The sequence below is a fragment of the Protopterus annectens genome, chromosome 11.part0 (genome assembly GCF_019279795.1).
Source record: "Protopterus annectens isolate FY-2018-M chromosome 11.part0, PAN1.0, whole genome shotgun sequence".
Lineage (NCBI taxonomy): Eukaryota > Metazoa > Chordata > Ceratodontiformes > Protopteridae > Protopterus > Protopterus annectens.
The window spans coordinates 427,943,044-428,015,132 of NC_056745.1; positions in this window are offsets into that span (position 1 = coordinate 427,943,044).

The window sequence follows — 72,089 nt, forward strand, 5'->3', positions numbered from 1 at the left end:
CTCTTCTATTATACCTTCACTACCTTCTTCATAGTCAATCCAAATACTTCTATGATCAGAATATCCATTAACACCTTTTCTAACTTTAACTACTATAACTGACTTAGATAACATAAAAATCAATTTCTGTATATAAGATATCTCATTGTATGTCCACCCGTCTACATTCTATAATTGTATACCACCACATTTCATTAGTGCTTTAATCCTCCTAATATCACTTCCTAACATTTTATTACACTTTCTTAACATGCATTTAAACTCTCCATTTGAATTATTTTCATATGCATCAGATATGCTTTTAATAACTCAAAACAACCCATCTTGTTGTTTTACTGATGAATAAGCATATGCCCCATAACTCTCATTACCTCGTCTAATATCTACAACTGTAATACTCCCTGCTTTAACAATACAAAAGACTAATATATTAATCTTCTCACTAAACATAAAAAATAAACCTGAACATTTTCTTTACCAAATTACATGCTACCATTCCTTTCCATAAAATTTCTACCTATATTCTATCAGTTTTGAGAATAAATCTCCTATCTGGTAAACAACCAATCTTGGCCTCACTTATTTTGTGCCATTGTAAAATTGACATCCTCCTGTCTTTATTAACCCAACTATTAACATTCACAAAAGCAAATCTACAATTCTTTTTTTATTTTCTTTTTAATCTTTAGATAATTTCTATTTCTTTCTTAATCTTCCTCTTGCACCTATTGAATTCCTGTTCCTAATTTAATTAACGTTACTTTCTCACTCATCAGACTTATCACTTTCAACACCCACCTCATCATTTTGATTGCCTTCATTCCATTCTTCCTGTTCAATAACAATACTAATTATACATTTTTTTCTTTTTCACCTTCTTTTTCGTTCATTTCTTTTTCTCTCACCCTCTGTCATCAGATGCTAATATTTTATCTTCTTTAACAATTTCTGTATTTTTTTCCTCTTTTTGTTTACAATCAAACCAAAATGCCCTTTATCTTTACATAATTCTGGATTTCTCTTTGCATTTATTAATCATATGACATGTTCCCCACATTGATTACATCTGAGTTTTTTAACAATTACTTATTAAATGATCAATTGTACCACAAAATACACATTTTTGGGTTGGCACCATATATCTAATAGTATCTCTATGGCTGTCAATGTGAAGTACACTAGGTAAATGCTTAACAACATTTTTACATACTTCAACATTACATCCCACTCCCACCCTCTATTCCAAATACCCATTTCATCATTTGCTTTTTACAATACTAGAATACAGAATACCACATTAAAGAAAAATACATGTCAACATCTTTAGACTGTATTTCATCTGTCTGAAATGGCAAATACATGTTTTGAATTGAACTTCTTGTCCTTAAAACACAAAGTAATTCCAGGGATAGCAGTCTTTTTTGCTCATAGAAAAGCAAAAATTTACTCCAGTTCTTCAGACTCAACTGTTAAGTCACAAAAATGTTCTTTTCATAAATCAATCAACAGTCTTATGTCCTTCACTTCAAACCCTAAAGGTAATACAAGAGTGTCTGAAACATAATATCTATCAATAGTCTCTTCCTTCTTTATTCTGATGTGAAACAAAAAGTTAACAGTAACTTTTGTCCCTCTGACTGGTTCTGCAAAAGTTCTCCCAGCTTATGTCTTTCCATAATCGGTTTCAGTCTTTTCCTTTCAGCAACACCCTTATTTTCTAACAAAAAGTACTCTGTCCATCACTTCAGACCAAGACACTTTTGAGTAATTTTCCAGCTCTTCTTTATTCAACAATAAAACAAGTTTGTCATCATCCAATTCACTGGACACCACTTCTGAAACATTGACCTCCTCATATTCATTCATTTTAAAGATAGCTATATGCTGACTATTTGTATATACAATATTAGTCTGTCTACCTACATGTCTGTGATGTAATAGCTAGGCGTTATATGTGTAAATGTCTGCGAAAATAGTCTATATGTTGTCTGCACATTGAGTCTGGAGACACAGAATTCCGTTCAGTTTTTTCACTTGTGTGATTTTTGAATGGCAATAAAGTTTACTTTGACTCTGACTTTTTTTCTTTTTGATTCAGATTTTACCGTCCAGATAACCATTGGAACTGATACCATGATTACCTACATCCTTCATTGCTCTTCCTATTTCTCCAGGATGCTTCCATGCTGGGAAAGGAAACAGGAAGTGCTATTGTAATCACATTACCTCTCTCGAATGTGCAGGAGACGTTTCCCTATGCACTTGTCAAATTTCCTCTAGTATTATAAATACCACCACAGGTCTCTTCTGAAAAGAGGCTAATAATTAAGTGGGACTAATCCTATCAGCAAAGGATAAATAAAATAAATAAATATAATAGTTTCTCTGCCCTGTTTTCATCTTTATCATCTCGCAACACTTCTAGGCATCTATTCCTCTATTTTCTTTGTTTTCTCAGCCTGCATTTAAAATCTTTTGTTATGACAATATCAATATTCCCCCACATTAATTTTATGCCAGACATTTCTCCTCTTTTCTTACTGTTTACTGATGTACATAACATTGTTATTCTACATATATATGTTCAGTCTTAAATCTATCCCTAACACCCTTCCTGCCTTTAATGACTTCATTCAAATTTTATGTCTCTATTGTTTACCAATTTTGCTACCCGACTGCATTCTTTTGAGCCATATATCTATAAAATGTGGTTTCTCCACAATGCCTGAAATTACTCTCTTTTATCTAAATGTATAAATCTTGTATCCATTAAGAATTTTAAACCACCTTCCACCTTTTCTTCCCATTTTAATATAACAGGCCTCCTTATATCAATTTTAAACTAATGACATTTAAAGAAGCATTTATATTTCTTATCTTTTCTTGTTCATAGGTTCATCATAGGTTGGTACTAGGCTATCGGCCCTGGGGCCCATAGAAGCCTAGCCATAACAATTCCCTGGCTATTCCTTCCCACACTATTAGCTTCCCTGGACCCCTGTCTAGCAGGACAACTGACATGATCCCTGGGGTGAATTTCCTTTCTCCCATCCAATCGTCAAGGTTCCTTTTGAAGAGGGCCAAGGAGGCACTCTGCTTGACATGTATGGGCAGTCTATTCTAGAGTCTGGGGAGTCTCTGGGTCAGGAACCTATCCCTCCAACATGTTTTGTTTATTGTGATGACAAGGTTTAGATCCCTGGAGTGTGTACCTCTGAGGGATTGGGATTTCTTTAAGTGTAGCATGTCCAACAGCTCTGGGTTTGACATGGCCTTGTATGTTAAGCAGAGATCGCCTCTTAGTAGACGATATGCATTAGACTATAGCTGGAGTTTTTTAAGGTGGTCAGCATAGGACATCTGCTTTAGGCCTGTGATTCTTTTAGTGAGGTATTTCTGCAGCCTTTCCAGTTGTTGCAGATGTCTTGAGAGGTACATACCAAATGGGCGTTGTATTCTATAATGGGTCTAATGAGGGATGAGTACAGTGGGACAATGACCTCCTTTTTTCTGGATGAAAAGCAGTTAGTGATGAGGTGTGCCACATAGAAGGATTTCCTGACTGTTGTGGTGATGTGATTATTGAAGGTGAGACCACTGTCCACCTGTGTCCCTGAGTCTCTTATCACACTTTCGGTGTTTAGTGTACTTCCACCTATGTGGTAATTCACGGGAACATATTTTTTCCCAAAGGGGATAACTATACATTTCTTGGCATTGAGCTTGAGCCCACGGCTCTGGCACCAAGCATCTATTTCTGTAAGGCCCTTTTGTAGAGTATCCACATCATTTAGGGATTCAATATTGGCTCCCAGTCTGCAGTAATCTGCGAACTTTGTTAGGCAAAGTCCCTTAGTGTTAGCCTGTACTTTAGAAAAGTAGATGCCAAACAAGAGCGGTCCTAGAACTGAACCCTGAGGTACTCCAATTGTCACTTGTCTGGAGCTGGATTTGGAGTCAGCTACTTTTAGTGTGGGTTCTGTCAGTAAGCCACTTGGCAACCCATCGCATGATGTAGGGATTAATTTCCAGCTTAGTAAGTTTATCTATGATTCCAGAGTGGGGGATGGTGTCAAAGGCCTTGGTGAGGTCCAGATAGGCTGTGTGGACTGCCTTACCCTCATCCACAGCTCTGGAGAGTTATTCAAAGAAGCCAATGAGGTTCAGGAGACAAGATCGGCGCTTCATGAACTCAAACTGGGTGGGGTCCAGTGTTTGAAGGTTGCCAATATCTTTGCTTATAAGTTCCATGATAGTATGTTCCATGGCCTTGCAGGTCAGGCTCGTCAGACTGATGGGGCAGTAGTTCCCAGGATCCAAGTTGTATCCCCCCTTGTGGAGTGGGATAACTGTAGCTGTGCTCCACTCAGTGGGCACGAAGCCTGAGGTGAGGGTATGATCAAACATGACACTTAGGTGAGGTGCCAGTTCATTTTGTAGTTCATGTATTATGCAGCCTGGGATGTCATCTGGTCCCATGGATGCTGTATTCTTAGCTTTGGAGAGTGCGTTTTTTACCTGTGTGGCCATTATTACCGGAATTTGGCAATCTTCTGGTATTGAGATGGGCCGTTTAGGGGGTGTCCCTTTTCTTTATAGCAGTCTCTTCCTAGCTTACTTCTTCTGTAATAATTTTCCTAGTTTCTCTTATTTCTAACATTTTAAATCTATTCTCACATATGATACATTTTTGTTGTCGACAATACCACAGTTGCAGCTAAATGTTCACTATTAACATTATATTTCATTTCCTCCCTCTCGTTTCTGCCAGTTTCATGAATAATTAATTACATTATCTATATTTACAATGACACCATCAGAATTCTCTTCAGGCAATATGTTCATACTTCCCTGCGCATTTTTACTTCATTTTATTCTCAGTCAGACTAAAGGTCCTCTTATTTTGTATATTATCATATCATCTACACTTTATTTCACAATTTATTTTGTTATCTCCTTTTCTCTACTGTGAAAAAATATTTGTTTTGGGCACTCAACAACAAGATGGTTGATGTTACCACAAATAATCAAGATTCTGAATAGTTGTAGTACCTTATGGTCCCCTTTTCTCCAGTAATAGTGGCCATATATACTAAATATCAGAGTTTTTTTCTCTTTAATATGAAATATAATTTAGGCCTCTCACCCCTCGACTATATATGTCTGTATCATCGTTATTTTTAACATCATACATTGCACTGTAGTTCTGTTCTAAATGCACTATATTTTATTATACACTGCACTGCACTGATTTTCTCCTTTAAATGCAGTTCATTATTCTGGTTTGCTATGTCGTCCATTCTAAACGACCAAATCGTTCTTCTTTTACATGCAAATTAAAGTCAGTCAATGCAGAATTATTTCATGAAAGGATTATAGCCACTTATATTTTATCATAAATATTAGCAGCCAACCTAAATTTCTCAAAAGTATCATCAGTGAAATATTCTTCATTAATGTGAAATGTAGGGCAAATATTTGGATCCAATATATTAACACTCTAACATGTATTTCTTTCCCCACTACATAGCAACTGTATACCTTTGCTTAACTTTAACTTTAACAATTCCTTGTGACTTTACAATATTAACAGTTCTTACCTTATTTACTCAAAACTCCTCAGTCTGTTTCCCAGTTGCCATACCCGCATAGGCTTCTGCAAGATGTACCCATGAACTGCCACATAGGCGGTAGTCTATTTAACACCGAAAGCTCAGTGATGTCTAAAGGAAGCTTTTTATTAACTTCTTCTCTCCAGGAAACAGAACGTTTATGTGTGAATTACACCTCGTTTAACAAATGAACCAGCGCATCATCTTGCAAACCACCAATTTGTTAAGTAACCATCTGGATTTTAGCATCATTGTCATTATCCAAATTATAGACTTCTGTAACGGCATCAGAATATCCACATTCAGCACTCATCTCTGCACAACACTCCATCTTTGCCATGATTGTGTTGCAACAATATTCTTCCCCTACTCAGAACAGTAATTTTGTTGTGGTCCAGGCCAAATTGACCTTAGTCAGTATGACTATATATTGAGTTGCTCTAGGTGGAGTGGGCACTTTAAATTGGCCCTAGGTGTGAGTGTGCGTGTATGTGCCTTCTGTGGAAGGTTGGGTGCTGGGCTGGCAACTCGACACCGTAAAACTCTACTGCCAATCATGAGTGGACAGGTGATCTGCTGTGGTGACCCCTAACTGGGAAAAGCCGAAAGAAGAAGAAGTATGACTATATATTGAGTCTCCCTTGAAAACAGGGCAAAGGCCTACTGGGAGTAATTCAGTCAACAAACAGAAATGCATAAATAATATAAATAAATAAATAAATACAAATTTCCCGGAAGCAAGAACACTTTTTTGCTACACAGCATTTATGAAAATTAACATGTGACAGGTTCTTAGGTAGGTACTAGGCTATTGGCCCTAGGGCCTATATAAGCCTTGCCAAAAAGGTACTCTGGCTTTCTCCACCCAAGAAAATTATTCTCCTGTGCCCCTGTCGAACATAGCCACAGAAGTGATCCCCGGGGTGAATTTCCTATCGCCCAGCCAATCATCAATATTTTTCTTGAAGAGTGCTAATGAGGAGCTTTGTTTGATATAGATAGGTAGTTTGTTCCAGAGTATGGAAAGTCTCTGGGACAGGACTCTATCCCTCCAGCATGTTCTGTTTATTGTGCTGACAAGGTTTAGGTCTCTAGAGTGTGTAGCTTGGTGGGGATTGGGATTTCTTTAAGTGGAGCATGTCCAACAGCTCTGGGTTTGACATAGCTTTGTATGTTAGGCAGAGATCGCCTCTGAGTAGGCAATGTCCGACGGAGTAAAGCTGGAGGTTTTTGAGACAGTCTGCATAGGGCATGTGTTTGAGGCTGAAAATCCTCTTTGCGAGATATTTCTGTGGCCTTTCTAGTTGTTGTAGATGTCTTGTGAGGCACATACCAAAAGGGGCATTGTACTCTATAATGGGTCTAATGAGTGACGAGTAGAGGGGAACAATGACCTCTTTTTTCCTGGATGAGAAACCTTTTGTGATGAGGTGTGCCATGTAGAAGAATTTCCTGACTAATGTGGTGATGTGATTATCAAAGGAGAAACTACTGTCCACCTGTGTCCCAAGGTCTCTTATCACACTTTTGGTGTTAAATAGACTACCGCCTATGTGGTAGTTCATGGGTACAGAGCTTTTACCAAAAGAGATGGCAATGCACTTTTTTGCATTGAGCTTGAGGCAATGGCTTTTACACCAGACATCTGTCTCAGTGAGGCCCTTTTGTAGGATGTCCACATCGTTAGGAGTTTTGACTATGGCTCCTAGTTTGTGGTCATCTGCGAACTTTGTTAGCCAAAGACCTTCTGTGTTAGCCTTTACTTCTGAGAAATAGATATCAAACAGGAGAGGACCCAGGACTGAACCCTATGGTACTCCACTTGTCACTGGTCTGAAGTCGGATTTGGAGTCTGCTACTTTCACAGTGTGGGTTCTGTCAGTGAGCCAGTTGGCAACCCATCTTGTGACATAGGGATTTATACCTAGTTTACTGAGTTTATCTATAATTCCAGAGTGGGGGATGGTGTAAAAAGCCTTGGCGAGCTCTAGATAGGCTGTGTGAACCACCTTACCCTCATCTATGGCTTTGGTGACAGCTTCAAAGAAGTCTATCAGGTTTAGGAGACATGATCTGCCTTTTACAAACCCGAACTTGGTGGAGTCCAGAGGTTGGAGATTACCAGTGTCATTGTTTATAAGTTCCATGATGATATGTTCCATAGCCTTGCAGACCAGCCTTGTCAGGCTAATAGGGTGGTAGTTCCCGGGGTCCGTGGTGGCTCCCTCTTTGTGGAGTGGGATAACTGTTGCTGTGCCCCATTCAGTGGGCACAAAGCCTGAGTTGAGGCTATGATTGAACATGGCACTTAGGTGGGGTGCCAGTTTGTTCTGTTGTTCATGTAGAATGCAGCATGAGATGTTGTCAGGTCCCATGGATGCTGTGATCTTGGCTTTGGGGAGTGTGGTTTTTACCTGTGCAGCCGTGATTACAGGAACTTTGTATTCTTCCAATATAGAGATGGGCCTTTTAGGGGGTAAGAGGGGGGTAAAGTTAGCACTGAACCTATCTGCCATGATGTTGGCAATATCAGTTGGTTCTGTGTATTTAGTGCCATTGTGCTGTAACTCAGAGCAGATCTGAATGTTGCCATTGAGATTCTTGACATAGCTATAGAATGCTTTTTGGCTGTCTTTAGAATCAGTGGTGATTTTGTTTTCATAACTAGCTTTGGAGGATTTTATGAGGGATCTCAGCTTTTTGATAGGACTCAAAAATATGTGTAGAGTTTCTCCCTTTTGCATTTTAAAATTCTGAGATTTTTTTTTTCCAGAATTTTTTTTATTTTCCAGATATAACAATAATTAGAATTACATTCATCTGTCTAGAAGATATATCATAACATTTTATATACAATATTTACAAATGGCCCAAACAAGAAAAAAAGAGAAAAAAAAAAATAAGAAAATAGATAGGAAAAAACATTCTGAGAATTTTGGTATTTAAAGTCCCAAATACATATAACCAGAGTACTGCTCATGACTTACTCTGTTGTATCCATTGTAGAGCTAGGCTGCAGCTAACAGTTACATACTAAACAAGAAACAACAAATCCACATATATCAATCAGAAAGGCAAGTTATTCTAAGGAATTTATATATGTTTTCACTTCTTGTAGGTATTGGCTCTGGATTGAGTATCTAGAATAATGAAAGATTGTTGCAAATAAAACAAGTGTTTGCTTGTACCATATACTTTATTTCTTTAACTGGTACAAAATGACTTTCCAATATTCACAAGCCGCATCTGCCCACACTGAACAAGTGATATTGCGCCTCTAAGAAAGCAAGCTGTCACTTATGACAAGTGGAATCTGTAAGTGTATATATATACATATATATATATATATATATATATATATATATATATATATATATATATATATATATATATATATATATATATATTACACACACACACACACACACACACACACACACACACGCACACTTTCACTAAAAAAAAAAAAAACAACATGCAGTTTGCATGTAGATTTAGTAGTGTAATGTTGATTGTACAACTAAGCGAACTGTTGTTTAGATCGTGGTACAGTGGGGATAAGGGAATATTTCCTTTCCCCCACAGTAGTGCGATCTCAGAGTGAGAATATTAAAGTAGGGTGGGTGGGGGCACATCCCCCCACATGGGGGGGTGCAGTGGGGCTTGCCCCTCTGCATAAACATGAGTAGTGTTTTATTTGTGTAGTTTTCTTGGGCTTTTTTTTCACGAAAGTGCATTTTCGATAAAATGCAAAATGCATTTTCGCAAAAGTGAGTTCGCTCATGTACTGTTCGACGAAATGTACTTTCGATTTTACAACATAGATCCATATATATATATATATATATATATATATATATATATATATATATATATAAATACAACTTGTATTTTTTTTCTCTATTACAAATAAATCGTGTGTGTGTGTGTGTGTGTGTGTGTGTGTGTGTGTGTGTGTGTGTGTGTGTGTGTGTGTGTATGCAGTAGCATTTTTATCTTCAGTGAATGTGTACCATGTAAGGTATGATTTTTATTATAAATTTTGTTGTTTAAGATGTGTATGCATACTGAACTCACTGCTCTACCCAGTTCTGTCTATTGGCTGCTTAACTCATAGCCAGTATAATATTACTTGGTAGAAAACAATTGTAATATGGCTTGTCAGTGAAGCTAGCATCCACATAATGCCACTAGATGAGGCTGCTTCTGTGATTGAAATTTCATCATGAGCAGTGTTAGAATAGTCCATGTTGTCTGACATTGTTGAACTGCTGTCCCTTTGTATGGTGGTAATGCTAGTGAGTTCTGTGGTAGAGCTAGCTATATTATTAACTAATGCCGCCTTGCTGATGGCTGTAGTGGTTATGATTGAAGTGGAAGATGGTGCTTTTATGTCACTACTGTTAATGCTGGCTGTGGCAATTGTACTAGTGGAACCTAGTACTGTCACAGATCTGGTTGTGTCATTTGCAATCACATTCAAAACTGATGATGTCATAGTGCTGGCTGTGTCAATTGTGGTTCCATTGGCACCTTCTTCCATTATGCTACTATTGCTAATGCCGTTTGTGGTAGCTGCATTAGTGGAAGCCAGAAATGCTATAGTACTTGCCACAATAGTTGAGGTTTCAGTGTAAGCTGGTGCTGTGATATTGCTGGTTGTGACAGTTATGTTTTCAGTTGAAGGTGATGCTTTCATGCTGCTAATACTAATGTTGGATGTGGCAGTTGTACTTGTGAAAAATAGTACTGACATAGTTTTGTTTGTGGCATTTGTAGCTGCATTCAAAGTTGGTGATGTCATAGTAGTGACTGTGTCAGTTGTGGTCCAAGTAGCATCTGGTTCCTTTATGCTACTATTGCTGATGCTGTCCATGGCAGGTGCATTAGTGGACATTAGTATTGCTATAACAATGGAAGCTAGTGCTGTTTTATTGCTGGTTATAGCAGTTGTGGTTTCAGTGGAAAGCGGTACCATAATATTAGTGATTGGTACTACATTTGAGTTGCTTATACTGGTGCTGGGTGTTGTTCTAGTGGCACCAGATACCTCTGGATTGTTGATATTACCTGTGACTTCAGTAGCTTCCAAAGCATATGAGTTGTTAGGAGTGATGCTGATAGTAGCTTCGTTGAACAATGCTTGTATGCTGTTAATTGTGGTGACATCTATGTTTTTATTACTAGCTGGCATCTGCGAGCTATTAGCAGTGCTGCTGCGTATGGCTTCAGTGGTAGCAGGTGGCTGTGTGCTATTAGCGTTGTCCGTTGGAACTACAGGAGCCATGATGGAGCTGATGTTACTCTTGGATGTGGTCATGAAGTCGTGTGCTCCTGGCATTGATACTGTGGTAGCAGTCATAAGCATAGCAGCTGTTGCACTATTACCAGAAGCTACCTCAGGGTAATGCATTAGAATTACTATTCCAGCCACCATGAAACAGATGAAGGTAGGATATGTCATCCTCTCTTTTACAACCTAGAGATATAAAATAATTTGGTTATTTATCTTGGCAAATTTTCCAGCTAGTGCAGGTTTATTTTCAGTGAAAGTCCAAGAAGAAAGGCACCAGAAAAAATAACCTACTACTTGGGCTATGTATGACAGTGACAGATTCTATAAGAATAGTGCTAAATTCAGTGCATATGCTGGTATAATTTTAATGCAGTCACTAAACAGAGACAGTAAAAATAACACTCTGAGAACAAACTTTAATTATATTTGGTAGTAAATATCTACCTATGTATCTCACACACTTTTTTATTTAATAGAATGAGTTTGCCTTACAATAAGTGGTTTTGAGCAAAGTACATAAAGGTAAACAATTATAAATAGTATGAGCTAGAAAAAAATCATAACACTGAAGGAGCCTTGCAATGCAATTTATTAATGTGTTAGTTTGTTAATGTGTAGCAATGATATATGCAGGGATGATGGTACAACTTTATAAATACCTCTTATCTACTCTTAATTCTTCCATACTTTCTTACTAGCTAAATCAATCACATTAAGTATGTTTCTCTTATCAAAATAACCACTACCCCCACCCCCACCTCCACTGACTGTGGAACTTGCCAACTACTACACTAATAAATTATATCCATCCACTTGCTAAAAAAAAAAAAACCACTCACCAAAACCCAAAAAATCCAAAAACTACTATTCACTACTATTAGAAGGACAGCTAGTATCTGAAAAGAACATAACCAAGATGAGGACATCCATCCTAATCCAGGCCCATCCTTAACTCAAAAATCCTACTAGCCCACTCACCTCTCCCACTGACTCAACTCCCCTCTAATATGCCACTTAAACATTAGAAGCCTAACAACACCACTCTCTTTCTGCCTGAGTTTGCTATGAAAAAATAATAACTTAACCGGAATAATAAAAAATATTCTCTCCCTCTTCCTGGACCTATCGAAGCCTTCAATATGGTAAACCTTCAGCACTTCACTTCAATATAAAACCCTGTATCAGCCCTTGACTGCCCTCAAGCTTATCTCAGCTTTAGACAGACTGCAACAAACAGGCAATGGGCAAAGCAAAACCTTACTACTCATAAAATACCATAGGAGTTCCTCTCAGGTTCCCATATAGGACCTCTCCTCTTCAGTCTTCATAAACGACATCCAAACAAGTCATCCCCTGAAGCCACCACCATCATCTGTAAACATTGACAATAAACTCAGATTTGATATATACCACATATAGAAAAAAAAACAACAAACCCTTAATGCCCTATATAAACCAATGCCCACCCAGCCCCGACAGCCAGGGCAGCCTTCCTCCACGTTCACACCTTCTCCTCCTACCTCCTGCCTCTACTCTCCGCTCCTTATCTAATCTGACATGGAATCTGATCGAAATCACAGCCTTCATTTGCCAACACACATAACACACCACTGTACCACTGTACTAACCTGAAAAAGCTTGATGGATGGATAGATACACCTTCTTCACTGGTCCCCCAACCTCCCAGGCCTTCAAAATCCTTAAACAACAAAAAAATACCCTGAGAAAACCTTAATTACTTCTCCAACCACTCTCTAAAGCTGCAGCCTTCCAGACTCCTTGTCCAAACAACACCTAAATCAAATCTCTCAGTGGTGGTGCTATTTGCCAACACCACTGGTAACTGGTAATAAATCTCCCAAATAACATCACGCTTCTCAAGTCAATTCTGTCAAGTCAAAATTCAAATAGTCCCACTTCAAGTCTTCAAGTCACATGCTCTGTATCGCCTCCGTGAATGACTCTGTACCATTAACAAAAAAACATAAACAACTGATAAGTACTTTGTATACTGTGATAAAGAAATATGTATAATATGTATCCTGTGATGTATACTGTCTATATCCTGCCTTGCCTGCCTAATATGCTAATATGTTATTAATGTGTCATTGTCAAATAGTAATGGCAGTCTTGTACTTGTATGTAAATAGCCTATATGTTTTTTGTTAGTTCTTTCAACTCATTTACTGTACCTAATTATCAATTCTGTGTTATCTTTTTTCTTTCGGCTCGGCCTCGAAAAAAAACATGTATCCAGTCGGACCATCCCGGTTAACAAATGTAAAATAAAAATAAATAAAATAAAATAGGAACAATAGAAGAAAGTCTTTTTAGTCACTTCAAGAGAACAGATTACTAGAGTGACAACAAAACAAGATAGATTAAGTTTAAGGGTTACTTATCATCACAGTTCTGTCATTCAAATAGGATTAACATATTTTAATGAAGTCAGGTGTACTGTTTTATGGATTGAACAGAACTAAATTAGACTAAAAGTAAATTAGATAAGTCAAGAGAAGCTGTGCATTTAACTACTGTGCCATAAACACTCATTGTGTATGGAGCTATTGTTTGAATCATGTCACACAGGTACTATTTATTTTGTGTGACATTGATACCTGTGGGTAGATACTTCCAACCTGGGGCAATGCATACTAAGAATAACTTGCCCTTAGAATTACTGGGGTCCTAATGATAGCAGGCCAGGTTGACCAGCGGTATTAGAACTCTTTTACATAAAGAGTGTGATTATGCCTCATACTGAGTACTGAGGTTCAATGTGTGTGTGTTATACTGTTTCTATCAAAAAACTTGAAATAATAAAAAAAAATATTTACAAGGTCATTAATTATGGTAATACATTTGCCATATAAAGAGGGGTAATGGAAAATATACTCACTGTAAGTGGTAGACTGGTTATTGGCGTTAGGAACAGCTATATGTCTATACATAATAGCATTTTTGTTGGAAGTTAACAAATATATAATACTTAAAGCCTTTTTTATCACAGGGTTGCTAGGATCTGGAATTTATTACCTTTGACTGTTATAAAATCAGTCTTGATTCATGATATGCATTATGAGCCTGGTTATTTCTTAAAAAAAAACTCCATGATGGCCTCTCTGAAGGTCAAGATTTTCCTCCCAAATACATTATAACACTGTAATTTTGTTGTACATCAATTTAGAAACTGCGTGGCTATGAACTCAGCAAGCAGTTACCATTTTAATACAAGAATGAATACGGTGAGTGAACACCTATTTATTATCACCCTGAATGCTAACATAATTTATGGTAGAAACAGTTTCTAACTCTCCAGTGTACCGTTTTTGGCCTTGACCTCACATCATATAACTTCCTTTAATAAGTGACCTTGTTACTGAAGCAACTAGTTGGACAAAGATAGACATGAACTCCTGATGGCTTCTGATCACATGATAAGAGTCTGGAACAGTGACATCAGGAAAACACTTGAAGCATATGAGGCATGAGCTTGACAAGGAGTGTGAACACTTTAGCTGGAATTATAAGAATGCATAAACAACGTTCACAAAAAATACTTGTATAGTAAGCATTGTAATATGCTTTCTGGAAAGCATGGTGGGTGGTAAGACAATTCAGAACATCTCATAAACTATTCCATATGATGGCCATGATCCAAACCCATTGTTTCCCCTTTCCAAAATCCTAGGATGCTCAGAAGTGGGCAAATTATTGGCTTGTAGATGATGGAACCTCAATGTTTGTAGAAAGGAAGAAAATTATTGAAGAATATAGTAATACCACTTTGTATAGTGATGCTTTTGGGTTAGAGATCATTAAAGTTATGTTACTGTCCATAGAGGTAATGTACCCTTTTTCCACGGGACAATACACACACACTTTGTCTTGCTTGTGTTTAGTAGTACTGTAGAATGTTTTAACTATAGGCCAAAGCTACTAAAAGTCCTCCGTGGAGGCAATTGGGCTGTGGTAAGATATTTGCTCCACAAAATAAAGCATCATTGTCCACATAAAGCATTTGTATAAATGCTTTAAAATATTTTCACAAGACATAGATGCAAATATTGAAATAGCCCAGTGGATGGAAGAGAGCATTTACAGTACTGAATGCCTTCGGTTAAGGTCTAAAACATTATAGTCATGCAAGCACACTTCTTTAGCTGTTACTGTATCTACTCTGTCAAGGTGGACCATGCAGCACACTCACTGCACACATCTCAGAATCTGCCATGGGAATCTACCAAAAGATGCTCATCAAAGAAGTTTGTAGATGCTTGTTATTTTAGTATTTCTGTAACTTTCTTTTATGCAGGAAAGCAAGCGATAGGATGGCAGTTACTGATCAAATTCAATGATCTATCCCTTTTTGGAAATAGTCTATTTTCTTCCATCCACAAAGTACAGTTCCTGTTTTTGATGCTATGTATTGATGGATTTTGACAGTAGTAATAACAGCATGTCAACACCTAGCATCTGGAAGTTTTGGATGGCACTATTTTGGCTGGGTGCATTCAAGGATTTTATTTGAAAAAAAATACACTTTTTATTTGCTGCCTTTATATACAAGGCACAGAGCAAACTTTCCATTTATATCTAATAGTAGGTGATTTTACCACACAAGCTGAACTGGTCAGGAACTGCATTTTTGAAAAAGATTTTCAACTGGTTCACAAAAATGTATTACTAACTTTGGCGGCGGGGGGGGGGGGGTGGAGATGGGAGATGGGAATGTATGTTCTACATGACTGAAGGAGTTTGTTAATAGTTTTCCAGTATTTCATCACTGTGGTGTGATATTTCTTGAGTACATTCTGGAGGTAAGCACGTGTGGTAACCATGATAGGGGTCTTTGTGCTGCTTCTGAACTTCCAATATTTCTGGAGGGAAATATAAAACCATCAACAAGAAACTACTGTCTTAGCATAAATCATGTCTGACAAAGGACTATTTAATGTCAGAAGTCATCCATGCTTGACTATGTAGCATTTTATTGGAATCAAATGACTAATGATGGAAAGATGAGTGCAGTTACAAATCCTTAATTCCTTATCAATAAATGCCACATGATCAGACACATTTTGGTTTACTATCATCAATAGCTTCACATATTTGTCAAGGTTTAAATGTAATAATTTTATTTCCAAAAATATTTATCTCATTAACTTGTGAAAAAGGTCGTTTGGTTTATTGATGAGGTTTAGGATTACATTTTATAAAAGTGCTCTTTCCTTTTTTTTTTTGACAACTAAGCTCCTCCTGCTCTCTTTCTCATCTTCATTCCCCCACATCTCAGCCACCTAACTTTAACAATCTTGTCTACCTAATAAAGAAATAATGTTCTCTAATCCCTCCACTGTAATTCCAGTGTATTTTGGAATGTAGTTGGCAAGAATCACATTTAATTTACTTTATCTTTCCAACACTGACAGTATTTAAACTTTCAATCAATGATGGCCTTGTATATAGTGGGCCCAGTAAATCCATCTTAGCCATTTTAGGCCCTGTCGTCATTTTGGGAAGGGAAACGTGCAAAGAACAAAGTAATGTTTGTGTATTTGTGACATAAGGTATATTAGGTGACTATAAAATGTCATAAATGCTTCATTAATATTGATATTTTTTCCCCTTTGGGTTTCAAAGATATTTGGCTGAATGTATTTTTTAGGTAGCAATATATTCTTGATTGATTTCAATCAATCTTCAAATCTATCTTCAGAAATAAAAAAAATAACCATTTATCTATTATGACTGCAATATTTGTAAGTATATTATTACAATTTATATTTATAACTATTCAATGTTTTGTTATAATTACTTTTAAATATTTAACATGTATAAAACGTTATTATAAATTCCTTTTTTATATTAATAAATGAATGCAGAAATTTCCAGTCTACCAGCTCAGATGCTTTCTCTTTACTCAGACTGATAACAAGACTATATCCATTAAAGTTAGCTGGAGTCTGAGAGTGAATGAAACTAGAGTTTTTCTCTGTGGTGATACTGGAAAATAATATGTGCCTTGTAACATAGAATTTCTATACCTGTAGTGCTTTTTGTATAACCTGGAAGTAAACAAAATATATAAAGTATTGTGTCAGAAGGCTGATTTCAGCTCAATCTTTTTTCCTCTGTTTAACATTTAACAATGTCAATCTTTATTCCATATCCTGACATTTCTTTGCTTCCTGAAACTGCTTATGTCTGATATTTTGATTAACTTACTCTAAATGTTATAATTTATATACTTAAGGGTTAAAGTTATAGATACTGTATGGTAAAATTGAGTCAGAGTATGACTGCCAGTTATTTCATAACACTTACTGACAAAATAGCAGATAGGCTTACTGATTTAGACTAAGGTCCATGTCAGACTAACCAGCTGACTTAGCCCTACTGGCTGCCATGTTAATTATTTCTAAATTATTTAAATGGCTCAGCAAAATGCTGTCATGTTTCAGAAAATATACAAAGTGGCAACAATAACATTCACAATCACAGTATTCATAATAATAATGTAAACAGTGTTTATTGGATATTTCTACATATAAGCATGTCATGTTTAACTGTCTAATGGTCTAACTGCTTGAAATTGATTACCCACTAATATGCTAATTGATGAACAACCTTTTTCAGTCATATGTTAAGTTCACAAGTACAACAAAATCCCATTTCAGCAAAAGCAGCCTTCTTTGAAACTGTTTAACATTCACCAAAGTTCTGTGATCTCAAAATGTGTTACATTAAGTAAGGGAATGCATTTGCAAAATACCATGCAATGAGTTATGGAGGGTTTATTTACCCCTGCCCCCACAGGACTTGCATTTATATTTGTAGCCCTCTTTTTGAGCAGTTTTGAATAACTGTTTTTTTGATGAGTTATTATTAAACATAGTACCTCATGTTATTTGTGTAGGTCTGTAAAGATTTCTAGGTTTTAAGAGATACATCCTAGTCCACATTTTAGCATATTGCAAGGACAATCATGATCTAGTTTAGCAAGTTAGTCCTGAATTTTAGATTGCTACTAAAACAAGTGGAGATCTGCAGCATTAGGAATGTGAGTAATTTTTCCAGGAACATAAATAGTTTCATAGGTTCATAGGTAATTACTAGGCTTGCTACCCCTTTGTGGACCACTTTAAGCCTAGCCTAGCCAATCTCCATTTTAAAGGTAAGAATTAAACCCTGTAACTTGGGTCTGTCAGGTAAACACCTTAACCATTATAACAGCCATCAAAATTAGTTACAGTATGCATATAGACAACACATTATCTGAGGTAGGTAGTTGGAGATCAAATTCATTGTTATTCAGAGCCATACTTGATTTTCAGGGATGATGTCCCCCCTTTCCAGTCATAAAACATATGCTGACATGTTGTGGTTAACCTGGGCCAGCTGTTTATTGCTGGACTGTGAGAAAAAAAAGCAATAGGGTTTAAGAAATGGTTATCAAGCACACACAAACACACACACACACACACACACACACACACACACACACACACACACACACACACACACACACACACACGCACACACACACACACACACACACACACACACACACACACACATACACACAAATGTACATTTACCCAAACTAAAGAACTGTAACTTGTATTATAGTTCTCTGGTGCTTCTAGTGGAAAAGGGTACTATAATAATCAGGCAGCATAAACTAAGCTAGAGCATAAACACCCTGACATCATGGAAGAGGACATCAGTATTATTATATATATAGCAAAGAAAATAATTAGTTAAAGTTTTAGTGAGAAGTATACTGCTGTGAGTGGAATCTGTGGAGGTGTGTGTGTGTGTGTGTGTGTGTGTGTGTGTGTGTGTGTCTGTGTGTGTGTGTGTGTGTGTGTGTGTGTGTGTGTGTGTGTGTGTGTGTGTGTGTGTGTCTGTATGATGGGGGAGATAAAATTACCATACTGTCACAAGTGATTACAAAGAGTTACTTTTGTACAGAAGTATAAAGTGAATCTTAGAATCTTAAAAGCTCTGTGATCAGAGATAATTATGACTATAATGATAAGCTGATTTTAAGTGGCATGAGTTAGTTTAGAAATGTTCTTTCACCTTGTAAAAGTGCCATCAGGAAGTTTGAAGCTGAATATGTACTAAAATTTGCTTCTGAAGCCAAGAGTAACAATAAACCCATCTTCAACTATATCATGAAATTAAGAACTAAAATGGGGCAATGCTCTGAGCTTAAATGCAGCACTGCTAGTCAGCTAGATTCTAAAGAAATAATTAATATCCCAGCTGACAAAGTCAGTACCAGATTTTACTCCACCTACAATTCTAACAGTTCCACAGATTCCTCAATCCCAGACACCACCTATAATTGCCATGGACTAAGTTTTCTCAGCCTTTTTAAAAGGTAAGAACACCACATTCACGTGATCCAATAACGCTGTATGTTGCCCACCTACTAGTGTCAAATACAGTCTGTTTGAACCTTTATTTAACATCTTTAATCATAGCCTATCTATGGGTTATATTCCCAGCTGGAAAACAAGCCATATAATGCCTTTACATGAGGATAACCCATTCACTACTACCCTCAAAAGCTACATAGCCATCAGCCTCATTTTCTGTATAAGTAAAGCTATAAAACATTAGACGTTGAGAACCTCTCATCCTTGGGCCCACATTAGTTTGACTTTGTCATACAGGTCCTGCTTCCTTAACCTCCTTAACTTCTCTGGGTTATTGAAGTAGTGTAAAAAACATATTGTAGTGGACAGCTAAATGGCTGAATGATAGAAACCATGTTGGTAGAGATGCAGGTGCCTTTAAAAGTAAAAAGGATAGCATTGATATCTCAGAGGGCTCACTGTCGTCTATTCATAAGTTTCTTCTCAATACTTCAAATCAATACCCTTGGCATATTTTTTCAAAGCATGAAGATGGCGGCAGTTTGGGTGATATCATTCCTTCAATTTCATAAGCTCGTATAGTCTGCAGATCATTGCAAGCCTGGCCAGTAACCAGAGCTCAGAATTAAACCATGTACCTTGTATTGGTGAGGTAAAGAACTTAACCATTATACCATTCCACCCCTAGTAGCTCCAGTAAGGGATAGGCTATGCCAAACAATGCCCAATAACAATACAAATAATATAGTATAATTGCATTTGGTAAAGAAAACATTTCTGCATCCTACCACATATATGGCATATCCCATCCAGTGGGATGCTATCTTTAGAGATCTAGGTATCTTAGTTGATAATTCCTTATTCTTTGACCATCCTGTTACCACACCAATTAGGAAACCCATTTATGTGGCTATATCTTACTTCCCGTACACTCATGTCTCATCCAACCTACTGTTGAATGTAATGCCGCTTTGGTATGCACATTTGAAAACATATCACTCAACCTGAGAAACTACAAAGATACTTAACTAAAATGATTACTGAACTCAACACATTATCATGACAGATTAGTAGATTTCACCCTGTACTCCATCTCTTACAGACTCCTTTGTGGTAGCCTGTGTCCAGCCTTTTGTGCCATGGAAGGTCCTGCAGTCATTGTCCTTATTTACCGTTCTAGAACACATTGTTCCACACATACCCACATAAATGATTTGAAACTTCATCAACAAATCAGTGAGACGCTATGATGTGAGACAGTCATATCCCAGTGTATTCTCTGCCTCTATATTAAACTTACACTACATGCCAGAATCATAGTCCAGCTACTTTTAAGGTAGATGATAACTACCAGATGTGTAGCCACAAGCTCACTACAGGTCTATCAGAAGTTGCCATCTTTGAGGAAGGAGGAAAGTTTTGAATATGATGCATTGGCTGGGCTTGCAATGGGATGAGGAATGATTTTTACATAACAACAATGGACCTATAATTGTACAAGTAATTTACATTACATCTACTTAGCGCAGTTGTCCTATTGGTCTGGATTATATGGGTGTCTAGGAAGGTACGTTTACTAGTTGTGCAGGCAATGGTCCATGCAGCAGATCTCGTGTATGTGTGAGGTAAGAAGGAAGATTTGATATTTAGCATCGGTAAGGGTCATACAGGTGGTCTTGTTAGCTAACCAGTTTGATGAAGTGGCAGACTTAATTAATTAGTCTGCACATTCTCTTTGTGTTTTTAAAGAGGCCAAGGGTGATGATGTGGTATTTGAATGATTTTTCTATATCTGAAAAACTTGTAGAATAAGAAAATTTGTGCAACTTCCATAAGTTACAGTTTACTTTATAATAAACCAATGCATTTTTACATATGCGATAGAATACATGGAGTACTGCAAGACTGCTTCACAAATGAAGGTCCAAAATTCATCCACGATTCACAGAAGTCTGAATCATGGCATACGGTGAGCAGCAGGGTGGAATTTAGGGGACTTCAACTACAGATAAAACACACCATAAAATAAATATACATCCTCAATCAATGTCCCAGGGAAACTGATGTTGTGTTTTACAGTACATTGCTGAATGAGAACATCTAAAGAAATATAATGCAAAGTGATTTAAACAAAGCAGTCTGTGCTAGAAGTTGTACTACTGTCAGCAACAATGTGTGACAAGCAATCAGTATTATTTCCCATGCACAAAAGCTGTCAGCAACAATGTGTGACAAACAATCAGTATTATCTCCCAGGCAAAAAGCTGTCAGTAACGTCTGACAAACAATCAGTATTATCTCCCATGCAAAAAGCTGTCAGCAACAATGTATGACAAGCAATCAGTATTACCTCCCATGCAAAAATATGTCAGCAACAATGTGTGACACGCAATCAGTATTATCTCCCATGCAAAAAGATGTCAGCAACAATGTGTGACAAGCAATCAGTATTATCTCCAATGCAAAAAGATATCAGCAACAATGTGTGACAAGCAATCAGTATTATCTCCAATGCAAAAAGATGTCAGCAACAATGTGTGACAAACAACCAGTATTATCTCCCATGCAAAAAGCTGTCAGCAACAATGTCTGACAAGCAATCAGTATTACCTCCCATGCAAAAATATGTCAGCAACAATGTGTGACACGCAATCAGTATTATCTCCCATGCAAAAAAAGTCAGCAACAATGTGTGACAAGCAATCAGTATTATCTCCCATGCAAAAAGATGTCAGCAACAATGTGTGACAAACAACCAGTATTATCTCCCATGCAAAAAGCTGTCAGCAACAATGTCTGACAAACTGTCAGTATTATCTCCCATGAACAAAAGCTGTCAGCAACAATGTGTGATAAACAATCAGTATTATCTTCCATGCACAAAAGCTGTCAGCAACAATGTGTGACAAGTAATCAGTATTATCTCCCATGCAAAACGCTGTCAGCAACAATGTGTGACAAACAGTCAGTATTATCTCCCATGCAAAAAGCTATCAGCAACAATGTGTGACAAGCAATCAGTATTATCTCCCATGCAAAAAGGTGTCATCAACAATGTGTGATAAACAATCAGTATTATCTCCCATGCAAAAAGTTGTCAGCAACAATGTGTAACAAACAATCAATATTATCTCCCATGCAAAAAGCTGTCACTAACAATGTGTGACAATCAGTATTATCACCCATGCAAAAAGCTGTCAGAAACAACGTGTGACAAACAATCAGTATTATCTTCCATGTACAAAAGCTGTCAGCAACAATGTGTGACAAGCAATCAGTATTATCTCTCATGCAAAAAGTTGTCAGCAACAATGTGCAACAAACAATCATTATTATCTCCCATGCAAAAAGTTGTTAGCAGCAATGTCTGACCAACAATCAATATTATCTCCCATGCAAAAAGCTGTCAGCAACAATGTGAGACAAGCAATAAGTATTATCGCCCATGCAAAAAGCTGTCAGCAACATTGTATGACAAACAGTATTATCTCCCATGCAAAAAAGCTGTCAGCAACAATGTGTGACAAACAATCAGTATTTTCTCCCATGCAAAAAGCTGTCAGCAACAATGTCTGGCAAACAGTCAGTATTATCTCCCATGCAAAAAAGCTGTCAGCAACAATGTATGACAAACAATCAGTATTATCTCCCATGCAAAAAGCTGTCAGCAACAATGTGTGACAAACAGTATTATCTCCCATGAAAAAAGCTGTCAGCAACAATGTGTGACAAACAATCAGTATTATCTCCAATGCAAAAAGCTGTCAGCAACAATGTGTGACAAACAATCAGTACTATCTCCCATGCAAAAAGCTATCAGCAACAATGTGTGACAAGCAATCAGTATTATCTCCCATGCAAAAAGCTGTCAGCAACAATGTGTGACAAACAATCAGTATTATCTTCCATGAAAAAGCTGCCAGCAACAATGTGTGACAAACAATCAGTATTATCTCCAATGCAAAAAGCTGTCAGCAACAATGTGTGACAAACAATCAGTACTATCTCCCATGCAAAAAGCTATCAGCAACAATGTGTGACAAACAATCAGTATTATCTCCCATGCAAAAAGCTGTCAGCAACAATGTGTGACAAATAATCAGTATTATCTTCCATGAAAAAGCTGCCAGCAACAATGTGTGACAAACAATCAGTATTATCTCCAATGCAAAAAGCTGTCAGCAACAATGTGTGACAAACAATCAGTACTATCTCCCATGCAAAAAGCTATCAGCAACAATGTGTGACAAGCAATCAGTATTATCTCCCATGCAAAAAGGTGTCATCAACAATGTGTCATAAACAATCAGAATTATCTCCCATGCAAAAAGCTGTCACTAACAATGTCTGACAAACAATCAGTATTATCTCCCATGCACAAAATCTGTCAGCAACAATGTGTGACAAATAATCAGTAGTATCACCCATTCAAAAAGCTGTCAGAAACAACGTGTGACAAACAATCAGTATTATCTTCCATGCACAAAAGCTGTCAGCAACAATGTGTGACAAGCAATCAGTATTATCTCCCATGCAAAAGGCTGTCAGCAACAATGTGCAACAAACAATCATTATTATCTCCCATGCAAAAAGCTGTCAGCAGCAATGTCTGACAAACAATCAATATTATCTCCCATGCAAAAAGCTGTCAGCAACAATGTGTGACAAGCAATAAGTATTATCGCCCATGCAAAAAGCTGTCAGCAACAATGTATGACAAACGGTATTATCTCCCATGCAAAAAAGCTGTCATCAACAATGTGTGACAAATAATCAGTATTTTCTCCAATGCAAAATCTGTCAGCAACAATGTCTGGCAAACAATCAGTATTATCTCCCATGAAAAAAGCTGTCAGCAGCAATGTGTGGCAAACAATCAGTATTGTCTCCCATGCACAAAAGCTGTCAGCAACAATATGTGACAAGCAATCAGTATTATCTCCCATGAAAAAAGCTGTCAGCAGCAATGTGTGACAAACAATCAGTATTGTCTCCCATGCACAAAAGATGTCAGCAACAATGTGTGACGAACAACCAGTATTATCTCCCATGCAAAAAGCTGTCAGCAACAATGTCTGACAAGCAATCAGTATTACCTCCCATGCAAAAATATGTCAGCAACAATGTGTGACATGCAATCAGTATTATCTCCCATGCAAAAAAACGTCAGCAACAATGTGTGACAAGCAATCAGTATTATCTCCCATGCAAAAAGATGTCAGCAACAATGTGTGACAAACAACCAGTATTATCTCCCATGCAAAAAGCTGTCAGCAACAATGTCTGACAAACTGTCAGTATTATCTCCCATGAACAAAAGCTGTCAGCAACAATGTGTGATAAACAATCAGTATTATCTTCCATGCACAAAAGCTGTCAGCAACAATGTGTGACAAGTAATCAGTATTATCTCCCATGCAAAACGCTGTCAGCAACAATGTGTGACAAACAGTCAGTATTATCTCCCATGCAAAAAGCTATCAGCAACAATGTGTGACAAGCAATCAGTATTATCTCCCATGCAAAAAGGTGTCATCAACAATGTGTGATAAACAATCAGTATTATCTCCCATGCAAAAAGTTGTCAGCAACAATGTGTAACAAACAATCAATATTATCTCCCATGCAAAAAGCTGTCACTAACAATGTGTGACAATCAGTATTATCACCCATGCAAAAAGCTGTCAGAAACAACGTGTGACAAACAATCAGTATTATCTTCCATGTACAAAAGCTGTCAGCAACAATGTGTGACAAGCAATCAGTATTATCTCTCATGCAAAAAGTTGTCAGCAACAATGTGCAACAAACAATCATTATTATCTCCCATGCAAAAAGTTGTTAGCAGCAATGTCTGACCAACAATCAATATTATCTCCCATGCAAAAAGCTGTCAGCAACAATGTGAGACAAGCAATAAGTATTATCGCCCATGCAAAAAGCTGTCAGCAACATTGTATGACAAACAGTATTATCTCCCATGCAAAAAAGCTGTCAGCAACAATGTGTGACAAACAATCAGTATTTTCTCCCATGCAAAAAGCTGTCAGCAACAATGTCTGGCAAACAGTCAGTATTATCTCCCATGCAAAAAAGCTGTCAGCAACAATGTATGACAAACAATCAGTATTATCTCCCATGCAAAAAGCTGTCAGCAACAATGTGTGACAAACAGTATTATCTCCCATGAAAAAAGCTGTCAGCAACAATGTGTGACAAACAATCAGTATTATCTCCAATGCAAAAAGCTGTCAGCAACAATGTGTGACAAACAATCAGTACTATCTCCGATGCAAAAAGCTATCAGCAACAATGTGTGACAAGCAATCAGTATTATCTCCCATGCAAAAAGCTGTCAGCAACAATGTGTGACAAACAATCAGTATTATCTTCCATGAAAAAGCTGCCAGCAACAATGTGTGACAAACAATCAGTATTATCCCCAATGCAAAAAGCTGTCAGCAACAATGTGTGACAAACAATCAGTACTATCTCCCATGCAAAAAGCTATCAGAAACAATGTGTGACAAGCAATCAGTATTATCTCCCATGCAAAAAGCTGTCAGCAACAATGTGTGACAAATAATCAGTATTATCTTCCATGAAAAAGCTGCCAGCAACAATGTGTGACAAACAATCAGTATTATCTCCAATGCAAAAAGCTGTCAGCAACAATGTGTGACAAACAATCAGTACTATCTCCCATGCAAAAAGCTATCAGCAACAATGTGTGACAAGCAATCAGTATTATCTCCCATGCAAAAAGGTGTCATCAACAATGTGTCATAAACAATCAGAATTATCTCCCATGCAAAAAGCTGTCACTGACAATGTCTGACAAACAATCAGTATTATCTCCCATGCACAAAAGCTGTCAGCAACAATGTGTGACAAATAATCAGTAGTATCACCCATTCAAAAAGCTGTCAGAAACAACGTGTGACAAACAATCAGTATTATCTTCCATGCACAAAAGCTGTCAGCAACAATGTGTGACAAGCAATCAGTATTATCTCCCATGCAAAAAGCTGTCAGCAACAATGTGCAACAAACAATCATTATTATCTCCCATGCAAAAAGCTGTCAGCAGCAATGTCTGACAAACAATCAATATTATCTCCCATGCAAAAAGCTGTCAGCAACAATGTGTGACAAGCAATAAGTATTATCGCCCATGCAAAAAGCTGTCAGCAACAATGTATGACAAACGGTATTATCTCCCATGCAAAAAAGCTGTCATCAACAATGTGTGACAAATAATCAGTATTTTCTCCAATGCAAAATCTGTCAGCAACAATGTCTGGCAAACAATCAGTATTATCTCCCATGAAAAAAAGCTGTCAGCAGCAATGTGTGACAAACAATCAGTATTGTCTCCCATGCACAAAAGCTGTCAGCAACAATATGTGACAAGCAATCAGTATTATCTCACATGAAAAAAGCTGTCAGCAGCAATGTGTGACAAACAATCAGTATTGTCTCCCATGCACAAAAGTTGTCAGCAACAATATTTGACAAGCAATCAGTATTATCTCCCATGCAAAAAAGCTGTCAGCAACTATGTATGACAAACATATCTCCCATGCAAAAAGCTGTCAGCAACAATGTGTGACAAACAAATCAGTATTATCTCCCATGAAAAAAGCTGCCAGCAGCAATGTGTGACAAACAATCAGTATTGTCTCCCATGCACAAAAGCTGTCAGCAACAATATGTGACAAGCAATCAGTATTATCTCCCATGCAGAAAAGCTGTCAGCAACAATGTGTGACAATCAGTATTATCTCCCAGGCAAAAAGCTGTCAGCAACAATGTGTGACAAACAATCAGTATTATCTCCCATGCAAAAACCTGTCAGCAACAATGTGTGATAAACAATCAGTATTATCTCCCATGCAAAAAGCTGTCAGCAACAATGTCTGATAAACAATCAGTATTATCTTCCATGAAAAAGCTGCCAGCAACAATGTGTGACAAACAATCAGTATTATCTCCCATGCAAAAAGCTGTCAGCAACAATGTGTGACAAACAATCAGTATTATCTCCCATGCAAAAACCTGTCAGCAACAATGTGTGATAAACAATCAGTATTATCTCCCATGCAAAAAGCTGTCAGCAACAATGTGTGACAATCAGTATTATCTCCCATGGAAAAACTGTCAGCAACAATGTCTATCAATATTATCTGCCATGCAAAAATATGTCAACAACAATGTGTGACAAACAACCAGTATTATCTCCCATGCAAAAAGCTGTCAGCAACAATGTGTGACAAACAATCAGTATTATCTCCCATGCACAAAAGCTGTCAGCAACAATGTGTGACAAACAATCAGTATTATCTTCCATGCACAAAAGCTGTCAGCAACAATGTGTGACAAGCAATAAGTATTATCTCCCATGCAAAACGCTGTCAGCAACAATGTGTGACAAACAATCAGTATTATCTCCCATGCAAAAAGCTGTCAGCAACAATGTCTGATAAACAATCAGTATTATCTTCCATGAAAAAGCTGCCAGCAACAATGTGTGACAAACAATCAGTATTATCTCCCTTGCAAAAAGCTGTCAGCAACAATGTGTGACAAACAATCAGCATTATCTCCCATGCAAAAAGCTATCAGCAACAATGTGTGACAAGCAATCAGTATTATCATCCATGCAAAAAGGTGTCATCAACAATGTGTCATAAACAATCAGTATTATCTCCCATGCAAAAAGTTGTCAGCAACAATGTGTAACAAACAATCATTATCTCCCATGCAAAAAGCTGTCACTAACAATGTCTGGCAAACAATCAGTATTATCTCACATGCACAAAAGCCATCAGCAACAATGTGTGACAAACAATCAGTATTATCACCCATGCAAAAAGCTGTCAGCAACAATGTGTGACAAGCAATCAGTATTATCTCCCATGCAAAAAGCTGTCAGCAACAATGTGCAACAAACAATCAGTATTATCTCCCATGCAAAAAGCTGTCAGCAACAATGTGTGATAAGCAATAAGTATTATCGCCCATGCAAAAAGCTGTCAGCAACAATGTATGACAAACAGTATTATCTCCCATGCAAAAAAGCTGTCACCAACAATGTGTGACGAACAATCAGTATTTTCTCTCATGCAAAAAGCTGTCAGCAACAATGTCTGGCAAACAATCAGTATTATCTCCCATGCAAAAAAGCTGTCAGCAACAATATATGACAAACAATCAATATTATCTCCCATGCAAAAAGCTGTCAGCAACAATGTGTGACAAACAATCAGTATTATCTCCCATGAAAAAAGCTGTCAGCAGCAATGTGTGACAAACATTCAGTACTATCTCCCATGCAAAAAGCTGTCAGCAACAATGTGTGACAATCAGTATTATCTCCCATGCAAAAAGCGGTCAGCAACAATGTGTGACAATCTGTATTAACGCCAATCCAAAAAGCTGTCAATAACAATGTCTGACAAACAATCAGTATTATCTCCCATCCAAAAAGCTGTCTGCAACAATGTGTGACAAACAATCAGTATTATCTCCCATCCAAAAAGCTGTCTGCAACAATGTGTGACAAACAATCAGTATTATCTCCCATGCACAAAAGTTGCCAGCAATGGGAATAATGACAGATGAATCCCTTTATCCACATTATGTGCAAATGCATCCTGCATAGCTGTCATGGCCAAAGAGAATGAAATGCCTAAGAATCAGCCCTTTCAATGGCAGTGCAGCAGGGAATACAACTGTGGCATTGTTAATACCCTTGCATGTGTTTTCCTACTATCCTTTGTGTCCTACTTAGTAAGATTACATGTGTTCCCCACCACCCTTTGCACGTTTGGCATACTTGTAACAGAGCTGCTAGGCTGGACGCTGTATTGGTCAGTATGTATAAAGACTGTCCTGTACATGTGTCAACACATGTCAGTGACAATGACTGTGGCAGTGACCAACTACTGTTCACCTTGATTAGCATCCCACATGGTGCAGAAGGTAACTGACTAGGCAACTAATATGAGGTCAGGGAGTTGAAATGAGAACTATCATTTATTTATTTTATTTATTTATTTGACATTTGTTTACCAGGGTGGTCCAACTGGGTCTATAGAACCTGTTTTTAGTGGAGGCCTGGGGAGAAAAGCTCCACATACAGTGAAATACAAACACATTATAGTCCAAAAGCAATACAAGTGACATGAGGAATACTATACGAAAATAACTTGATAGAACGTAAAGTAGGTTACAAAATATACTACACATCTGGACAATTCTGTGGAGTTATATCATTACAGATAATTTTTGTGATATCATGATCTTTTAATATGAGGAGGACTAATGTTATGTTGAAATCAAACACGTGACAGCTGTCAGTGGACACAGACTGCATTTACATCTCCATTTCTTTGGAGACAACTTAATGACCCGTAGTGCCAAGTCGCACTGTGGGTGCATGTTGCAGTGCTGTTCAGAGTGCTCACTACATAATCTTTCTCCATGATAAAAGGGGTTACTACCCTTTTATATGAAGGCTAACAGTAATATAATTCTGTTTTATAAATTGTGCTACTGGCATGAACAAAGAACTGCTTTTAAGGGACACTGCATGACATCTGTCAACATGACGGCCTGCTTTCTTGATTGACATACAGTAAATCCAGTTGTCATTGCTAAATGGCTTTTCTGTGCTGTAGATCAGCATTCAAACTACAATCCTGTGGATCTCGCATCAACCAATGCTTCTGTTCAAACTACAATCCTGTGGATCTCGCATCAACCAATGCTTCTGTTCAAACTACAATCCTGTGGATCTCGCATCAACCAATGCTTCTGTTCAAACTACAATCCTGTGGATCTCATCAACCAATGCTTCTGTTCAAACTACAATCCTGTGGATCTCGCATCAACCAATGCTTCTGTTCAAACTACAATCCTGTGGATCTCGCATCAACCAATGCTTCTGTTCAAACTACAATCCTGTGGATCTCGCATCAACCAATGCTTCTGTTCAAACTACAATCCTGTGGATCTCGCATCAACCAATGCTTCTGTTCAAACTACAGTCCTGTGGATCTTGCATCAACCAATGCTTCTGTTCAAACTACAATCCTGTGGATCTCGCATCAACCAATGCTTCTGTTCAAACTACAGTCCTGTGGATCTATCAACCAATGCTTCTGTTCAAACTACAATCCTGTGGATCTCGCATCAACCAATGCTTCTGTTCAAACTGCAATCCTGTGGATCTCGCATCAACCAATGCTTCTGTTCAAACTACAGTCCTGCGGATCTCGCATCAACCAATGCTTCTGTTCAAACTACAATCCTGTGGATCTCGCATCAACCAATGCTTCTGTTCAAACTACAATCCTGTGGATCTCGCATCAACCAATGCTTCTGTTCAAACTACAATCCTGTGGATCTTGCATCAACCAATGCTTCTATCCCCCATAAAACCTGGCAGACCACTGTGATTTATAACTGAACTAACTGAAGAAGAAGGCACTTTACATACTGTTCTTTGCCTCTTATAATCATGTGATATTGATACTGATGCTATGTATCTGTTGTCTTAATTTGCATTTTATTATGATGTGTTTTCTGCTCTGTTATTTACTGTTTGTCTAGTTCTATACTGTAACACAAATTTTGTTTTGCACATGAAGCTTTTCTCCCCGGGCTTCCACTGAAAAGGGACCTGTGTCCAGTTGGCATTTCCCGGTAAACAAATGTAAATAAATAAATAAACAAGCTAAAAGCTGCCCTTTGTAAATCACAAGTATCTTGTTCTTTGTTGTGTTTTTGTTGGCTAATTGGAGCTCATTTGTCCTCTGGTTATTTTACAGAGGATAAATGGGTAGTATTTTACTGGTTTAAGAAGGGACCACAGTGGTGGTGCTGCGGTAGCGTTGTCGCCTCACAGTAAGACACTGTCTGGTTCGATTTTCAGATAGAGCGTCTTCTGCGTGGAGACATGTGTGAATGGGTGTACCTTTGTTGAAGGTTGTGCGTCAGGGCTGGTAACTCAGCACATAAAAATCAACTACCAATCATTAGCGGACCAGAGTTCTGCTGTGGCGACCCCTAACCAGGAAAAGCCAAAACAACAACAACAACTCTTACTGGTTTAAGAGAGAATTTGGTTAGCGCTCCCTCCAGTGAACCTGTTGAAGACTTCACTCTAATGTCTTCAAGGTCGAATCTGGAAAGATGCTAGAACAAAGTTTCTGATGGAAGTGGGTATGCTGCAGAGTTACAGATGTTATCATAACCAAGATTATTTTACAGGGGAAATGGACGCAATTATAGTCACAGTATGGTTTCCTGAGAAATAATGAGAACAGGAGGTGATACAGTGAATCTGTTTCAGTATTCAGTAGAAAGATCAGAAGACAAACTCTGAAGAGCATGAAATGGAAGGAACAATCTGTAGTTGGAGGCTGAAGCTAGAGAAGAATAAAATATGGTGACCATAATATAGAAGTGTAGAGCATGTGATGACATCATGGTAAGTGAACTGGTATAATTAGGTATTATTATGGTAAACATAATATAGAAGTGTAGAGCATGTGATGACATCATGGTAAGTGAACTGGTATAATTAGGACGTTAAGGTCAGGATGTGGTGTATGTGGTTCATAGGATGCAGCAATTTTTGTAGTGGAAAAGAGAAAAAAGATTTGGTGCAAAAACAATGAACAGTAAGAGGGATTAACAAATTTGAGACAAAGTCAGTCCAATTTTGGATGGTAGAAAATGAGCTCCGGAGGCTGAGACATCTTTAGATGTTCTAATAACTGAGCTACAGGAAGTTACGTCTTGTTTTTTTTTTTTCACTTTTTAGAAGGCCCTCATAATAAAGACATCATGGTTGCTGGTAAGACATATATGAACTTGCACTTTTTGATAAATATTTTGAAGGCATCTTTTGACAAGATATTAGGTCATCCACACTACAAGGTACAAGCACCTAATACAGGTCATCCACACCACAAGGTACTAGTACCTAATACAGGTCATCCACACCACAAGGTACTAGTACCTAATACAGGACATCCACACCACAAGGTACTAGTACCTAATACAGGTCATCCACACCACAAGGTACTAGTACCTAATACAGGCCATCCACACCACAAGGTACTAGTACCTAATACAGGTCATCCACACCACAAGGTACTAGTACCTAATACAGGCCATCCACACCACAAGGTACTAGTACCTAATACAGGTCATCCACACCACAAGGTACTAGTACCTAATACAGGTCATCCACACCACAAGGTACTAGTACCTAATACAGGTCATCCACACCACAAGGTACTAGTACCTAATACAGGTCATCCACACCACAAGGTACTAGTACCTTATACAGGTCATCCACACCACAAGGTACTAGTACCCAATACAGGACATCCACACCACAAGGTACTAGTACCTAATACAGGTCATCCACACCACAAGGTACTAATACCTAATACAGATTATCCACACCACAAGGTACTAATACCTAATACAGGTCATCCACACCACAAGGTACTAGTACCCAATACAGGACATCCACACCACAAGGTACTAATACCTAATACAGGTCATCCACACCACAAGGTACTAATACCTAATACAGGTCATCCACACCACAAGGTACTAGTACCTAATACAGGTCATCCACACCACAAGGTACTAGTACCTAATACAGGTCATCCACACCACAAGGTACTAGTACCTAATACAGGTCATCCACACCACAAGGTACTAGTACCTAATACAGGTCATCCACACCACAAGGTACTAGTACCTAATACAGGTCATCCACACCACAAGGTACTAGTACCCAATACAGGACATCCACACCACAAGGTACTAATACCTAATACAGGTCATCCACACCACAAGGTACTAATACCTAATACAGGTCATCCACACCACAAGGTACTAGTACCTAATACAGGCCATCCACACCACAAGGTACTAGTACCTAATACAGGCCATCCACACCACAAGGTACTAGTACCTAATACAGGTCATCCACACCACAAGGTACTAGTACCTAATACAGGTCATCCACACCACAAGGTACTAGTACCTAATACAGGTCATCCACACCACAAGGTACTAATACCTAATACAGGTCATCCACACCACAAGGTACTAATACCTAATACAGGTCATCCACACCACAAGGTACTAGCACCCAATACAGGACAATATGAAAGACAGACAATCAATATCACTGTTGGAGAAACTGATGAGTGAAGAAAGAAGAAGAGAAGGAAAGAAGGAAGGGTGAATGAGGAGCTGGAGAGAGATTGAGGTGGCACAAAAGGAAGTTGGGAGGAAGTATCAGGGAAGCACTACAGATCACAAAAAGATTAATAAGAATGGAATTACAGATAACAATTATTAAAGCGCAAGAAATTCAACAAAGGTACTGAACTGACTACTGCTGGATTGAATGGGAGGCACAAAGGAAATAGCTAGTAAAGAAACAGAATCAGACAAAGAGAGAGGTACAGAGGATAAGGGGAACAGAGGGAGAATATTTCAAAGAGTATGAACCAAGGAAAGATTCAAGGAATACTGCAGGGAGATATACAAACAAAATGAAGAGACAGAGGTCTCAGAATGCATTCTGGGAAAGAAAGCAGAGGGTTATATTCCCAAGGATTATCAAAGACACAACCTGAATGCAGAGGTGACAAGGGATGAGATAAGGAAAGCCATATACAAGATAAAGGGCAAGAAGGCTGCAGGGCCAGAAGGATTCCACTCAGAGTTCTACAAAATGGGGGGTGGGGGTGTGGAAGGTCCTGGAGGAGGAACAATACAATAGAATCCAGGACTCAGGCAAAATATCTGAAAGTAAGAGGAGGGTCAGGATAACTGTAGTAGCAAAAGGTGGAGAAGAAAGGGAAGACATGGGAAATTATTGGCCTATCAATCTGCATATCAAGATTTTCGTAAAAGTATTGGTTGATGAATTATTGCCAGAGATAACACAAGCAGGGTAAAATGGCTTTCTGAAAGGAAAGAAGGAAGGGAAAAAATACTGGTGGGACCTACTGGAATTCATGTGTGATTGCGCTCATTGACGTGCAGAAAGCCTCCTTTATGGTGGTGTAGAATTCCTGTGGAAGACACTGCAACAAAGCCGGACAGGGGAGAAGATGAAACATTTGATGCAGATAATATACCAAGACCCAAAGATTAGGATACTCATAAATGGAAGATTATCTGAGCAGAGAAGTATACAGGCAGGGACCAGACAGGGATGCCCACTATTCCCACTATCCCCAGGCATTTTCACACCTGTATTTGAGGAGCAAGGAATGGAATCTGGACACAATTTAGCAATGCCGGAAAAAAGGAGAGAATAAAATGCTAGTCTACGTTATACAGAGATGACTGCATGCTAATATCAGAAGATGTGACTACAACAATAAGAACCATAAAAGACACATTTGAGGAAGAGGTGAAACTCAGGTGCAACAAGAAAGATGGTGGCATTAAGACTGCAAAAGGGAAGGAGAAAGGGAAGTACATGTGATAAAAGAAGCAGTTTTCCATGTACCTCTGGGTCTATGTTGGGAAAACCACGAGAGAAACAGTTTGTAAAAACATATAAAGTACGCTTGAAAAATGCAAAGGATACTCTTCAGAGAGGAGGAGAACACATATATTGCCTGGATTAATGCAGTAAAAATGATGATGATACTACCAATAATCCTCCAACTACTATAAAAAATACAAACATACCCCTTTGAGAAGAAAATGCTACAGAAAATGCAAAAAGACACAGAGAACTGGGACAATAAAAGTCAGCAGAAAACAGTTGCTAAGGAAAAAATGATAATGTATGGGATAAGGCAGGTTGAGGGCTCCCACATATCCTAACATATGCACTGACATGTAACACCATTCACTGCACAGAAACAGAAAAGAAGCAGAGTGCATAAGGGAGGGCAAAAGGAGAAAAGATGGCATCCTGGAGGAAATGAAATAAGTTAGGGAGGCAAAGGAACAAACAAATCAATAAAGCATTAAGAGAAAGAAGGGGCAAGGTTGAAGAAGAGAGAGAATGTAAAGGAATAGGTGAAGGAAGGAAGTTGGCAGGATACTGACAGAAAACAATTCAGGAAGGAAGGCACATGCAAAAAGTACATGGAGAGGGAGATCAAATATTAGTACGTGGTACATAACCACCATGAGAGTGGTGAAGGAAGGTATAAAAGAGGGACAATACTCGATGCTGGGAGTGTTAGGAGGAAGAGGCAGGAATGAGACACATGTTCTGGGGCTATGTGGGCAAAAGAAGACTGGAAACAGGCACAGAAGATTTGGGGGGACATATTTCAAAAGGATGCAGAGCATACCTGGGAATTATATATATGGAACATAAAGAAAGAGGACAGCATCTGGAAAGAAAGAGAGGAGCATTATTAGACTGCAGAGTACTGAAGTTAAAACTATAATCACTCAAAACCAGAAAACAAAAATGATATCTGAGAATGAATTACACAAGAAGTTTCTGGGCATGGAGAGAAGATGGTCGAAACTGACTAAAATGAGGAAAGGAGGATAGAGGAGAATGAAAAAAGCAATGGAAATAGGTATTAAAACACTGCAAGTGTGAAAAATCATACAAGAAGGAAAAGACTGCGAACCCAGAGGTAAACAAAGGGGTGGGGGGAGAAACGGAATAGGGTAGGAAATTAAGCAGACAACTACTGATGAGATGCTGTGGATATGTGTAGTTAATAACGTAAAAAAAAATCAGTCAGTGGGTACATATACTATGCTATGCTGTACTATACTATGGCACGCACATGATTAAGAACATAGGCTTTTAAATGCACAGACCTGACTAACATCTGCAGTTACTGCTATGCACAGCATAGACCCTACCATGTGGTACTATAACCATACCTGTACTTATGACCCTGCACCTGCAGCTTGCAGTCTTCCCAAATGCAGACACTGCTGTGTCAGCAAGTGCGATGGGGTCAGTGTTGCACATTCAGCAAGACGGGTGCCTCACCCTCCCTGACAGCCACCACAGTCACTGTAGTTGTAGATGAGGTCCTTTACCAAAAATGACTCCTTCAATAACTCTTTAATGCTCCTGATCTTCAGAGCTTTTACTTATATTTCTTAAAATCATCAGCACATAGTTGTGCAACACAACAAAGCACATTATATTGCACTAACTGCAGGTAGTTTTCAGTTAGTGTTCTCCATACACAGTGGTATTAACCATATAGGCACTATTTAGCATGAGAAATGTGACTCATGACACCTGATTCACAAACCTGCATTCTTGTGCATGGTGCATGGGGCTACAATTTTGCTCCTTGAGTAGACCTATTGGCTGACTATAGCTACTTCTTACACTGTTAAAAGCAGGGCACCTATATAATATGCTAAGGAGTGCAGGATTTTCCTGTTCTTTCTGCACACAGATTTTAAAGAGTACCTGCTGGGCATTATGATGACCCTTTGAAAAATATCAATAGATGGTATGCACTGGCACAGGTGTTTAGTGATGCTGCTGACATCACCCAGTCTACAATATTATGCTGCCATTGTTATGATGACCTGGTGTACTGCCACCCCATCCTGCTCCAACAGTTAGTGGCAGAGAGTCAATCAAATGAAAATCAGTGTGTACAGTAAGCAGTTTTTTTCACTTATATCACTGATTTGCACTATGTATAGTGTGGTACAAGTACGCATAGCAGTATGGGATTTGCTTTGCAGCAGCTGCAGAGTGTTATCTTAACATGGTTGGATGCAACAGAAGGCAAGAACAGCTTTCTAGGCAGGAGGATGTGTATTTGTTATGTGGCAGTCAACTTTATGCCTTCAGTGGTTACTCTTTTTTATACTGTGCAGATGTTTTCTTTATATTTGTGTAGATACCCTGGTTTTCTTCCAGAAACATGTAGGTGATGTGTGTTACTCTGAAAAGATTATATATGCAGGCTTGGTTGTCGATGAAAATGGTCCACAGACCAATTCACTTACAGAGTTGATAAAAGATAAGTAAAATTAGAAAGCAACTTTAAGATACAGAGTACAATAAAATATTTGTTTCCATTTCTTTTATCCTGTCTGTTCCACTCCTATGTTATTCTTTGTTGTTACCATGGCACCATCAGATCCCCTGATATAAAAACAATGTATTAATGCTGAGCTGTTATGATTCATGCAAACATGTTGATCTTCTGTTACATAAGCAGCATCAGGGATATAGTAATACCTTATTAGTTAATTATTAATCAAGCTTGTATTACAAAGTATTATTTTCAAAATGAAACTGTATTGAAATGTACCTATGTCCCAAGCCTCTGTATATGGATACTTACTTCAAAGAGAAATGCTGTCTCATGTAAAGAACAAAATAAAGCTAAGACTGCCAGGAATGCACCCCGGAATGTGGTTTCAATGAATTCAGCTTTGATTCTGTACTATTCTTTACTTGTTTCATGAGCAGTATCTTATATATAACTGAATGTATCACCTAGCCTGAATCCTTTCAACAGTTCCTAAAGTATCAGTAAAGTAATATGAATTTCAGTGTGACAGTTGCAGCATAAATGGGGTTTTGGATCCCTCTAAGAAGCTTAAATAAAAACTTTTATTTCTTCTTGAAAGTTAAAGCCTAAACTTACAAAGAATGGTAAAACAATGTTTCCATCTCTGTAAAAGTTCCATGTCTCTATTCAGATGCACAACAAATATACACAAAGCCATTCTTTTATACAAATACTCACAAAGCTGTTCTTACATACATATTTATGAAATGGGCAAAAACAAATATTACTTGTCATCTGTCAGATTGTTGTAATCAGATCACAGCGACCCTTCATGTCCATCTGTCCCATGCTGTCTTAAAGGCTTCCTTTGTTGTCCACCAAAGATTGTCAGTGTGTTCCATTTGTGCACTACTCTCTCAGTTAAAAAAAATACTTGTTCATGCCATGTTTTAATTGAATCTTCATTAATTGCGTCATGCCTACCGCCCACTCTGTTCTTTCTACCTAATTGCAGTCCCTCCTGACCACCCTATACTTCTTAATTCAGTCCCTTTTCATCAGTCACTAATGTACTTAAATCAACTCACTTCTGTAACTTTTAATTTTCAGGGAGTATAGGCCCAGGGTTTTAAGGCTAGTGTCATGTGCTACCCCTTTGTCCTCCTTAACACCCTTGAGGCTTTCCTTTGGTCCATTTATCTTGGCATGATTTAGTTGTGAGGTTCTCAATCTGGATGCCAGTAAATCCAAAGACTTAAAGAACTTACTGCCTTCTCATGGTTACTTCTCCCACTCATTTCATATAGGCAGGACTTTGGATTAAGCAGGGGGGGGGGGGGTCATCCAGTAAAGACAATTAAAAAGACTGATAGTTGGTCCTCCACTGGATTTCTGACTTGCCTGAGATAATTGCCTATATATTTGTGGAACTAGGTTACTTTAATTGGTTGTTTTAATTTTCAGGTGTCAAATGAGTTTTAATTGTGGGTCAGTCTTTTGTTACACAGCAGCAGCACGTAGGACAGAGTTTGGACTAAATGATGTGAATTTTGGCTTTCATCTTGGCTGTTATGAAATAATATGGAAGATATTCTCAGGAATGTCTTAAGCACTTGTTGCCAACCTTAAAGCAACTTATTTGGCAGGGAGGCCAACCTCACCTCTACACAATTCATCTTGGTGGAGACAACATCAGCAGAGTTCATAAGCAGCTTTTATTATCTAAGGCTATTTAGAGATCTGATCACAGCAGTGTCTTTCAAATACCATGGTCATGTCATCATCCATTGTACAAGTTTGAATTAAAGTGGATAACACCAGCACTATTAGAGTCAGCTCAAATAAGTTTGAATCATCAGATGGCTAGAGTAGTCCTGATTCTGGGATTTTCTATCATTGAGCACTGGAAATTTGCTGACAGAGATCCCCTTGGTATTGTTTAGATGGTGTCCTTCTATCTGACATTGATTTGAACTTAATTAATTTACATTTTATCATTTATTTTTCAAGAATTTTTGCCTTTAGATAGGTTCTGAATTAAAGCTGTTTTATTGTCATAAAAAATAACTTTTGATCATTTAACTTACTTATAAATTGTAACAATTTAGTTATTAAAACAAAGGGAAAGAAAAGATGAATTTTTGGTATCCACCCCATCTACTTGTCATATATTTTGGTTTCACAGCTGTTGTGTTTGTCTATTGGGTGACATACACTGTGTTTAGTGTATGTTTTGGAGATTAGTAGCGTCACTGGTTTTGACTGGTTCACAGGATTCAGCCAGAAAAGGGTAGGTGAGACTTCTCATTTCATAGCCTGGTGGGTGATCACTGTGCAAACCTTTCCCCTTGTCATTCCTCCTTTACATTTCTGAGCTAATCAGTCAGTATTAAGGATAAGGTAAATGAGTGGAATACAACGCTGTTCCTGAGTTCTTGCATATGCTTGGTAAAGGGGGCATTGTGATGATGCCACTTGGCTGGTAAGGTGAAAAGGCTAAGAGGTTTGGGCAGTCAGGCACACTGCCCACTTAGGGGCTGTCTGGCAGTCTAAGAGATAGGTTATCACTGTTTAGAAACATGATTATTTGTTGTTATTTATTTGGTTTCATAAATTTCAAGTCGTATTATCTCATGCAATAAACTGGTCACACTCGATCCAACGAGTCATTGTGTTTTATGCTATGGGAGATGGCTCTGAGTTAATAAGAAGGTGGAAAATAATGATTTGAAAAGAATTAGCTTATTGATGATTTGCTGTATCTGTTCATTTCTGCAGACACAGAAGCATTGAGAATATAACACAGAGGGCTAAGATCACTTGAATACTGTGAGACTCTGTGCAAGTCAATTTATCAAGCCTGTGCTCATGAGAAAGAGCACTTGTGCTAAGTAAATGTATCCTTTTTAATCAATGAATAAATCATGTTGGGCTTAAATGTATGTTCCTGACATTACTGAATATTTAACACTGGATGCCATATGTTTTCTGGGTCTGAGATGAGTTGCTGTAATCAGCCCCACCCAACTTGTGATGAGCACCATCAGCAACAAAATCCTAATAACAGGCTTTGGAACCTTCTTATTTTATGGTCACACAGCGCTTGCCATGTACTGATACTTATTGCACCCCTTCCAGCTCTTCAGGCAACATTATCTGTCCCAATAACATTTCATCCCCATCTGCAGATACTTCATCACATTGGACTAGCTTTAGTATTAAAATGAAAAAAAAAGACACTGTGCTCAAAAAAAAAAAATAAATATATATAATATATATATATATATATATATATATATATATATATATATATATATATATATATATATACATATATATAGATTCACTTTGAATCAATGAATGCTCAGAACATCGACGTTCTGATCATCGAGACCAGAACATCGATGTTCAAAACAACAAAGGTTTAAAGTGGAAGTGCCAGGTAAGTGAAATTGTAGTATTTTGGGTGTGTATGTAGTGCAGCAAGGTGCCCTGCATGTTGTGTGTGCCATCTGAGTGTTGGCATTGGGTACGGGAAATCTCCCATTTAGCACTACCACATATAGCGATAAACGGGAGATTTCACTTACCCCACTGTAGTGCGATCTCGGAGTTGGAATATTAAAGTAGATGGGTGTGGGGGGCATAGTCCCCCACATGGGGTGTGTAGGGGGAAAAGCCCCCTGCATAAAATAGTGTTTGTACATTTTTTTTTTTTTTTTTTTGTGGTTCATTTTGAACCTTTGATGTTCTGAACATCGATGTTCTGGTCTCGATGATCAGAACGTCGATGTTCTGAACATTCGATGATTCAAAGTGAATATATATATATATATATATATATATATATATATATATATATATATATATATATATATATATATATATATATATATATATATATATATATCCATAAAACTCTATAATTTACCTACTTAAATTTTTATATTTTGTTTAATGAATTATTCACTTCAGCACTGCAGCTTTGAACTTTTATGTTCAGCATTTCCACTACTGCAGTAGCCCTTAAGCCACATGACCTGTTTCCAGCCCAGGAAAGAATGACAAGCCAGCTTCAAAAAGCTCTCTCTCCCCAGCTTCTTCACCCTGACTACTGATTGGTTAATTCCATGAAGAGAAACCAGCAGTCAGAGTGAAGCTTTCATCAGTTCTCTCTTGCCATCAGACAAAGAAGCATCTGTCGGACTTCACAGGAATAGCAATAGGCTAAGAGCTTTGTTTCTGGTAATAAGACTCCATTGGGAAACTCCTCCACCCAGAACTTAGTGATTTTCTTTATATAAAAATAGCATTTTATCTGTTTTTGACTACAAGCATTACTTCCCCTTTAAGAAACCTAGTATTTTTCTCATTATTGGAAATTTTCTGTCAGCGCTTGATGTTTTTGGCTTAGAGTGTTTAGTAAGTTATTTGGGGCTAATTTTATGAAAAAAATGTGTGCTGTTTGTATAAACTTTGAAGTTTGTAGAATAGGAAAGTTTACGGATAAACCGGTTGGGAATTGGGTGCCAGTGTAGTAATGCTTATGATGTTCTTCGTATTTCACTGTTGCAGTCATCACACTTGGGTTATCTGCCTGCAGGTAGCCCTCAGTCAGCCTGAATACCAGAGACTTAGTATTTCTGTGTCAGTTGCTGTCACTGTAGGACTGATGTCAGGTCATCAAGGGGTATAAAAACAGGCAGCCGACGCCATTACATCAGACTTTCTTGCAGAGGAGCCTGTAGCAGAAGCAGTTTGCATAAGTGCCGGTCGGTCGCTACCTGAGTTTTTCGTTAAGAACTGAATCATCCTGAAGTCTTCTAAAGCTAAGTACACCGTTGGGGCTCCTTTTTTCTTGTTCTAACCGATGTCAGAAAAAGTTAACAATTGTCTTGTCTGTGGAAAGAAAATACTACACTGAGATTTTCATTCGTACTACATCACCTGTTTAGGCCCAGACCACGACGTACCTCGCTGTCGATTTTGTGCCTTGATCAACACCCAAACCATCCATTGTTGGGCCCTTTTTGTCGCTAAATACTTTTGTTCTCAATCTCCATATTCCGAAATGGCTTTGGTCAGCCATCCAACTAACGATATTCTGAAAAAACGTAAGGATAAAGACAGAGACAAACCGCACAGGTCCAAAGCTGCCGATGACGCTTCTGTTAAGCTAGTCGCCAGTCCGCTGGTACTCAGTAAGGCACTTTCGCAGCCCCTAATGACCACTTTATTGGATTCTACTCTACCTTGGATGGGTCTGGAGCTGCTGAGCAGGCACCAGCTTCTGAGGAAGTTCTTTGCACTACCGATGTCCGACTCAAACCGATGACTTCTGTCTAAAACTACCGAGTTTCTAAGGCTAGGAGTACACGCTACGCCTAGAAAACCAAAGACCAAAGTGCAGCACCTGCTCCCTTGCCACAACACTAAATGCTTAAAATGGCAGAAGACCTTATTAGCTGATTAGGTTTGTCAGCTTTTCCCCACTAAGAGAAAAAGAGACCAGTCCCCAGTAGCATCTACAGACCAATAGTCCAATGACTCTGATGTATCTGACTATGAAGACATGCCCTTATCTGCTTTTGAGGGTTCAGATGCAGAGGAATCCCTCTGCCTCTCCTCCAGAGGAATTTTCTTTAGATGAAACCCTACATACTTTAAGAGAGCATTTCCATTGAGAATGCCAAGACTATCCTCAATCCAAAAAGAGACTCAGAGAATTTCTAGATTTGCCACAACATAGGCCTTTAGCAACACCCCCAGTCCTGGATGTTGTGGATGATGTCTTTATGGAATCCAGTCTCACTCCTGATACTTCACCCCCTGCTCCTAGGAAACAAGACAGGTACTACAGAGTACCTGACTCTCACAAATCCCTTTTTAAAATTCCTACTGCAGACCCAGAGGTCATCTCCCAGGAGTCTAAAGGTATCAAAGCAACTACAGCTATGAATCCCACCCCTTCGGACTGGGATTCCAGAGCTTTGGACAGATGGGGTAAGAAAGTATATACTTCTGCAACTCTCGCCATTAAGGTTTTGAATTGTCAGTTCCACATGCTGAAATACCAGCAATATACTATGGAACATATTAAGCAAAAAATAGCTACCTTTTCAGACTGTGCAGAAAATAAAGAATTGCAAGAGCTTATGCATTCTGCAAGCCAAGTCAGCAGGCATGCATTGCATTGTAGCTTTGATGCCATAGAAGCATCTTGCAGGGCAGCAGTCACTGGTTCTGTACTGAAAAGGTATGCTTGGCTTAAGGAGCAGACCTTGCCAGACCATGTCAAATCAAAGATACTTGATGCTCCTTTGAACAAGGACAATCTGTTTGGCACTAAAGCAGAAGAGGTTCTTAAAAAGATGGAAGAAAAAGCTAAATCCATGCAGACAGTCAAAGAATTCTTGCAAGTACAGCCTCCTAGATTCAGTAGGCATCGCCCCTCGAAACATTGGTGCTTTCCAGCCCCCTCAAGGCCATCTCAACCTAGACCCAGGGGAAACAGACCCCACAGACTACAGTCTCAGGGTATGCAGAGATCTAAGCAATGGAGTGCCTCCACCTCTAAATAAGGGAGTGCTAAGCAACCCCTGCCCAATTGCTTTTGCCCCTTTGATGAAAGTTTGCCCTTCATGCAAAAAGCTGGATTTTATCAGCCAAGACCGATGGGTCTTCAACATTGTATCCCAGGGGTACAAATTTTACTTGCACTCACTGCCAACCCCAAATGGGTTCCAAGACCTCCCTCCAAACCAGTGGGCAGAGGTACAAAACCAAGTTCAATCTCTGCTCTCTGTAAGGGAAATTCAACCGGTTCCTGCGAAACAGATAGGTCAAGGATTCTATTCCAGACTTTTCCTGGTAGCCAGAAAAGAGGGCACTTGGCGCCCAATCCTAGATCTTTCAATTCTCAATACCTTCCTGGTGGTACCAAAATTCAAAATGTTCACCTTGCAGCAGCTTCTACCTATGCTAGCCAAAGATGCCTGGTTAGTCACCCTAGACTGAAAAGAAGCCTACCTGTGCATCTCTATGAGGGAGTCATGCAGGAAAAACCTATGCTTCAGGGCAGGATCTATGCATTATCAGTTCTCTGCACTTCCCTTTGGCTTATCCACTGCTCCTAGAGTATTCACAAAGTGCCTTGTTCCAGCTATTGCTTACTGCAGACAGAGAAATATTCAAATTTACCTGTACCTGGACGACTGCCTGATTCAGGCAGACAGTCAGGAAATGCTGTTGCAGCACCTGACATTTGTAAAAAACATTCTAACCTCCCTGGGGTACACCATCAATGAAAAAAAATCAAAACTAGTCCCCAGTCAAAAGATTGTATTCCTGGAAGCAAGCTTGGACACAGCATCCCAGATGGCATTCCTCACTCCAGAAAAACAAGCCTAACTGACAGACTACTTTACTGAAATGGCTACCAGAACCCAGCTATCTGCAAGGAAAATCTGGCAGACCCTAGGGTTCATGGCCTCATGCATCCTACTAATTCCATATGCCAGACTGCATATGAAGAAACTTCAATGGTACTTAAAAAGTCATTGGTGCCCACATTCTCAGGACCTGGTAACCGTCATTCCTATCATACCCTGTCTAAGGGCAGAGTTTCTTTGGTGGGCAGCAGCATGCAACCGCAACAAGGGACTGCCCTTTACTCAACCTCATGCCACCAAGACCCTAACCACAGATGCATCAGGCTATGCCTGGGGGACACACATGGATGGCAAGTGCATTCAGGGCCACTGGAGCCCAAGTCAAATTCATCTGCACATCAGTCTAAAAGAGGTGCTAGTGGTGCAGCACGCTCTGACAGCTTTCAGATCCCTACTCTCTCCAGGACACCTGCTAATAAAAACAGACAACAACACAGTTATGTGGTACATTAACAAGCAAAAGGGGGAACCCACTCTTACCCAGTCTGCAGGCTAGTCATGGCCCTGCGGAACATGGCCTAGGACATGCAGGTCAATCTGCATGCTCACTTCCTGCCAAGCAAACAAAACTTGCCGGCAGATGACTTAAGCAGAAATCTGCTAGACCCATATGAGTGGCAATTAGACCCCAGCACCTTCAATCTTCGGATTAGGAAATAGGGAACCCCGGAGGTGGATCTCTTTGCCTCCCCATGGAATCACCAGTTCAGCAAATTTTGTACCAAGACATCTCACAGCAGGGCCTGGAAAGTGGATGCCCTATCCTTCCAGTGGGTAAATCTCTCTATCTATGCCTTCCCCCCTCTGCCCCTTCTCCCAAGAGTATTGCTCAAAATAAGACAGGACAGACCAAGGACAGTTCTAAATGTCCCGGACTGGCCACACCAGCACTGGTAATCACTCCTGCGCAGCCTGTCACCAGTGCCACCTTGGCACCTACACCAGAACCCAACCCTGCTCTCTCAGCAGGGGGGAAAAATCTTGCATCTGCAACTACAAACCCTAAATCTTGCAGCCTAGCCTATTCCTTGAAATCTCCCCTAGTAACCAGCCTAAGCAAACAGGCTCTGGATGTCATTCTTGAGGCCAGAAGACCCAGTGCAAGGAAATCCTATGCTGATAAGTGGAAGAGGTACTGGGTCTATATCAGAACATGGAAGTATTAAAACTTCGAATGTTCTGATATCGAACACTATTCAGCGAACACTAAGAATAGCGAAGCTGCAGAACAGAGAATTCTTTCCTCGGGAAAGAATTCGGTTGGCCGTTTCTGTGGCTTCGCTATTCTTAGTGGTGTGGTGGAAAGTTAAAGGGTTGGGTTCAGGTAAGTGTGCGACTGTTTGTACGTTAGGGTTAGGGGTGGGTTAAGTGAGTTAGGGTTAGGGAGCAGGTTAGGCGTGTGTGCGATAGTGACAGACTTTAGGGTTAGGGCCGGTTTAAGTGAGTTAGGGTTAGGGCGTGGGTTAGTTGAGTGTGTGATAGTGACAGATCTTAGGGTTAGGGTTTGGGTTAAGGTAAGTGGGTAGATAGTAGTGTATATTTAGTTTAGTGTAGCGTTAGATGTAGGAATTTAAGTGTATGTGTGTGGTTGCTGTTTGTTTGATGTACTTGTGTTGTGTGTATGTGTTTCAGAGCAGCAAATTCTTTCTATCGGAAAAAATTTGCTGTTCTGAATGTTCAATATTTTCATGTTTAGATGTTTTGGGGCCGATGAAATAGCATTCACTATTTTCATCTTTCAATAACGTGATATAAACACGAGGTACTGCTCCTGGATTCAATCTAAAGGAGAGGACACATCTCTGCCCTCCCTGCCTCTAAACTTGGATTATTTAGCAGAGCTACTCCACAGAGGCCTATCCTTTTCCACCATTAAGATCTATGCCTCTGCCATTTTGGCTCATTACAACACTGTGCCACCTCTCTTCTCTCACCCTCTTATCAAACAGTTCCTGAGAGGGGCAAACAACTTAAGGCCACCAAGGAGAGCACCCACCCCTGCTTGGGACCTTAACTTTGTACTGGAAAAACTCACACTACCCCCCTTTGAGCCTGCAGCATCAGCAGAGTTAAAGTTCCTCCCTTGGAAAACAGCCGTACTTCTGGCTATCACCTCAGCTAGAAGAGTGTATGAGCTACAAGCACTTATGGCTGTAGAACCCTTCATTATTTTCCATGCCATGCTGACAGGGTCTCCCTCAGGACTATCCTTTCCTTTATGCCTAAAGTGGTGTCCAGTGTTGCTCTCAACCAATCTATCCATTTGCCAACCTTTTTCCCTAATCCTCAAAATAAAGGGGAAAGGATCCTGATCTCCCTGGATGTGTACAGACAGCTCAGATTCTACCTGGATAGGACTAAGCCCTTCAGGAAATCAAACCAGTTACTAATCATCTTTGCACCAGGGGCAGAGGGCAAGGCTATTTCCAAGCAAAGAATTTCCAAATGGATAGCACACTGCATCCATTTCTGCTACAAGCACCATGGGAAACCAACCCCTCAGGGGGTCAGAACACATTCCACCAGGGCAACTTCTACCTCTACAGCATTCCTCAGGGGTGTCCCTACCAGGGACATCCTGGAAGCTGCTACATGGAGTTCTGTACACACCTTCACCAAGCATTACCACCTGCCTATCTTTTCCAAATCCTGGGCATGGTTTTGCTAAAGCAGTCCTGCAAGGCATAGTAGCCAGCCCCAACTCTTCTTGACTGCCTCCACCCTTCTTCAGCTTTGAGAATCTACCCATGTGTGATGACTGCAACAGTGAAACACGGATAACATAGCACAGTTTCTGTACACTTACCATAAATGTAGATGTTCAAGTGTATTCACTGTTGCAGTCCTGCCCCCCCCCCAGCCCCCTTGTCTTTCCATCTCTCTCTCTCTCTCTCTCTCCTCTCTAGGTATTGGTATTGGTATTTACTTTTTACTGGTGGTGTTTTTTCACCACCATAACTTAGCTCCCTATTTGGGGGATCCTGACATTTGTGGCAAGAAAAACTGATGTAATGGCGTCAGCTGCCTGTTTTTATTCCCCTGATGACCTGACCAGTGCAGAAATACTAAGTCTCTGGAATTCGGGCTGACTGAGGGCTACCTGCAGGCAGATAACCCAAGTGTGATGACTGCAACAGTGAATATACTCGAACATCTACATTTATGGTAAGTGTACACAACTGTACTTTCACTTTCTGACAACCTACCTGCCATTTTGATTTTGTCAGTGCATTTGCGAGTGTTTGATGAGCACTGACAGGGGAATTCTGTTCTACTTTCACATTTTATACTCTAAGGGACTGGGGAAAGTGTTATTAGTATAAATGTGCTGCTTGTGAACACTCGATAACATCTTACCATCTAACCGACTTGTTCCAGCTATGCTTGCTGCTTTTGGTGCTTCTGTCCTGGTTACAGGATGGATACTTAGTCCAATCCAGCTGACTTTTCTCTTGCAGTAACTAGAAAGAAAAAATCCCTCACCCAGGAGTCCTTGTTGTTGTGGGCTCAGTCTATTCCTCAGCCAATCATGGGTGAACCTGCAGTGGCTATTGGTTGTTCCTCTCTTCTCTGGCTTCCTCTGTTGTAGCCCTTTCATTCAGAGTGAACCAGGGGTCAGCCATGTCCTCTTTGGTTGTTCCACTGCTTGATACAGGCATGTGAGAACTATTTTATCTAGGTCTGGGAGACACTGCGGGAGATTCTTCTTATGGTAACTGAGGCAATAGACCATTGTACTAGGCAGACATTCCTTCTTCAAGTCAGTCATCTTATGCTGAAATTCCTATTAAAAAAAGTTAAACATTGTTCTTCTAATGAAGTTATTACTGTTAAAAAATGAGTTCTTCACCTTGAATAGACAAGCATTACAGGCAGTAAATCCTGCTACACAGAACCTCCTTATAGATGAACATTCCCTGTAAAATTAACAGCATCTGATGATTCTGATTTTGACAGAAATATGGCTTCTTCTCCTTAGATTCCTAAGCCCAGCTCTCTGACTGGGTGGAAAATTTTAATTCCTATCCTCATCTGGAGGAATTTTCTTTTAATCAGATAATTTCCAGGATAACCGAGGTATTTTTATGGGAACAAATAAATGTTCCTTCTGACCTGAGGAGATACAATGATATGTTACAAATGGGTATACCTCATTCGTCTCCCATCCCTGCTAGACTACCAGGCCTGGAAGTTGTGTTGAATGCTGCCTGCATCCTGATTCTCAGGCCTTGGACTCTAAAAAATGCAAATAAGTTATATAAGGTACTGTAGGCACACATGTGGAAATATATGCCCTGTCACGTGGACAGCCTTAGGAAATTGGCTTCCACTCCTCCTACAGAAAGCTCTTTTTTGAACGAAACTGTTTCTACCCTTTCTCAGGTATCTAAACACACTTTGAAGAGGGTGTATGATTGTGTAGATATTGTGTGTAGAGCTACTGCTACTGCTACACTGAGACGATACGCTTCTGTACATAACTGAAAGATTGCTGATGAGGTAAAGTCTGAAATCTTGGATTCAGCTTTAGATGAGGAGATACTGTTTGGCCCTTTTCTGGCAAACAAAATGCAAACAAATGATGGCTGGAGGGTAACCAAAAAAAATATAGGGATTCTATCAGGAAAAAGTGACAGACCAACAGTACAGAATGACTATGCTGGCCTTCCTTACCCTCCTCCCCCCTCACCAATATCTTTATATATCTGTCCCAAAAAACTATCCCTTGACATCCCCTTTGTCATGAGATTGTTTTGGACTCTTGGGTGTTAAAAGTGGAGCCTGAAGTTTCAAAGATGGCACTGGATACAAAAACCGCCTTTCAGTAGAATAGCTCCCCATCCTCCAAACAAATATTTTCAGTGTTTACACACCCAATGAGTCATGGAAACAGTGCCTTTAGGTCAAAGTGGCAAAGGCTTTTGTTAATGAATGTTTTTCGTACCAAAGAAAAAGACTTCTTGGAGACTGAAAATTATACAGTTCAAAATGTTGACCTTACAGAAACTGTTACCGCTCATTCCTCACATTAATTACTTGGTAGTTCTGGACCTAAAAGAAGCCTACTACCATATTCCCATAGCCATAGTGTTCAGGAAACGTCTTAAATTCTCTGTTTCTGGATCACATTATCAATTCTCTGCCTTAACATTCCATTTATCTACAGCTCCAAGGGTATTCACAAAATGTGTAGGCACATTCATAGCTTATTGCAGATTGGATGGCATTCACATCTTTCCTTATTTAGATGACTTGTTTATTTTTGTAGCATCCATGCCCAGATGCCGTGTCATTAATATGGGTTATGCCACTTTTGACTAATCTGGGCTTCCAGGTGATTATTGTAAAGCCCTCCCTAACTCCTTCTCACAGGATTGTGTTTCTGGAATGCCTTTCCAATTCTTCTTTTCAAAAGGCATTTTAAACACAAAATGCAGTCGTTCATTATTTAGAATTTTCCCTGAACTTCTCAATCAGTCCCAGACTTCTGCAAAGGAATTTCTCTGGATCCTAGGGTTCATGGTTTCCATGGAGGTTGGCATAATGGTTAAAGTGCTTACTTTGCAAACACAAGGTGCAAGGTTAGATTCTCACATGGGGTAACTGGCTAGACTTAAAATGGCTCCCAAGGCCAGTTAGCCTCATGCTTATATATATGAATATGTTTAGATCCTAAAACAAGTGTGAAAGAACCAAAGGCAGAGGTAGATCCATCTTCATTAAAGACAAATACATCTCAAGACTAGTAAAATAGTATGGCTCTCTAGAGCCATTCCAAGTCCAACTAACTGTAAGTAAACCCCCCTTCCATATCATTGTTAGCTATAGGTCCCCCACCATGAATCACAAGAACCACTATGCCTACCTGGACGTGATTGAGTCACTCACTATACAGCCAACCACCTTGGTCATGGGTGATTTCAACCTTCCATTAACTGGGAATCATATATGAGCACAAACACGCTTGCCCTAAGGTTCCTGGACTTTGTTATACAAATGTTCTGGAACAGATAGTCTGCACCCCCACAAAAGGGCTTGAATGCCCTAGACTTACTAATCACCAACATAGGAGGTCCTGCACAAGCCTCTGTGTGTTGCCCTCCCTGGTAAGGTCTGATCATAAGTCAGTCTCTTTCAAAATAACGATCATACCTAACCACCCCTCAAGAGCAAAAAGGATGAAAAATTTCTCCAAAGCAAACTATAGTTTCCTAAGCGATGGCATAAATAGTTTCAAAACACTGCTACCACTGTCAAGAATGACTCCTATACAGAGGTGCACAAAAATGCTGTGTATGCACACCTATACAAATGTATAGACCTGACTGTACCTGAACAGATCAAAACAAGATCCTCACAAGAAAATAAACAAGCCATCAAGCATAAATAGGTTGTACAACAAGAGGAAGAAATTAATGTCTAAGTACAAGACAGAACTGACTTAGCAGAAAAAAGACACCGTCCACAGCTTGAAAAAGTAAATTATAAATTTTGTAAAGTCCTCTCAAGCCAATTACAAAGCTAAGCTAGCATCCTTAGCTAAGGATAATCACAAAACATTCTTTAGCTACATCAGAAATCTAAAAGAGAAGCCCCAGTTTTGTGCCGAACTAGTAGTGGAACGTACCACTCATACTGACCCTGAGGACATCCCCAACCTGCTAGCAGACAGGTTTCATGCAAATCCTACCCCCCTTTTACCACCAGACATACCCCAAACCATACCTGTCACCAGTCCTCTACCTAGCATCTCCAAAGTGCAGGTCATAACTGCACTCTCCATGGCCAAAAATACAGCCTCTTTGGGACTGGATAACATCCCAGGCTGTCTACTAAATGGTCTAAAACAGGACCTAGCGGAACCACTTTGCACTCTCTTCATCCACAGTATAAGTACTGGCTTTGTCCCAACAGAGTAGAAAACAGCAACAGTAATTCCCTTGCACAAAAGAGGTCCATTAATTGACCCTGGGAACTATAGACCCATAAGCCTATCCAGCATTATCTGCAAGGCCACGGAGAGAATCATCATGGACCTTATCAACAATGACATAAGTGATCTTCAGACTCTTGACCTGACCTAATGTGGCTTCCATAAGGGTAGATCATGCTTATTTAACCTTGTGGACTTCTTTGAGAATGCCACCAAAGCCCTGGCTGAAGGTAAAACAGTACATTCATCCTATTATTGATTTAGCCAAGTCTTTTGAAACAATCTCACACTGAAGCATCAGTGAGAAACTCACCCAGCTGGGAATTAACCCATATGTCACTAGAGGGTAGCCAACTGGCTCACTGACAGAATGCATACAGTCAAAGTTAGGGATTCCACCTCTACCAGCAGACCAGTTACCAGTGGTGTACCACAAGGATCTGTGCTGGGATCTTTACTGTTTGGAATCTATTTCTCAGAAGTCCAGGTGAAAATAGATGGCCTTTGGCTTACCAAGTTCAACAATGACTGCAAAATGGGTACAGCCATTGAGTCCCCAAGTGATGTTGACATACTACAAAAAGGGCTTACACAGACAAATGATTGGTACCAAAGCCACGGACTTAAACTAAAAACAAAAAATGTGTTATTGTCCCTTTCAGCAAAGGGGAAGTCCCTGAAAATTACAATAGCAACAGTACCCCCCTTAGCTCAACCCCTGTGGTGAGATATTTGGGAACACAGGTTGATAGTAACCTTAACTTCAATCACCATGTGTCCACAGTGGTAAGGAAGGCCTTCAATGTTGCACATCTCATAAGTAAGGGCATCAAATCCAGAGCTAAGGATGTTATAACTAAAGCCTAAACGTCAGTTTCCTGTGCTTTCTCCTATTAACCTGTTGAACTTGGGCATTCTGAGGCAGTGTAGCAACTGCCTCATGTACACAGACAACCCTCTCCTCTTACCTCCCAACACTCAAACTTGTGAGAGATGCATCTATATCTCCAAACTGGAAGCCATGCACTCTCCAGCCAAGACTGGAATAGCTGGTCAAGAGGAGAAGGTCAACACCTGCACCACACTACATGGAATACATAGCCCTCCAAAACACCCAGCATCACAGCCCTCACATAAAAACACAAACCACACACCATCTTCCGGAGGCTCTCAAAAGAAATCTGCCCAAACAACAGAGACCTCCAAGGCAGAAACACACTCGACCACCACAACACAGCACAACCACAAGACACATAGCTCACCTACATAGTGTGCCCCTCAACCTAAGCCCCTAAAGCAAAACAGCTTGCCCAATACAATAATCACAGGTGACTCAATAGTGAGACACACTGATGTCCCACTCACTAGGTTGAATAAGGAGAAGGTAACAGTCAGCTGTCTATCGGGTGACAGAATATGACACATAACACATGCACTCAGGTCACTCCACAACAAGTACAAGTATGACTCTGTCATTTTCCATGTGGGCGTGAATGACCTGAGATGCACCTCCCTGGACTACATGAAAAGAGACATGGTAGAGCTTTTGGAGTATGTGGCCCAGGCAGGTATGACCCTAATCCTGAGCAGCATCCTACCATCAGCCAGAATGATACCACAGTACAAACATAAAATGATTGACTTCAATAATTGGCTATGTTTCTGGTGTCATTCTAAGTGATCCAGTATCTGTCTGCTTGGGATGACATGATAGACAGACCTCGATGCTTTGCCAGAGATGGCCTGCATCTGTCACCCCTGGGTTTCCAGGTACTGGCTAAGGCTCTTGCCACCTCTATAGTGCCTTTTTTAGGTGGTGTTCCAAAGACCAAATTACCACCATAATAGTTATAAATAAATGCAATCCGAGGGTCATGCTTAACCCTAGAAGTCTAAATCACAAGATGCACTCGCTCAAAGCACTCCTCAAAATGGAGAACATTGACATTTGTGCTGTAATGGAGACCTGGTTTAAAGCAGCAGAAAGTACCCCTGCACTACCAGGCTATAACTCATTTCACACCTTTCAGCCCCAGAACATGGACCGAAGCTCCAAAAGCGGTGGTGTCTCCATATTTGTAAAGGATATGCACACCTCCAGACTAGTAGCCCAGCATAATGCATCTGAGATACTCCAGGTGCAACTAACATTGGGTAAGACGGTAATTCAGGCCGTAGCCTTTCTATAGATCCCCAACCATGTCTCAAGACTCTCACTCCACATTCCTAAGCACCCTGGAAACTATTAAGATCCAACCCAACACGCATACTAAGTGACTTCAACTACCCCCCATTAGCTGGGAAAACTACTCATGCACCAATGCACTGGCCCAACACTTCCTGGAATTCATCAATTCTAATGCCCTGGACCAGCTCATTCTTAACCGCACTAGAGGAAGCAACATCTTTGACTTGGTTATTACTAACATGGGCAATCATTGCTCTACACCAATAGTCAATTCCTCCCTGGTTAGATCTGACCACAAACTAATCACCATGGAATTCCACATCTCACCCCCCCCCCCTGCAAAGGTATCCACCATGAAAAACTTCTCCAAAGCTTACTTTGTACTCTTAAAAACAGAGGTGGCTAACTTCATGGTACCCATGCCAATGAAAAATAGATGCATGACTGCTGAATCATACACCAATGCACTGTACGAACATGTAGATAAATGCATGGAACCAGCCATACCCAAAAGAACCAAGATGCTCTCCTCCAAAAAAAGGAAGCCAGTCTGGTAGTCCCTTGCCATTAATAAACTCTACAACAGAAAAAATAAACTGTTGCAGAAAAAGGTGAAGTCCCAAGACTGGAAAAATTCCCTTATTAGCCTCAACAAAAAGTTGAGATCCCTCATCAAAACCTCCAAAGCCAGCTATGAAGGCAGAATTGCGACAGACACTCTATGGATCTTAACCTAGCCTGTGACATTAACAGGATATGCTGAAGAGACACATATGCCTCCCAGAGATTGTCACTCTTCTGGAACAAAGCCCGAATTCACATAAAACAGAGCTTTTCAATTACCCTATTTAAGTGTAACTTATACAATTGAATGCAGAATATAAATTTACTCCTTGGGTGTCATCTTGGATAAGGGCAGTCGATGCTGATCATAGACTTGTGCTGCAAATATAGACCATACAACTTGGTCAATAAGGGAACAAGGGTATAACATGGCTATGCTTACAAAGGCCCTAAGGCCAATAGTCTAGTAACCTCCTATGAACATATGAACCTATAAACTTCTTGACAAATTACATATAAGAAAGACAAAACAAAAAACATGTTCCCAGCACTTGCATTCTCTGGAGTATTAAATTCCAGTTTGGGGCTTCATAAAAAGGTAACTCCACTGGTAGAGACAACATATTCAAATAGGTTTCATCTTCTATCCTCAGATCCCAAACCCATCTGTCATCACAGATGCATAAGATTTTGCTTTTGGAGCAATTTACAAAGAGATAAAGGTGCACGGTTTGTGGAATCCTTCAGACAGACCTGACCACATCAACTGAAAAGAAACATTGGCAGTGATCCACACCTTGAAGTCTCTCCATTACCATTGGTCCCCAGGACTTCTTCATGTGATTACAGACAATAACACAGTCATGTGGTATATTAAAAGTACAGATATACAAGGTTGCACCTCCTTTACAGGCTAGCAGTGGTGGCTAAGGAGAAGGCTCTTCAGGATTTCTTAACCCTCCAAGCATCTTAAATTCATTCAGTGCATAGCATAATGACAGACTGTCTGAGTAAGACCCGGACAAACTCTTATGAATGGAAATTGAATGGAGGGGGGGGGTTCAAGAATTGATCCAATTGTGGGGAACACTTCAAAGAGATTTGTCCAGCTCCTTTCAAAACAGATAACTAAACAGCTTTTGTTCCAGGACTCCTTGCACACAAGACTGGAAGACAGATGATTTTTCATTCCCTTAGAAGGGAATGAATTCTCCTTTATACATTTCCCCCCTTTCCACTGATATCCAGGGTAATACTGAGGTTTCAAAATGATACCCTAATAATTCTGGTCACCCCATTTTTGGCCCAGGCAGCATTGGCTATCCATTCTTATGGAATTAGCCAAGGGCAATTACCACAGGCTTCCTCACAAACTGTGTCTACTCACACAAGACAGGGGGTGTTTGATACAGTCCAGTATCAACAAACTTCAACTGACTGCTTGGATGCTTCATTTCTAATACCTTTTATTCACTTATTTCATGAAGAGGTGCAGCAGATACTAAAAGAATCAATAAAGTCCACTACTAGAAACGCCTATGTTGGTAAGTGGGAACAATTTTCTAATTGGTGCTGAATACAATAACCAGAGGCCCATCAAGCATTTTTTACATCTGGTGCTCAAATACCTGTGTGAGTTAATTGCCTCTGGCCTCACTTAATCCTCTGTAAAGATTCATCTTGTAGCCATTTCCGCATGCCCACCCATGGAGCTCCTCTTTCTTGTCTCTTTCTTGTGAAACAAATTTTCAAAGGAGTTTTACATGTGAAACCTCCTGTTAAACAGGGTATTCCTCTCTAAGATTTTAATTACATGCTGGAGAAATTGACTATGTCACCATCTGAATCTGCCAATCAAGCTGATTTAAAGTTCTTAACTTAGGAAAATTGTATCCATCACTGCTCTGTATTATGCAACTCTGATTCCTGCCCAAAGTGGTTTTAGAGTCTACGTTGAAACTAAAAAAACAGTGAGAACAGATTCTGCAGATTCTGGACATGCATAGACAGCTCAGGTACTATTTTGACAGAAATAAGCCCTTTAGAAAAGCCAGTCAGGTATTATCAAGTTGCAAAACAAGGAGACTTTGGGTCTAAACAGATAATTTTCAGGTGGTTGCCCTCAGGTATTATTTTTTGTTATACCAACCATTGCAAATCCATTCCAGACAGTATCAACACACATTTCCCTAGAACCTTGTCTTTTTGATGGCATACTGGAAAGGGGTGGACTCCAAAACTGTTGTAGAGGTTACTACATGGTCCTCTGTACATACTTTTATAATGCATTACATACTGGATTATTTTTCTATGTCTTGTTCAAACCTTTCTAGGACCACTACCCAGGGACTCCTGGATCCATATCTGGAGGGACACACTTTGCTATTCAACCCATAAAGCCTAATGACTATTGGAGCAGTGGGAATGGTGAACATAGTACAGTCAGGATGTTAAGCTCTTCTCTCAGTGTATGTAGGGTTGCCACTTTTTATTGTGGCTAAAACTGGACCAAGGCACACCCCCTCACTCCCTCATTACACCACCCATCTCATCTCCTGCATACTTTCCACCCATTTTGTCACATCATAGTCATGTCAGGGGGAGGAGGAACATCCTCTTTTCCTGGTTTATGATGCTTTTTTTTCTTGTTTTTCTTTTTTTTTTTTAACAAAAAAACCATAGTAAATATGATGATACTGAGTTTGTAAAGCATTTTCCATACTACCGGACAATTGGTTTCATTTCCGAATAGTCCAAAAAAAAAAATAGGTGGCACCCCTAAATGGGCAAGAAAGTCCTAAAGAAGTTTCAGTCTGATTGCTGATTTTCCTCCATGGACTAGCCAATCAGCAGTCAAAGTGAAGTAGTTGGGTGAGAGCCAGAGCTTTTTGAAGCTTGCCAGTCATTGTTTCCTGGGCAGGAAACAACCACATAGTCTAAAGGCTAGTGCAGTAACCAGGAATTCAAACAACTGCTGTTATAAGGAAGTGACATTTACACAGCTATACTTTTCACGGACAACATAAATGTTATTGTGTTGCTTATAAGTGTTATAGTCGTGTGATGCTCTTTTGTCATTTCACATCTTATATTATATGTAAGTGCTTTCTTGGGATCTGGGCCTGGCCATGAAAAAAGGGTTCTAGGACTAACTCACTTACCTTGTTGACAAAGATCTGAACATAAATAAATAAAAAAAAACAAATGTTGTTTTTGTTTGTCTTTTGGCTTTTCTCAGTTAGGGGTTGCCACAGCAGAACTCCGGTCCACTAATGATTGGCAGTGGATTTTTATGGTTCCGAGTTGCCAGCCCGATGCCCGACCTTCAAAGAAGGCACACCCATTCATGCATGCACCAAAAAAGCAAACAAATAAACAAGCAAAAATAAACAAAAGAAACAAAATTATAATAGGCACCACATCATAGTCGTGACTTTCCTCTACTTCCTGTTACCTGTTTCAGTACTTTTTTGTACAGTTCCATAAACTGTGCTTTAAGTGCATATTATTTGACTATTAACTAAACTGCCATCTGGAAATACTTCATGCATCTACAAATGCATGTTTGCATATAATAGTTTCTTACATTTCGGTTTTCCTGTATGCCCTGGGCTGAGCCTGAAAATGGTCTGGAGGGATAAGTTTCTACTCGAGTTAAGAAACAGAAAATAAATAAATGAAGAAGCCTAATGCACACACACACACACACACACACACACACACACACACACACACACACACACACACACACACACACACACACACACACACACACACATTAAATATCTTCAAACCAATTACGAAGTAACATCTGCTATCAAATACTGCACAAAAGTTACACATAAGCAATTTGCTGAGTTCTTAGTGAAATTCTACCTGCTACACAAAGCTCAACACAGTTTTAGGTATGGGTTTATCCTTAACTAACAGGATGCATAACTATTAAAGTGTGAACTATTTCTAGATATAAACAAAAACCTTTTGATAGTGTAGATCACACTGTACTCTTACAAATGATATCTATATAGAACTATCAACTAGCTGAAAATGACTTGACTATACTGACTATACTACAACAGTACAGACAAGATCCATGTATTTGATTTCTGATTAGAATATTTTTACTAAACGATTCCCACAAAGTTCAGTATTTTTATTCTAAGCTCTCCTCCCTGTCATAATTAATACTTTGCTTAGACCTCTGCATAACTTTCTTATCATGCTTTATTCTCATGACCTACTCCTTCTAAATTTGTTGGACCCCCCCCACCACATTCTAATCTCACTGAATGGGAGAGGTTGTAATGATACTTTAACGTGAAACTACTGAAATGGATAGAACCTCATAGCTCCATTCTCTAGTCTTCAGTTAGTGAAGAAATTTAAAACTATGAGCTGTTAACAAACCACTTCCGCTCATCCTGGATGTGACTTTCTCGGCCTGCACATCCCTACTGCATGACTCTGAGCAAGTCACTTAACTAGACAATGCTGGGTGGGGCAAATAAAATACTGGACTAGGATCCTTAGTAGTCTTCTATGCTGCTGGACAAGTAACTATGAATCTGTTAAAACACAGAACTTGCATTTGGGAGCACCTCAGCATCTTACAAAATGTATTAATTTCCTTATTTCTGAACCCCTTAGTTAAAACCTATCAATTACTGTTGTGTACATCTTCAAGTACTGGTGTGGCAGGCTGGACCTTTCTCTTATTAACATTTGCAGTGAAAAAAGTACAATCTCAACTAAAAGCAATACATAAAATTGCCACATTTACTTTAACACAAAGCATGCTTTTCTAACATTGAAATAGAATAATTCCCTAAATAGAAAGCATTTTTTCTTCTGGAGTTACTTTAGTATCCTCCCCGAACATATCCTACCTTCAAACAATCCTCAGTAGCGTCTGCTGCTTCATTTCACTATCAAATCTAAAACAGGAAACCCTTAGAAATTCTAAATGCATGTCAATCAATGCGAGACCAATCTATCTGCTTGTAGTTGTAATACCTACACTTGTTGTGTTTTTGGCTTTTCCCAGTTAGGGGTCGCCACAGCGGAACTCCAGTCCGCTAATGATTGGCAGTAGATTTTTACATGCTGAGTTGCCGGCCCTGATGCACAACCTTCAACGAAGGTATGCTCATTCACTCATGTCTCCACACAGAAGACACTCTAGCTGAGAATCGAACAGGACAACATCTTACTGTGAGGCGACAACGCTACTGCAGCACCACCACCGCAGATTACACTACTCCACTGTAATTACTGCTCAGTTCTAGGTAGTAAACTAAAATTGGATACAGTCCTCTACCTCCTAAAGTCCCAGAATGCTAGATCATGAACTCTAAAATACTCCCCGCTTACTCTGTATACAATAAATCATGCATTCAAAATAATTGCCTCAGCCATTTATTATTCCGGCCTCACATTAGAAATACCTTCTATCATATTTTATATCATTACTTCCTGAATATTTCTTTCACATTAAAGTACTACTGCTTCAGCTCAGGATAACAATGCTGCCTTTGTTAAGGAATTTTGTAATTCTATACAGAATCTTGCTACAGTGATTCTAGAATTGTGCAATGTAACATAAAATGACTTCACCTCAAATGAAAGCACAGACTGTACTGACCCTAAATTTATAATAGAAGTTTTAGAGTTGCTGTTTATTAGCTGCACAGAGACACACACAGATGTTTCTGTTTGCATATATCTATATATCTCAATATATATCTATATGGATCTAGGACTACTGAATGAAAGTTCAACAGTCCAAATCCACTATCACTGAACACACTTTAGCAAAAGCGCTTTCACTAAAGTGTGTTAAACAAAAAGACAAAAAAAAAAAAAAAAAACATTAAATTAATGTTTTTGCAGGGGTGCAAGCCCCCCTGCACCCCCACCCCTCTACTTTAATATTCTCACTCTGGGATCACACTACAGTGGGGAAAAGGGAATTTTCCTTTATCCTCACCATAGTACAACCTCTGCAACAGGCATACTTATGTGAAAGTGCTTCTTCGGTGAAAAGCACTTTCGTGTAAGTATGCCCGGCTGTTAGTGATTCAGCGATGTTGTCATTTGGGGATCAGTACAGATCCCATCTATATATATATATATATATATATATATATATACACACACACACACACACACACACACACACACACACACACACATATATTGTGTGTGTATTGTATTGTATTATATGTGGTGCTCTGGCTGTATTTGGATTCAGGTCATGGCTGAAAAGGTCTGCTACATAAAGAAGTAAAGAAATAATCAGAACAGAATATTTTTAGTATGTGCCTGACTTGGTGGTGCAAGGTGATGCTCTGACTGTACCCCAGCTGACCTAGGTGCAAGCAGCAGGAGTAGGTGTAGATACAGTTAGGCAAGTTGGAATGGACATGACCTGACCAAGTTTGCCTGCCCATGCCAATAAGAAGGATTAGTGCAATAATACTTGCCTGTTATCACCTCCTGGCTGGATGAGGGGCAGGTAATTCTAAGGAGTGTTTGTTTTCGGGATCTGGTCTACCAAGGAGTGTGTAAATTTAGCTAGATGGTACAGGTGGTTGTGATGGCCATAGGATTCAGCCCTATCACTGCAGCTCATAAAGGAATCTATCAGCAGATGGTGATAGGGGCAGGTCAGAATCAGGGTACAGTAAAGCACTCTCATCTCTCATATTAGCTAGACGAAGTTTGGGTTTTACTCTTAAAGTCTGCCCTCTCAGTGGGTGACTCTAATCTTGGTGTAGTAAGCTGGACTTTCTTTCCAGTTGTCGAATGTACTGTAGTTAATGTTAGATGTTCAGTCTGAAAAAGTGATTTAGTAAATATTTTACCTACAATGCTGAGTTTCCTTTCAAAGCACTGAAACTTGTTTCAGTAGCCTGTTTAAAGTCTGTTGGCATATGGATTTATTCCAGTATTCCCACTGGTGTATTTCCCTGTGCTAGTTGCCATTTGCTTATTCACATGGTTTTGACAGGATTCATGTTACCTGTTGCTATTTAGTTACTTTTTAAATCTTCAAAAATGGTCCGTCCTATTTCATTAGAGTTATTTGATGTTTGCTTTACATTGCATGCCTTTAGTCCTTTTTGGCTTGTGCTTGGATCATTTATATCTGATGCAAACTTTTCTTGGCAGCTGTTCTGAATATTCCTGTTAAATGGCAGAACTGTCTGAAACTGGCCGTTATCATTTCTACTTTTGTTGGCACCTGCTGTTTTTCATTTTGTACCTTCAAAGCTTCCCAAATTGGTCCCAACATTATCTTGTCTTCCTACAGACACATGACCCAATTGTTTGGGACCATTTTAAACCTAGATGGCCTTATTACTTTTCCTGTCATACTGCCGAATCTTTGCTCATTCATTTTGTACTTTGCAGGATCTTATGCATTTTGTATTGGAACACTGCAAATGACCCTTTGGATTTGAGTTCTCATTGATCTAGTAAAGGTTCAAAGATTTAGGATTTCTTACATTTAAACATCAGGGATATTAACTATATTAAGGAAATCAGAGAGAAGTTAATTTTCCAATGAAATAAAGGGCCATATAAATTGTTTTCCTTCTGTCTTCTATTACCAAAAGTTATTGTGGGTCAAGAAACATTCCTATGATCCCTGTGATAACAGCACACTGCCATGTGCAGTAAATAAAATACTAGTAACTTGTTTATTGAGTCATTGTTTGATTTGTTATCTGTTTATTGCTTATATGTCATTTTTTGGGTGTTGGAACCACAGGATGAAATGGGTGTCCACAGTTTACTTTAAATAAGTCAACTTTTGTCATATTTTGCAACTTTTTTTTGTAATAAGCTAGTGCCTTGCACATTTTCTATTTGCTTTTATGCTCATCTGGTTCAATGTGTGATATGTGGCCACAGCAGTTTCCACCAGGGCTTATCTGTAGTCCACCACTGTCAAGCTGGAAAAATAGCTTCACAGCTTTCTTTTTGGATTTAGGCATTATTAGATGCATTTTACAGTTCTTAGCTTTGATATGAAAACATCAAAGCTATTTTATTAGAGTGGCAGGCTGGAAAAGTACAGGCAGTGAGTCTAAATGCAGTGATGAATTCAGGCTATTGGATAGGTGTGAAAAATGCTGCAGCCAGAGTTTGTGGCAAATTTGTTTTTTTTATTCCTGGCAGACAATTAGAGGTTATCTATGGATAGTAGTAAAAATAATACACTGGCAACAGCATTTCTCCACTTGTATTTTTAAAGTTTATTAGAGGTGATCATGATGGTGTAAGTTGGGATAAGGCTGTGGCAGAATGTTGAAATGCATTATTCTGATAATAGTTTCTGTTATCTCTCAATGATAACAGAAACAGCTATCTGACTGAAGGGCATACTGTGAGTAAAAGCAAAGAATAGTGAGGCAGCTTGAAAGCAACTTGATCTACATTTTATGACTATTTTTTATTTCAGTATTCTCATAATCTAACACCAGAAGTATACGTGGAATGTGGTTATCATTTCATGGGTGTTAAGAAGGCAGGCTGTATATCAAAGCAATAGGTAATTACATGATCACTGTTAAATGATTACTGGTTTAGCTTGTTTGGGCAATATTATCATCATTATTTTTTTTAACTTTCTCAACAATCAGTCCTTATAAACATGCACAGATGGTGAAAATCTTCTGGAGGTAGGATTGAGGAAGAATGCTGTTTGTGAAAGCAAATGGTAGATACATGATGACTGCTGAAAGATCACTGATATAGTTTGTATGGATCATCAGAAACAAGTTGAAATACATTTATGTCATTGCTATGCCTTTATTTTCTTAATAAGACATCAGAAGTATATAGAATATGGTTCATTTTTTGGGATGGGGTCAGCAGTCTGTGTTAAAACCAAAGAGCAGTTACATGATCACTGTTACTGTTAAATAACTATTTATATATTTACGTTGCTTCCTAGTGACCAGACATCAGAGGTGGTCACTGTAAGTAGCTATCTGCTGGAGGAATCATTTGTGGGTGAAAATAAATGGAAGTTAGCCTAACAAGTTGAAATATGTTATAGTGTCATTTTCCTTTTAGTTTCCTTGTACTCTAAACATCAGAATAGTAAACATAAGGCAGCTGTTTTTCATAGGGGAAGAAAAGCAGCTGTGTATAAAAGCACATCAGTTACATGATCACTGTTGATGATAACTCACATGGCTTGTCAAGGTGGAAGTATATGTCTTTATGTACATAAAGTTGAAAGCATTAATGTGGCCATTAATTCTTTCACTTTCTTCAAACTCAAACGTTAGAAATGCACAGAAAAGGTATCTATCTTTTGTGAGGATAAGATAAAAGCCACAATTTCTGGAAAGTGCAGGGTATGATCATTGGCATGGCTTTTTCGGACAATGTATGTGTCTGAAAGTTAAAAGCCAAAAATCATTTTCATGGCTACTATGTCTTTCAATTTTTAATGAGACATCAGAAGCATACATAACTTGGCTATCAGTTTTGAGAGTGCATGCTTTGTGTGCAACCAAAGGACACTTATATGGTCACAGTTAAATAGTCATTTGCGTGGCTTGCAAGGGGGTTGTCACTGTATGTCTGTGAGACAAACAAGGTGACGTACATTACTTTGCCCATTGTATATACATCTTCATAGTAAGAGGTGATGTATGTCCTTGTAAGAAAAAAAGTGCAATTTAGTGGGATAGTATTTGTGTGAAATGAGCCAGAGATGGGTTTGTTGTTTATTTTTAGAAACTAGAAAAGGACACAGCCCTTGTTTTGGGTCTCAAGTTGTTACTTTGTTGCTATAATTTGACAGTATCCATAGATGAAATGCCTTCAAACTCAGTTTACGACAAAAATGCATATTTCCCTTTTTTCTCACAGGAGATGGATGCATAATTCATAAAATCATACATATATTTTATAAGATAAAAACTCATTACATTTCAAATACAAAAAATATAATTTCCATTATTGTAGCAAACTGATTCTGAAGACATTTATGCTATGGATGGTTTGTGGGAAGAAAAAGAAAATTGATTATTGGGAACTGTGACTTGCCACTCAGAAATCAATTTTCTGCTAAAAGTGCCAGACAACTGCTGCTGAATGCAAAAGAATAAATTTAAAATAATTAATGTTTAACCTCTCCAGAGACATAGAGGAACAAAACTCTGATCATGGCCCGAGTGACCCAGTTAAGACTCAGGCACTTGGTTTCACAGGCTAGAGAGAATGACTCTTCTACGCCTGGGGGAAAAGACCATGCTGGGTGGATTTCTCATGGAAGTTCTGGTAGAGGCTGGAGCTGAGAGATAGATAGCCAAGCTGCATATGCAAGAATGACAGGTCAGGCATTGCAGGGGAGGTGTGGCTGCTCTATAGGCTTGGGGTAGATACATACTTGAGCCACTCATCATAGCCTGCTTAGCTTGTGTGATGTCAGCATGTTGGAAGGAGGGCATAAGTATATGAAAACTTCACTGAGTCACAGTATGATGATATTTTGCCTGGTCTGACCCATTCCACACTGCCTGGCAAATACAACCCCACTGACCCAACATATGGAGATTATTGGCTCAATTTGTAAGACTTCTTCTGTTGGAGAGGCCCTCCTGATGTGGATAACACTTTAGAGACTGCCTAATGGCATGAGAGTTTTGGAAGTTGGGATTATAGCAAGCTGGTAATGGAGGCACCAGATGTCATCAGCAACTGAAACAGAAAGAAAGGTTTAAGGTTACTGTTTCATTTACAAAATGAAAACTGTTCTTTTTTACACATGCTTTTTCACATAAGCAACACAACTTCCCAGAATTGCAAAATTATGCATGGTGTGCTAATGACATGATTTAAGATATGGGCAAACAGGATTTTCCAACTTAATTAAATATAGAATTTTCAGATGGTGTGTGGTCCAGTTTAACTCATGAACTCCTATGTGGTGTGGAATATCACACCTCTAGCTGCCTACACACAGCTTGCATTCCAGATCTTTTTATGAAAAAAATAAACTTAAAAAGCATAAGGTAAACAAATTAAAATAGTTTTATGAACAAATATTCTTTAGAGTGATAACAGTCAATTCATTCATACTCTTTCCATAAATACTATAATATAGCAATAACTGACCACGTCAGTGTGGTACATTGAAAATGTACCCACGGTTGTTCTGGTTTAATCATGAGGGCAAAGCCAGATAATTATAGACCTATATGTCTCACCAGTCTCATCTGTAGAACTATGGGAAGTATCAATATGGAATTAATAAATATCACCATAGGTGACTTGCAAACTCTAACCCCAAGCCTGTTTAGCTTCATCAAAGGCCAATCCTGCCTATTAACATCATTGCCTTCAAGAAGGTTACATTTAGCACTGCAAGGGGGCAAATAAGACCACACTGCACACCTAGACCTTGCAAAAGCATTTAACACTATCTCCCATTCTCTCAGCTAAAGAGAAATCCCTGTGCAACTCATTATATTGCAAATTGTCTCACAAAGAGACCCAGGAAATTAGGGGTTCCTATTAGATTGTCGAAATTCTGTTTACGTAAATACGAAATCATCAACATGTATTGCGTGAAATATGTAATCGTCGAACGTGCAAAACCATGAAATTCAAAATGTCGAAGTGTTTTGGTTGGCCCGTCTGTGGTATAGCTGTGTAAGGTAAGAGTGTGATAGTTATGGACCTTAGGGTTAGGGTGCAGGTTAAGGTAAGTGTATAGATAGGTAATGTGTGTAAGATTTAGTGTAGTGTTAGAAGTAGGGTTTTGTTAAATGTATTTATGTGTATTATTTATTTTGTTTGGGTATATCTCCATAGGGGAAGTGTGCAGTAGTTACAGACCTTAGGGTTAGAGTGCAGGTTAAGGTAAGTGTATAGATAGGTAATGTGTGTAAGATTTAGTGTAGTGTTAGAAGTAGGGTTTTTTAAATGTATTTATGTGTATTATTTATTTTGTTTGGGTATATCTCCATAGGGGAAGTGTGCATTAATTACGGACCTTAGGGTTAGGGAGGAGTTAAGGATAGTGCATAGATAGCTGTGTATGTGGGGTTTAGTGTAGGGTTAAAAATTGAGTTTTGATGCTTTACTTTAAGGTTAGGAGTAGGGTTTGGTTAGTGCATGTATGTGGTTTATTTATTTTGTTTGGGTAGGTAGTATGTAGCGAGTGGTGGGGTTGGCTGACTATGAATGTTCGATATTTAAAATTTTGCGGTTTAGTGCATTCGGTATTTTCATGGTTCGAGTAATACGTGTCACTGTATTGGTATTCGATGTAATGGATTTTTGTTAATTTAATATAAACCCGGAAATTAGAGTAGACAGGTCTACCTACTCCAAAAGACTCATCACAAGCAGTGTATTCCAGGGTTCAATCCTTGTGCCAGTCCACTTTGATATTTACTTCTAGGAGGTCAAAGCAAATGCTAAAGATTTATAGCTGACCAAATCTGCAGATGACTGTAAATTTAGTGACATCACAAACCCTCCAGAAGACACCAAAATCCTCCAAGAATGAATTTCCCAGACCAATAGCTGGTGTCAAAACAATGGACTAAATGTAAATCCAAGAAATGTAAAATCATGTCCTTCAGCAAGCATGATTGTCTTTATAACTACCACGAACCAAAAAAGTATAGTAGCACTTCAAAAAACTGCAAATCCAAGAAACAAGTGCCAGGGAACGTTGATACATGTGCGCCACTACTATCCGCCGGATACTTGTACTGCAAAGCGTGTTTGAATTGAAGCATATTGTCTGATGAAGTCCTATGTGTGAGGACGAAAACGCATATTTGAAGTGTTGATGTTAAGAGCGTTAACACAGTACACTGCTGGTCTGAACACTCTTTGTGATTTTTAACTTCTGTGGAATAAACTATCGGAACCATGTATCAACGTTCCCTGGCACTTGTTTCTTGGATTTATAACTACCACATTGACAACACCCCCCTGAATGTTGATCCCATAGTCAGGGACTGAAAACCTATGTTGAAAATGAACTGACCTTTGATCACCATGTATTACAATAATAGGGAAGCAACTTTTCATTGCACAACTTATATCTAAATGTGTAACCCCCAGATATGGGGATGTAATTATTCCACTATACTTGCCTCTCATCAAGACCCTGTCCAAACACTTGTCACAACAGAAAAAACCACAAGGTTAAAAAAAAAAAAAACAAAGGCCTAACTCACAATAACCATGTAGATCTTCTAAGTGCCTTGTCCCTCTACTCAGTATCATTCAGGTTGCTAAGAGGTGGCAAGCCCTGCCTCATGTATAGACCCTCAGAAAACCCTGTCCTGTTAGGCCTATTACTCATTTATAAGTCTAATGGTAGTGTGAACATCTGCACAAGGGATCTCAGTCTCTTCTGCAATGTAAATAGAACTTGTTGGAGGGATAGATATGTATAATAGAGAACACCTCTTCTATAGAATCATCTTATAGCTTCATAGGTTGGTACTAGGCTATCGGCCCTAGAGCCTATACAAGTACATGTTTTTTCCTAAAGAGGATAACTACATTTCTTGGCATTGAGCTTGAGCCCATGGCTTTGGCAACAAGCATCTGTTTCTGTAAGGCCCTTTTGTAGAGTATCCACATCATTTGGGGATTCAGTAATGGCTCCCAGTTTGCAGTCATCTGTGAACTTTGTTAGCCAGAGTCCCTTAGTGCTGGCCTGTACTTCAGAGAAGTAGATGCCAAACAAGAGTGGTCCCAGGACTGAACCCTGAGGTACTCCACTTGTCACTTGTCTGGAGCTGGATTTGGAGTCAGCTACTTTTACAGTGTGGGTTCTGTCAGTAAGCCAGTTGGCAACCCATTGACTGATGTAGGGATTAATGCCCAGCTTAGTAAGTTTATCTATGATTCCAATGTGGGGGTTGGTGTCAAAGGCCTTGGCGAGGTCCAGATAGGCTGTGTGGACTGCCTTACCCTCATCCACGGCTCTGGTGACTGATTTGAAGAAGTCAATAAGGTTCAGGAGACAAGATCAGCCCTTCACAAACCCAAACTGGGTGGGGTCCAGTGTTTGAAGGTTGCCAATATCTTTGTTTATAAGTTCCATGATAATACGTTTAATGGCCTTGCAGATCAGGCTCGTCAGACTGATGGGGCCGTACTTCCCATGATCCAAGGTGGATCCCCCCTTGTGGAGTGGGATAACTGTAGCTGTGCGCCACTCAGTGGGCACGAAGCCTGAAGTGAGGGTATGATTAAACATGACACTTAGGTGAGGTGCCAGTTCATTTTGTAGTTCATGTAGTACACAGCTCGGGATGTCATCTGGTCCGATGGATGCTGTATACTTAGCTTTGGAGAGTGTGTTTATTACCTGTGTGGCCATTATTACCAGAATTTGACAATCTTCCAGTACTGAGATGGGCCGTTTAGGGGTGAGAGGGGGTGAAGTTGGCACTAAATCGATCTGCCAGGATATTGGCGATATCCTTGGGATGAGTATATTTAATGCCATTCTGTTGTAACTCAGAGCAGATCTGAGCATTGCCATTTAGATTCTTGACATAGTTATAGAATGCCTTGTGGTTGTCTTTGGAATCTTTGTCAATTTTATTTTATGTTAGAAAAATATATATTAATGTATATGTTTAGTGCTTATTAGAAGCAAAGAAGGGATTAATACATTTTTATTCTATTAATGTTATGACAAGAAAAATGAATTCATATGAAACTGCAGTGTGCTTTCTGCAAGTTGGCCTCTGACCCTGGCAGCTGCTAGCACAGCAAAAGTTAATGTTTATGCTTTCCACAAGTGATTATCTGCTGGGTCAGGAAATTAAAGTGTACAATAATGAGAATCTTCTGCTCTATCCTGCTTGAACAATTGGCCTTGTACATGTCCCTAGATAATGCACAGCTGCAAAGAAGAAGTGATACATGAAACAAACAGTTCGTTAGAGAAATGTATTGAGAATTGTATCTGCTATTGTGCTCGAATTAGCTTAGAACCTTGAGTGGCAACTTTCATAAAAGGATGTTATAACTAACCAGGTGGCTAGCAAGGCCACGTTGTTTACCAAAATTCTTTTTTAAGCAAAATGTAGTATCAGCACCTCTGATGAATAGAATATTGTAAGCTAAAATGATGTAAAATAACTTGTGACTGACCATGTCAGTCTGGTAGGCAATGGCTAACAAGAAAGACTATAAAAGTTGTGTACTTCCTGTTTTATTCAGACAAAATTCTGTACTTGTACGTTTTTTGCCTCCTGGTGTACACTAGTAAAGTACCTGAACCTCCTGTTGATCTTTTTATTACAGTATTTTTCATTTAACAGATTGGTCCTTGCGTACCGGAATCCCTCAAATCAGCTACGGATCAGAGCATAGCGGTGGTCGAAAACCGTATACGGGAGAAGACACCGAAATGGTTCTTCTTGAGAGAAAAGACCTCCGACTGAATTGTCGTTCAAAGAGGCTGGCCATTTTCTGATCTGTGACTGAAGAGCGGATTTCCACTTCGAACCTTGCTGGTCAATAACGGAGGCTCAGGTAGGGAGAAATTTTGCCTTTTTTCTGTTTTAGATCAGGGACTAGGTTACAGTAAATGTTGTTTTTTGTCAGATTTGTTATACATATCAGGGACAGAAAAGTTACTGCTTTTTTGGTCATAGATCAGGGTAACAGAATAAGGTAGGCAGTTATTCTAGATAAACTGTGAAGAAAAACTAAAGTTGGGGTTCCACGTGATAGGAAGGGTTACGTAACATTTTTTCAGTCAGAATAACATGGGAAATCAGTGCACTAAAACATCGCGAGATCCACCCCTAACTGAAGACGCAAAATACATGCAACTACAACGTGTTGATATTGTTAGATATTATGCAAAATGGGTTAACAAATATGAATTTGATGGTAAATTAGACAAATCTTCACTTGTTAAACTTATTAAACAGCTTAAAACTGATGTGAAAGGTCAGGTAAAAAAACAACGACAATTAGGCATTCCTCAGGCACACAGGTGGATTGAGGAAGCAAACCATAGGGAACAAAAGAGTAATAATTCAAAAGCATTGTTCTTAGACAAAGAAGATAATAACATAGTAATAGCGATGGCTCCTCCGCCCCCTCCACTTCCCTTACCAGGATATGAAGCGAGTGGACAAGCTGGTCCACCTCCGCTGTATCCTGATATCCCAGCAAAACCGAAACCATTTGTTAGAGATCCCATTGAGACTAGGTCCCGAACACATAAAACACAGGGGAACATAGAATCATATCAAACAGAGAAAAATTTACAAGCTGAGAGTGAGGAAGAAATATGTCCACTCATAGAAGTACCAAATCCACAGGCAGGACAGGTCGGACAGGACCCGACTCTCTTGGTATATAGACCATGGACACCGGAGGATATCCGGAAGGCTACTGAGGGAATCCCCCATCCAAAAGTTAATTTTGCAAAATTCTTAGAAGATTTACAAGGCATGAGGTTAAGTTACCACTTAAATGGGGAAGAAGTAGAAAAAGTAGTTAGACAAATTGTAGGTCCAGATTGGCACATGATTTGTGGCACCTGGAATCCTCGTAATGCAGAATTTAAGCCACTCCCACATAGTGACGCAGAACTAGACAACAGAGAGAAGGGCCTTACAGACCGAATCTCTGAAAAATGGAAACCTAGAGCAGACTGGACTTGTATTAAGCAATATATACAGCAAGAAAATGAAATGGTAGATGGGTACTATGCCAGATTATTAGAATGTTTCAATAACCACAGCGGTATGACAATTCCCGAAAATCAGACGAATGACTCCCCATATGAACAACAATTGAAAAATGCATTTTTAAAAGGTTGCATTGCACCTATTAGTAGCTTCATTACGAAGCATATGATAGATCATCGAACAAGTAGGCTACAAGCCTTACTTGAATATGCTAGACATGCTAAAAGACACTTTAATAGCAAAAAGAAAAATAAAGCGCAAGTCTTCACTGCTGAAGATGGAGCTGAGGTTTATGTATTACAGTCTGGTAAGAAGGGTAAGAGAAATGCCCAGGGAAACAAACAATCTGACAAACGGTCAGAAGATTTTGAAGAGAGGAAGAAAAAGGGTGAATGCTTTAAATGCAGGAAAAAGGGACATCTAGCAAGGGATTGTAAACAAAATAAGAAGGTAGCTACAGAAGATAAGGGAGATGAGGACTGACTATATGATGGTACACCAAATGAGGGTCAGGAGTCATCAAAAAGAGACAATAAAGAAAAGACAAATGTAAATGTGATAGAAGGAGTAGAGGAAGTGCAAGTAGACGTAGAAGATGAAGAAAATGAGATCTTAGACTTAGCATTATTGAGCCTTGAGCTCTACCTAGCAGACACAAAACCGGAAGTTACACTTCTGGTAGAATGGGAGAAAGTTAAATTCCTGTGTGACTCAGGGGCATCGCGGACTCTGATACACCCCTCCAAGTTACCAGAACATTCAGAATCACCTGATTATATATTAGTGAAAGCTGCAAATGGACAGCTATACCGGGAACCACTTTCCTATGATATAGCAATAACTGACCCTGTTTCAGGGATGATTCAAAAGAGTAAAATTGTTGTTTCTGCAAAATGTCCAGTGAACCTATTAGGTA